This window comes from Bos indicus x Bos taurus, chromosome 20 (assembly GCF_003369695.1).
Source record: "Bos indicus x Bos taurus breed Angus x Brahman F1 hybrid chromosome 20, Bos_hybrid_MaternalHap_v2.0, whole genome shotgun sequence".
Classification (NCBI taxonomy): Eukaryota; Metazoa; Chordata; class Mammalia; order Artiodactyla; family Bovidae; genus Bos; species Bos indicus x Bos taurus.
Genome location: NC_040095.1, coordinates 38,917,849 through 38,984,178, shown reverse-complemented (window position 1 = coordinate 38,984,178; position 66,330 = coordinate 38,917,849). Strand labels below are relative to the sequence as shown.

The following is a 66,330-nucleotide window of genomic DNA, read 5'->3' as shown; positions in this document are numbered from 1 at the left end:
TTCCAATCTACTTCTGAAGAGGAAAATAGAAACATATGTCAAGGGTAAAATATTATTTTTGGTGACTCACAGACATTCAGTTTTGTCTGAGACAGAGCAGAATATTTAAAAATATCCGAGCTCATATTTTACATTGATCTTATTTAAATCCAGTGGTAACTATTATCTTGATTGACGTTAGTTCAGGTGTGGAAGATACATTGCCTGTTGGTTCTGGAAGGAGAGTGTTGGGGAAATCCCATTTTTTTCTCTCCATAATCCATTCAATGATACCAAAGCTTGGGTTCTCCATAAAGTCCATTGAGTTTCCCTGTTTCAAAATAGGAGCAGTATCCTTATCAAAAGCCCAATACTATAGGAAAGTAAGATTGCATCAAAATGAAATGTTCATCAAAATGTTCTGCCTATCTGCAGAACAATAAGCACCATAAGTAAAAAGACAAGCCTCACTCAATCTGGGAGAAAATGTTTATGATACATGTAACTGACAAAAGATTAGTATCCCAAATACATTAAAGACAAAAGAACCTCCTATAAGTCAGTGAGCAGTTAACAGCTATGCATTAATATGAAGTAGTTCTGAAAGTTCAAGATCCCTTTTAACAGTTGAGAAGCTCAAACTGGTTTTTTGTTGGTAGATTATATCTATTGATAGTTACTCTATTAGAAATTAAAATAGAGGAATTTTGAAAGTATTAACTTATTTAAAATAATACATGTTAAATAACACTTATGGAAAGCAACTTTTTCAAAATGAAAGTTTAATGAGAAGAGAGGCATTTGTTTTACATTTCTGAAGATTTCTTTAATGTCTGGCTTAATAGAAAACAGCTGGGTTCTCATTCTGCTTCTGCAGTCAGTCTGTTGCTCTCTGTTTTGGTGAAAGTGTATGAAGAAAATTGAGCCTCCTGTGGATAGGAAATTGGATGAAGAAGGACCTTATGAGCGTCCCTAGATCTCCCAAGGTCCTCAGATCACACTTAGAACTGCTGCATTAGAAAGATGGGTAAAATATATGACCAGAAAAAGCTTGAGTAGTCAAACTGTGAAAAGGGGATCATTATCAATGATAATCAGGGAAATACAACTTAGTCGTTTCAGGTGTTCAGATGGGCAAAAGGCAAAAAAGTCTCACAGGATCCAGTGTTGCCAAGAATGGAGAAATGAGAACAGTCACTTCAAAGTGATGGTGTCTATGACAGTGGAAGATGAACCCCCTGACTTGACAACTCCAGGGTAGTCTCAGAGGCTCACAGTGTCTGCAGAGTTACAGCACGGGGACTGTCACCCAGGACCCACCCCAGAACTGCTGAGTGAGTTTGAGGTTAACAAGACTTCTCGGTTGACTCCTTGCAGCTTGAGAAGCAGCACTCTAAGGAACCCATGTGCAGGTGGACAAGAAGACTTAGTGGCTGGTTACAGCTGAATTGCTTGTGTCTGGGAAAATTTGGAGATGGACCCTACATTTCCATGAACAAGAAAAGAAATCAATTGCATAATGGATAATTAGACGGCAAATGAACAGTTAAAATGAGTGGACTTGATATGTAGCATCAGTGGCTGGCCCTTAAAAAAATATTGAATGAAAACAAGATATCAGAAGGTGATATGTATGCCACTTATATGTAGTTTTTTTAAAGTACTATTGTTATTTATAAGGAGAAAATACAGAACCATCAGTGGAAAACACATCATTCAGAAAAGCAGTTGCCTCGGAAAGGGAGGGAAAGGCTCCCCATCTGAGCCAAGACTTCTTACTAAGATCTGAAGGAAGATGTTAGCACTGATTGAATTCTGAGCAGTGGCAATGAGGATTTATTACTCTAGTACCATGTTTTCATTAAATACTTCAAATATCCAGAGAAATACAAATTAGTGGTCCATTTCTTGTTAACAGAAAATGCACGGAAGGGGAGATGAAGGATTTCAGGTCTACATTTTATTGCTGGCGTATTCCATGGGCTCACTGGCAGAGGCTGTTACTTGTCTTTCTCAATTCCCTCCCTCTTACAATTCTGATTTTTAATTGGGTGCAGGCCACCTAGGATCTAAAGGTTACCTTCCCAGCCTCTCGTGCTGCCAGGTGTCAGTAAGTTCTGGCCAGTGATCTGAGCAACTTTGGGAACATGTCCTCAAAGACTTGGGAGGTCCGTATTCCTTCCTCCACCAGGTTAAATGAACGGGTAATGACGAGCTTCCAGCTTCCCATCTGGGACCATGAGTCCTCACAGAAAAGTGCCGTCCTTGACACTATGAAGAACCCTGTGAGCCCCCAGACTACTTGCCTCTGCGTTCCAGAGAAATAAACTGCTTTGCTGAAGCCTCTGTTTTGCATTTCCTGCCGCAGGTGATTCATGTTCTGATCTTTTTTTTTTTTTTTAATTGACGATAGTTCAATCCTTGGGTCAGGAAGATCCCCTGGAGAAGGGAATGGCTATCCACTCCAGGATTCTTGCCTGGGAGATCCCACGGACAGAGGAGCATGGTGGGCTACAGTCCATGGGGTCGCAAAGAGTCGGACACCTCTGAGTGACTAACAGTTGATTTACAAAGCTGTGTTAATTTCTGCTGTAGAGCAAAGTGATTCAGTTATATATGTATTTTTTCTTTTTTATATTGTTTTCCATTATAGTTTTTCTTAGGATATTGAATATATCAGTTGATTCTATCTTCAGCGTGTGTCCAATCCCCTCCCCGTATGAGAGGCATGGCTTCAGCAGCAGTGAGGATGTGGGCTCTTGGCTCTGAGGGATCTGGGATCGAATTACAGTGGGAGCACTAACTGTCATCTTGGGCAAGGTGTTTAAACTCAAGTCTTTCTTTTTTTTTTTTTTTTTCAATCTGTAATATAGGGTGAAATCAGCCTTTGGCAGATTTGCAAAGGTGAAAACAACTGTGAGCACTGTGCCTGGCACATAGTAGGCATTCAGTAACTATTAGCTTTTACTTTGAGGAATCTCTGCTGCTTTATAAGTTATTGCTTTATTTAACTTCATTTTGGTTTCTGAAATCACCTAATGGAGTGGTAATTTGGGGAGAAATCCATAATTATATTGATCCTATGGTGTATTTGTTTTTCAAGTGCTAGTTTATATATTAGAATTCTTTCTGGCTCAAATAGAACAAAATTTGTACAGGCTAAAGCTAAAAATATGCTATTTCAATGCGGTCGCTTGACACTAATGGAGGTTGTCTTGTCGGTCAGTGATCCTAATGGTATTAGAAGACTCAGTACATTTGTACAGATAATTACTTTTCCATTAAAATAAGTCAGGGCCCCAACATCATTGATGTCCTTCCTTTCAGATACAAATGGCTTCTGAAAATAGAAAAGGTTCAGATTATCCTTTGCAGTATAAATATTTTGAATGTCACTCAGAGAAAGTTTCTAGCAATTTCAAAAATGAAAAGATAGTATTTTCAAGCATTTAGATAAAATGGTATATGCTGCTGCTGCTGCTGCTGCTAAGTCGCTTCAGTTGTGTCCGACTCTGTGCGACCCCATAGACGTCTGGCAGCCCACCAGGCTCCCCCGTCCCTGGGATTCTCCAGGCAAGAGCACTGGAGTGGGTTGCCATTTCCTTTTCCAGTGCATGAAAGTGAAAAGTGAAAGTGAAGTCACTCAGTCGTGTCCGACTCTCAGCGACCCCATGGACTGCAGCCTACCAGGCTCCTCCATCCATGGGATTTTCCAGGCAAGAGTACTGGAGTGGGGTTCCATTGCAATCTATTTCTTCAGGTACTTATTTTCAAATTTAAATAGTAACTCACACTTCTGTGTAGGAGGTAACAGTAGTCTCAGCATATTTCTCACCAGAATTTGCAACAGTTCTATCCAATAGTGGCGTCCATCTCTTATGATGTAGCTCCCTGTTTCTGGGACTGTCCATCAGGGCTCTCTGCCAGAAATGCTATAGAAGGATGCCTGCCCCTGGGTGGGGGAATTCCCTGAGGGACAGCAGGGTCCTGGGCTGGGGTTCCCTGCCTGCAGTTCAGGGGAGCCCCACAGTTTGACAAGGCCTCTGGCAAGTGAGCCACACCACTTGCCACTGGGCATCCTTTTAAAAAGCCAGTACTTCATGCATATATTTTCTCTCCAAACTTGAATCAGGTTTTGAAAGTGTAGGGCCAATGCAGATGGCAGATGACTGCGAGGAGACTGAGGAGAAAACTTATCCAAAGTGGGCAGGCCCATCGACTGGCACACTTTAGCTGAGATACGTGTGTTCCGTGTTCTGGGTCAGCCTGAGAGAAAGCTGTGCGGCTGCAGAGAGAGGTCCTCAGTGCTTTCCACACCCCCGACTGGTGCACGCATGCTCAGTCATGTCTGACTGTGCAACCCCATGGGCTGTAGCCCGCCAGGCTCCTCTGTCCATAGAATTTTCCAGACAAGAATACTGTGGGTTGCCATGCCCTCCTCCAGGGGATCTTCCTGACCCAGGGATCAAACCCATGTCTCTTGTGTCCTGCATTGGCAGGCAGATTCTTTACTACTGAGCCTCTTGGGATACCTTTAAACCAGGTCCTCCCTTGGCTTCCAGCGTTCACTGCCCTCACATGGCTGGAGGTGAGCCCAAGGGGATCCAGTCTCTCCTCCCTCATCCCAGCTGCTCCTTCCTGGGGCCTTCCCAGTCCTGCTGCCCAAGGACCCTACGCATCTCAGGTCCTGGGTAATGGAATCCTTGGAGTAGGCACGTGAGGGAGCCTTTTGAGGTTCCTCAAAACCAAGAGGCAGAGATGGTATTTCTTCCACTTACACAGAAGATCAGTGTGGAGAGACTGTAAGTCTTGAAGTTAGGCTTATATAGGTTTGGACCCTGGCTCCAAATGTATAAGTCTTGTTAACTAGGACATACCCCCACCAAAACTTTGAGCCTGTTTCCTTTAAAGTAAAGTAGAGAGGTTAATAATACTCATTTCATAAGTTAGTGGTTGTGGCTCAGGGTAAAGAGTTTGCCTATAATGCATGAGACCCAGGTTCGATCCCTGGGTTGGGAAGATGCCCTGGAGACAGCATGGCAACCCATTCCAGTATTCTTGTCTGGAGAATTCCATGAACAGAGGAGCCTGGTTGTCTATAGTCTATGGGGTCACAAAGATTCTGGCAGAGAACTCTGTTGGATAGTCCAAGGAACAGGGAGCTCATGTTAAGGCTGTATAATGTCTCCCTCCTTATTTAACTTATATGCAGAGTACATTGTGCGAAATGCCAGGCTGGATGAAGCACAAGCTGAAATTAAGATTGCTGGGAGAAATATCAATAACCTCAGATACACAGATTACACCACCCTAATGGCAGAAAGTGAAGAGGAACTAAAGAGCCTCTTGATGAAAGTGAAAGAGGAGAGTGAAAAAGTTGGCTTAAAACTCAACATTCAGAAAACTAAGATCATGGCATTTGGTCCCATCATTTCATGGGAAATAGATGGGGAAACAATGGAAACAGTGAGAGACTTTATTTTGTTCGGCTCCAAAATCATTGCAGATGGTGACTGCAGCCATGAAATTAAAAAATGCTTGCTCCTTGGAAGAAAAACTATGACAAACTTAGACAGTGTATTAAAAAGCAGAGACAAAGGTCCATATAGTCAAAGCTATGGTTTTTCTAATAGTCATGTATGGATGTGAGAGTTGGACCATAAAGAAGGCTGAGCACCAAAGAATTGGTGCTTTCAAACTGTGATATTAGAGAAGACTCATGAGAGTCCCTTGGGCTACAAGGAGATCAAACCAGTCAATCCTAAAGGAAATCAACCCTGAATATTCATTGGAAGGACTGATGTTGAAACTGAAGCTCCAATACTTTGGCCACCTAATGTGAAGAACTGACTTATTAGAAAAGACTGTGATGCTGGGAAAGATTGAAGGCAACAGAGAGGGGGCAACGGAGGAGGTAACAGAGAAAGATGGTTGGATGGCATTACTGACTCAATGGACATAAGTTTGAGCAAACACCAGGAGATGGTGATGGACAAGGGAGCCTGGTGTGCTGCAGTCCATGGGGTTGCAAAGAGTCACACGTGACTGAGCGACTGAACAACCACACTAGGCCCACCCGGATCATCCAGGATAATTGTCTCAAGACCCTTAACTTAATCACTCTGCAAAGGCCTTTTTGCCTTGTGAGGAAATATTCAGTTTTCAGGGATGAGAATGTAGACGTTTGCTGACTGGAAGTACGTTCTGCTGCTGACCATAGGTTCCTCACTCAAGGGTCATTGCAAGGACTAAGATGTCTGTGCCTGTGGAGCAGGAAGCACTCAGCCTGCTGCACAGCTGTCTGCCAGCGGGTCTTAGGTCTCGAGTAGACCGTGAACTTCCTGAGGACAATGAGGGACTCGTCCTCCTCTGTCCTACACCACACCCAGGATAGTGCTAGAACCGCTGCACAGCATCAGCAAACCTCTCGTTGGATATTTTAAGTCCACAATCCCTGTGTGGCTCTGCGTGCAGCTGGGCCAGTTCCAACAGGCACTGTCCCTCCATGGGGCCAGGTCCCAGCTGTGCTGATGCAACAGTCATCCAATGAGAGTGCCCTACTTTCCATCAAATAGAAGACAGACCCGCATTGGCTCTATACACACGTGGTGAGAAGTTGAACCATCAAACTTCCTGTAAATAAAAACTACGAGCTTTGTGCAAGCCTAGCGTTCTCCGTCGGGCTGTGTCCACATGACCCCTCTAAAGCGAAATCATGCAGCTTTGAGATTACAGAAGCATCCAATTTGGTTTTCTTTTTCAAGGAAATTTGAAATTTACCAGCTTCTTAATATTTTCCTCAGACCCTCGCCTACTTTATAGGAGACAGACTCAGGATCCACGAGAAATGTTTACAGATGGTGGTTTAGTCACTAAGTTGTGTCCAATTCTTGCAACCCCATGGGAGGTAGCCCACCAGACTCCTCTGTCCATGGAATTTCCCAGGCAAGAATACTGGAGTGAGTTGCTATTTCCTTCTCCAGGGATCTTCCTAACCCAGGGATCAAAGCCACATCTCCTACGTTGCAGGCAGTCTCCTGCATTGCAGGCAGATTCACAGATAAATTTTAGAAAAAAAAAAGATAAAAGGTAAATGAGAGATCTATGACTTGTATTAAGCAAAACTAATACAATTATGTAAAGTTTAAAAAAAAATATAACTGGAACAAAATAGAGTGGGAAAACATGACTTAACTATAAGATGTGGAAATGAAGTGGAGGTTGAGTGGACAGTGACATCATGGAGTCTGGGTGAAGAGAAATGTCTGCTGATCTTAGGATGGGTTCATAGCTGGACAGAGACCTGAACGTGAGGGTCTGCTCTGCCCACCCCATGCTCAGTTCCGGGTGCTGCCCCTACAGGAAGGCACCATGGGCAGGACCACTGAGGCTGGCAGTGTCTGGAAGAGTTGAAAAGTTTGGAAGCAGTGATTCGAGACTATATTGGAAATCAATCAAAGGTACTTAGCAATATTTAGCTGGAGAAATGACATCCTGAGGGAGCTAAACTAGGACTCTGTTTGTTCTCCTCATCACACTCATCTGAAACCTCTCCTCCTCTCTGCATTTCCTAATCCTACCCTTCCTGCAAGTCATACTTGAAGCTCAGGCACACCCCTCAGGTTCCTGGGACCTGGGGGAGGAGAGCAAATGGACACCCACACACCATATGTTGAAATGTTTCAGAATTATACCAAGTTAACAAACTATTGAGTTAAATATGCTTTATCATCCTACCTTGGTCCTTATGACTTCAGTTCAGTTCAGTTGCTCAGTTGTGTCTGACTCTTTGTGACCCCATGAATTGCAGCACTCCAGGCCTCCCTATCGATCACCAACCCCCGGAGTTCACCCATACTCACGTCCATTGAGTCAGTGATGCCATCCAGCCATCTCATCCTTTGTCGTCCCCTTCTCCTCCTGCCCCCAATCCCTCCGAGCATCAGAGTCTTTACCAATGAGTCAACTCTTCGCATGAGGTGGCCAAAGTACTGCAGTTTCAGTTTTAGTAACATTCCCTCCAAAGAAATCCCAGGGCTGATCTTCAGAATGGACTGGAAGGGACTCTCAAGAGTCTTCTTTAACACTACTGTTCAAAAGCATCAATTCTTTGGCGCTCAGCTTTCTTCACAGTCCAACTCTCACATCCATACATGACCACTGGAAAAAGCAATACCCAGTTGTGGATGTGACTGGTGATAGAAGCAAGGTCCAATACTGTAAAGAGCAATATTGCATAGGAACCTGGAATGTCAGGTCCATGAATCAAGGCAAATTGGAAGTGGTCAAACAGGAGATGGCAAGAGTGAACGTCGACATTCTAGGAATCAGCGAACTAAAATGGACTGGAATGAGTGAATTTAACTCAGATGACCATTATATCTACTACTGCAGGCAGGAATCCCTTAGAAGAAATGGAGTAGCCATCATGGTCAACAAAAGAGTCCTAAATGCAGTACTTGGATGCAATCTCAAAAATGACAGAATGATCTCTGTTCGTTTCCAAGGCAAACCATTCAATATCACAGTAATCCAAGTCTATGCCCCAACCAGTAACGCTGCAGAAGCTGAAGTTGAACAGTTCTATGAAAACCCACAAGACCTTTTAGAACTAACACCCGAAAAAGATGTCCTTTTCATTATAGGGGACTGGAATGCAAAAGTAGGAGGTCAAGAAACACCTGGAGTAACAGGCAAATTTGGCCTTGGAATATGGAATGAAGCAGGGCAAAGACTAATAAGAGTTTTGCCAAGAAAATGCACTGGTCATAGCAAACACCCTCTTCCAACAACATAAGAGAAGACTCTACACATGGACATCACCAGATGGTCAACACCAAAATCAGATTGATTATATTCTTTGCAGCCAAAGATGGAGAAGCTCTATACAGTCAACAAAAACAAGACCAGGAGCTGACTGTGGCTCAGATCATGAATTCCTTATTGCCAAATTCAAACTTAAATTGAAGAAAGTAGGGAAAATCACTAGACCATTCAGGTATGACCTAAACCAAATCCCTTATGATTATACAGTGGAAGTGAGAAATATATTTAAGGGCCTAGATCTGATAGATAGAGTGCCTGATGAACTATGGACAGAGGTTCGTGACAGGGATCAAGACCATCCCCATGGAAAAGAAATGCAAAAAAGCAAAATGGCTGTCTGAGGAGGCCTTACAAATAGCTGTGAAAAGAAGAGAAGCGAAAAGCAAAGGAGAAAAGGAAAGTTATAAGCATCTGAATTCAGAGTTCCAAAGAACAGCAGGAAGAGATAAGAAAGCCTTCCTCAGCGATCAATGCAAAGAAATAGAGGAAAACAACAGAATGGGAAAGACTAGAGATCTCTTCAAGAAAATCAGAGATACCAAGGGAATATTTCATGCAAAGATGGGCTCGATAAAGGACAGAAATGGTGTGGGCCTAACAGAAGCAGAAGATATTAAGAAGAGATGGCAAGAATACACAGAAGAACTGTACAAAAAAGATCTTCACGACCCAGATAATCACGATGGTGTGATCACTCACCTAGAGCCAGATATCCTGGAATATGAAGTCAAGTGGGCCTTGAAAGCATCACTATGAACAAAGCTAGTGGAGGTGATGGAATTCCAGTTGAGCTATTTCAAATCCTGAAAGATGATGCTGTGAAAGTACTGCACTCAATATGCCAGAAAATTTGGAAAACTCAACAGTGGCCACAGGCTGGAAAGGTCAGTTTTCATTCCAATCCCAAAGAAAGGCAATGCCAAAGAATGCTCTAACTACTGCACAATTGCACTCATCTCACACACTAGTAAAGTAATGCTCAAAATTCTCCAAGCCAGGCTTCAGCAATATGTGAACCGTGAACTTCTAGATGTTCAACCTGGTTTTAGAAAAGACAGAGGAACCAGAGATCAAATTGCCAACATTCACTGGATCATGGAAAAAGCAAGAGAGTTCCAGAAAAACATCTATTTCTGCTTTATTGACTATGCCAAAGCCTTATGACTTATACGGACCCAAAAGTCCAGGTTCAGACTTTGAGTTCTCAGATTCCTTGCCTTTGCTACCAGTATGTGGTGACATGGAAAGACCTGACCTCGGACTTCTTTCCCCACTTTCTTTTCACCCTCAGCTCCATCCTGCTTCACGTGTATCCCTGCAGATATCCCAGCTCTCATGTCCAAGTATCTAGCTCACATAGTCTGCTCTACCAGGAAGACATCCAGCATTTGAGCTTGGAGCCATTTGGGCAGTTGTTCAGTTGATCAGTCATGTCTGATTCTTGTGACCCCATGGAACTCAACGTGCCAGGCTTCCCTGTCCTTCACTATTTCCTCGAGTTGGCTCAAACTCATGTCCATTAGAGCTTCCCTGGCAGCTCAGCTGGTAAAGAATCTGCCTATAATGCAGGAGACCCCAGTTTAATTCCTGGGTCGGGAAGATCCGCTGGAGAAGGGATAGGCTATTCACTCTAGTATTCTGGCCTGGAGAATTCCATGGACTGTATATAGTCCATGGGGTTGCAGAGTCAGACAGGACTGAGCGACTTTCACTTTAATGTCCATTGAGTCAGTGATGACATCCAACCATCTCATCTTCTGTTGCCCCCTTCTCCAGGGACCTTCTGGAATTCTGGGGTCTTGTGGATTCCTTACTCCTGGAGAGTGACCTTGCCAAAGGAAAACCAGATTGGGACCCCTCTAAAACCAGGGGCCCAGAGGAGGAGTGCCTATTACCATTGCTTTCAAGCACTATTATTTAAGTGATTCCTTTTCCATGAAGATTTCCCTCAGTCAAAGCAAGTGTTTCTTCCCCTGACCTCCTCCACCATTTGACACATATTATCTGCCCCCTCAAGAGCAAAACAATGGAACTTGGCTGCGGATGGTGATTGCAGCCATGAAATTAAAAATACGCTTGCTCCTTGGAAGGAAAGTTATGACCAACCTAGACAGCATATTAAAAAGCAGAGACATTACTTTGCCAACAAAGGTTTGTCTAGTCAAGACTATGGTTTTTCCAGTGGTCATGTATGGATGTGAGAGTTGGACTATAAAGAAAGCTGAGCACTGAAGAATTGATGCTTTTGAACTGTGGTGTTGGAGAAGACTCCTGAGAGTCCTATGGACTGCAAGAAGATCCAACCAGTCCATTCTGAAGGAGATCAGCCCTGGGATTTCTTTGGAAGGAATGATGCTAAAGCTGAAACTCCAGTATTTTGGCCACCTCATGCGAAAAGTTGAATCATTGGAAAAGACCCTGATTCTGGGAGGGATTAGGGGCAGAAGGAGAAGGGGACTGCAGAGGATGAGATGGCTGGATGGCAGCACCGACTCAATGGATCTGAGTTTGAGTGAACTCCGGGAGTTGGTGATGGACAGGGAGGCCTGGCGTGCTTCGATTCATGGGGTCGAAAAGATTCGGACATGACTGAGCGACTGAACTGAACTGAACTGAATAACTCACTGTGGACTTCTGGGGCCAGCTCTGAAATCACTCTGCACTGGAGGGCTAGAGGTGAACAGAAACACCTAGTGGAGGCTGCTCTCTGCTTTGACCCTGTGAAGCATTTTCAAATGGAAACTTCAGCTTCTTAGACCCAGTGGCTTATTTTCTTTAAAATTTAATTGACCACAAGTATAATTCTATCAGTATTATCACAGCCATACTTCAGGAGAGAATGTAGTCAGGTCTCCCCCCAAAGTTATCGCCCTTTGCCTACTCTAGGTACCTCATATAAATATTTGTACAGTATTTATTTTGTGACTGACTTGTCAGCATAATGTTTTCAAGGTTCATCCATGTTATAGCATGTATCAGAATTTTTTCCCTTTTCAAAACAGAATATTGTTGCATTGTACCACATGTTGTTCATTCATCCAGTGATAACATCTGAGTTGTTTCCATCTGTTGGCTATGTAAATTATACTGCTATGAACATGGTTGTGCAAATATATGCTAGAAATTCCTGCTTTCAATTCTTTTGGATCTACACCCTGAAGTGGAATTGCTGACTCATGCGGTAATCCTGTTTAACTTTTTGGGGAACTGCTATACGGTTTTCCATAATGGAAAACATTCCCAACAGCAATGCACAAGAGTTCCAATCTTGACATATCCTTGCCAACACTTGTTTTATTCTTTTAAATAATAGCCATCCTAATGGGTATAAGTGGTACCTTACTGTGGTTTTGATTTGTATTTCCATAATGGCTAATGATGTTGAGCGTTTTTTTCATGTGCTTATCAGTCATTTGTATTTCATCTTTGGAGAAATGTCTATTCAAGTCTTTTGTCCATTTTTGAGCTGAATCATTTTGTTGTTGAACTGTAGGTTTTTAAAAAATATATATTCTGGATATTTAGCCTTCATCAGATATAAGATTTTACAAACATATTATCTCATTTTGTGCCTGCCTTTTCACTCTGTTGACGACGCACTTTTTTTTTTGTTTTGACAGTGCACTTTGATGCACAAAAGTTTTGAAGTTTTCTTTTCTTGTCTTATCGAAGAAATCATTGTCATATCTGATGTCATGAAGATTTGTACCTATATTTTCTTCTAAGGGTTTTATAGTTTTATCCCTTAGGTTTGATTAACTTTAACTCATCTTTGGTTAATTTTTGTATGTGTTGCAAGGGAAGGATTCAAATTCATCCCTTTGCCTGTGGATAACAGTCCCCACAACCCCCACCATTTGTTGAAAAGACTATCCTCTTTTCATTGAGTGGTCTTGGCATCCTTGTCAAAAATCAGTTGATCGTATATACAAGGGCTTACTTTTGGCTCTCTGTTCTATTGGTCTCTGCGTCATCTTCATGCTAGTACCATTCTGTTTTGATTACCGTAGCTTTTGTAGTAAGTTTTGAAATCTGGAAATGTTAATTCTCCAACTTTGTTCTTCTTTTTTAAATATATTCCTTTTATTTGTTTAAAATTTTTTTCCTTTCATTTTTTTAAAACTTTATTTTTTATTGGGGGATAGCTGATTAACAATGCTGTGATAGTTTCAGGTGAACAGTGAAGGGACTCAGCCATACATACACACGCATGCATTCTCCCCCAAACTCGCTTGCCATCCAAGCTGCCACATAACATTGAGCAAAGCTATATGTGCTATAGAGTAGGTCCTTGTGGGTTATTCATTTTAAATATAACAGTGTACATGTCCATTCCCAACTCCCTAACTATCCCTTCCTTCCATCCTTCCCCCTGGGAACTATAAGTTCATTCTCTAAGTCTGTGAGTCTCTTTCTGTTTTGCAAGTTCATTTACATCATTTCTTTTTAGATTCCACATATAAGGGATGTCATAAGATATTTCTCCTTCTCTGTCTGACTTACTTCACTCAACACGACAATCTCTAGGTCCATCCATGTTGTACATGGCATTATTTCATTCTTTTTAATGGCTGAGTAATATTCCATTGTATATATGTACCACATCTTCTTTATCCACTCCTCTGTCGTGGACATTTAGATTGCTTCCATGTCTTGGCTACTGTAAACAGTGCTACAGTGAATATTAGGGTGCATGTATCCTTTTGTATCATGTTTTTCTCTGGATTTATGCCAAGAAGTGACATTGCAGTGTCATATGGTAGCTCTATTTTTAGTTTCTTACAAATATATTCTTTTTTAAATTGCATATCTAGATAGCATGCATTTCTGAAAGATATTTTCAAGAGTGGCAAAGTCAGAATCTTTAAAACTCTAATATAGAAATTAAACTATTTCCTTTTTTTAAAAATTTTATTTTATTTTTAAACTTTACATAATTGTATTAGTTTTGCCAAGTATCAAAATGAATCTGCCACAGGTATACATGTGTTCCCCATCCTGAACCCTCCTCCCTCCTCCCTCCCCATACCATCCCTCTGGGTCGTCCCAGTGCACTAGCCCCAAGCATCCAGTATCGTGCATCGAACCTGGACTGGCATCTCGTTTCATACATGATATTTTACATATTTCAATGCCATTCTTTCTTTGCTGTACTAAAAAGGCTGAATGATAATATATCTTGCTTTCTTGTACCAAAACCCACCTCCTCTCCCCACAGTCTCTCTGGAAGAGCTAGAGGAGTAAGGGAGGAGTTGACTCTGGGTTTAAAGATTCTGCTTGAAGACGTAGGAGAAGAAGTGAGCAGGTAGAGGAGAGCAATGCTCCTGAGAAGGCAAGCAATGCTCCTGGGAAGGTCAGCAATGCTCCTGCTAAACAGAGGATGGAGGGTAGGATGTTGCTAAAAAGAAAGAAGCAGGGAGCTTACTGGAGATGGCTCCCAGGGTCTAGTAGTTGACTTCAGGGATGTTACCAAGAATAAAGAGGACCCTCCTGCCCAGGTTGATGAAATTGGCACAGGACCACCAAGAGCATGGGTCAGGCCCCTGTGCCAAGTCCTGGTGCTACATGGTAGTGCTGAATGGAGCTAGCTAGACACCAGCTCCAGCAGAAGAGTGGTTTTTAATGACAGCTCTGCTAGAGTTCACTCACTACACTGACGTTCCCCATCCCCAGTACCATTGCAGGAAGAAAAAAAAATTTTTTTTAATATTTTATTTCTGGCATAATTTTCACTCTCTCCTCCTACCTCCTCGCTTTTAAAAAATTTGCCTCAAGTGGCAATCAACAATGCCTGTAAGTTGGGACTTTTTAGCTGGAGCAGAGAAGGAGTTAGATAACAGAAAGGCCAGCTGCTTAACTCTTCATAAGTGAGGATGAGGTAATCATTTTCAAGCTGGGCAATGAGACAAGGAAGGGAGCAGAGCAATGAGTAGGACAAGAAAGGCCCTAAGTGTGCCAAAGGCCAGCCATGAGACTCCCAGTCACTCATGGCAGCCACGGATAGGCTGATAGAGGAGGCAAGAAAGCTGTGATTAGGGGGAGTGGGGCAGTACAAAAGGATGGCAGGAGGCATGCAAGAATCAGAAGTTTTGTTAAGACTGATTTAGGGGACAGTGATTACTGGTGCCAGGCTCTCATGGCAAGAAGGTAGTGGGCACAATCAATATCTCCTGAGGCCAGGAGAGCATATGTGCTCCAGGGGGAGGAAGAAAACACAATAGATACCTAGCAAACATGTTCAAGGAGCTGCTGACGATGTGAATCTGTAGGCCAGAAGGAGGTTGCCCTGGACATGTGCTTGGGAATCATCAGCATCTAGAAAGTAAAGCCATCATGGATATTGAATGAAATCACACAGATAAAGTATATGGAGAGGGGAAAAAAGAGATCAAGATAAAAGTCCAGCAGGTACACCAGCATTAAAGAGCAAACTGAACGAAAACAAATGCATGAGAATGAAAAGGACTAAAGAGAGAGTGCCTGCATGCCAAGTCATTTCAATCATTTCTGACTCTTCGAAATCTTATGGACTGTAGCCTGCCAGGCTCCTGTCCATGGGATTCTCCAGGCAAGAATACTCGAGTGGGTTGCCATGCCCTCCTCTAGGGGATCTTCCCAACCCAGGGATCGAACCCACATCTCTTATATCTCGTGCATTGGCATCTGAGTTCTTTACAAGTAGTGCCATCTGGGATGCCCAAAGAGATAATAGGAGATTGGAAGGCCGTGGAGCCATTAAAAAAATAGGAGAAGATGCCAATAATCTCAGCTGCCACAGACATTCTAAGTGAGGTGAGGGCTGAATTTGGCAGTTAGAAGGTTATATTAGTCAGGGCTTTTCAGAGAAACAGAATCAATAGAAGTTATATTTATACATATACATACATAGCTATGTATATAATGATATGCATATGTGTATAAAGTGTATAGTGTACATAAAGTGTATAGTGTACATAAAGTGTATAATAATGTACACAGCTATGTAGTTAAAAAGAGATATAGCTATATATCTACATAACCATATGTTATCCAAATTTAGATTTATTATAAGATATTGGCTCATGTGATTATGGAGACTGGGAAGTTCCCTGGTCTATTGTCTGCAGGCTGGTACAGTTTGAAGGCCTGAGAGCCTCAGGGGCTGATGGCATAGATTTCCGTTGGGGTCTGAAGGCCTGAGAACCAGGTGTGCTGAGGACAGAGGAGATGGATGGCCTAGCACAAGTGGTCAGGCAGAGAGGGAAAATCCAATCTTTTCCCACCTTTTTGTTCAAGTCTTCAACACATTGTGTGCTGCCCATCCACCTCGGGCAGGCCATCTGCTTTACTCAACCCAGCAATCCAAATGCCAATCTCTTCCATCACAGACATGTCCAGAAATAACATTTCATGAGTTATCTAGGCACCAAGTGGCCCAGTCAAGTTGCAACATAAAATTCACCATCACAGGGGTTGTAGGTCACTTTTGCAAGAATAGTTTCTCAGAAGCCAGCTTGTAGGGTACTGAGAGAGGAGCAGTGAGGGAGTGATATAGCAGTGCTCAGGATTTTTTCTTAGCAGCTTTTTAGGAAAAAGATCTACATTTGAAAGACTTTTTTTTTTTTTAATGGAGACAGGTATGTTTTTAGGCTGAGAGAAAGAAGAAAAAGAATGTAGAAGTTGAAAATTCAGAAGAGAAAGAACAATTCAAGCTAAGATCCTGAAGAATAGCTGTGTGCTGAGGTGTAGGTTTTATGTAAAATAGCCTGACTGTGAATGTGATGATTGGCTCTGTGAAGGCTGAGGAAGAGGTAGCTGGTGAAAAAGCCTGAGGGCTCCGGGCAGAGAGAGCATGGTGAAGCAGCCCTGGGATTGGGGGCATTTTGGGGGGAAAATAGGCATGCAGAAGTCAGGGAAAGGTTCAGGGCCACCGGGCCTGGACACCAGCCAGAGACAGACTAGTGGGAGGACATTAGACCGTAGGTATTAAGCAGGAGAGTGATGTGATCAGAATTCTTGCTGGGTAATTCCAGTGTTTTTCTGATAAAGGACCATCACTTACTGAGAATGAGAAGGGCAGGGGTGTGAACTAGGGGCCTATAGCAGAGTACAGAGAATTGCAGTCTCCTTGGAAAATGAATGGACTTCCCTGGTGGCTCAGATGGTAAATTGTCTGTCTACAATGCAAGAGACCTGGATTTGATCCCTGGGGAAAATGAATATGAGATGCCCAGGAACCCTCTAGATTCCTCCTGCAGATATTGTGTTCAGTCACTTCAGTCATGTCTGACTGTTTGTGACCCTATGGACTATAGCCCACCAGGCTCCTCTGTCAATGGGATTCTCCAAGTAAGAATACTGGAGTGGGCAGCCAGTTCCTTCTCCAGGGGATATTCCTGATCCAGGGATCAAACATGAGTCTCCAACACTGCAGGCAGATTCTTCACCATCTGAGCCTCCAGGAAAGCCTGTGGATAGTACAGCCTCACAATTCATCCAAGCAAGGCTTCCTTTTCTTTCTAAAGTTACCTCTGGTGCTTTATTACCAAGATCTAAGTGTGTGTGTGTGTGTGTATATATATATATTTTTTTTTTTCTAAATAGAGATTTCTTTATATATTATTTGTTCCTATTCATATATACATTCTAAATATTGTATATTTATCAATATATATAATTTATATTTCTGAATACACACATACAAGCCCCTATCAGATGGCTGAATGTTTATTTCAGATAAGCTAATTGCTGCCTTAAGCTGTTGGTTAAGTGTAGCATCTGTTGATAAATGCACACAGCACTCTCAGCTGTTAGTTTCTGCCTTTCTGTGAGGGGCACTGCGTTAGGCCTGATGTATATGAGGATGGAGAAGACAAGGTCACCAGGAGTTTAGAGTCTGGTTAAGAGGTAAAATGTCTCCACAGGCATTGACATCTTTCTCAGATGGTGAGAGCCAAGTGCAACTAAGCAAGTTCTGTGTCAAAAGGAAAGGGACGCTAAAGAAAGAGTTAATATTCACTGAGCAGCTGCCAGTGTATTTGCTTATTTAAATCCTCCCAAAGGTCCCATGTGCCTATATTATACTATCCTCTTTTTTTGGACCCAAGGAAACTTCAGCTCAGAGAGGTTAATTTGCCCAAGACAAAACACATGGAGAACTTGTGCAGTCTCCCTCCATCACATCATTTTGTCTCATCTAATTAAAAGTTTGTGTTTTCATTGCTTGCTGTCTGCAAGGACCCTCCCTAACCAGTTCTTGATGAAATCACGTTCTTGACATCTCTATGTTCTCCGTCCTGGATTACTAGCACAACGTTGCCAGTTCTGCCAACACTCCTTACATCTGTCACCAGTCAGATCAGGTTGGCCTACCTTTATCTGAACTAAACCCAAAGGGGTGGGCATAACTGAGCCTTTGGTTCTGCGTCTTCACTCTTACTGAGTGACTTAGGTGGCCCTTTCTTTTTGCTGAGATAATTTGTGGTGTTGTGTTCTATGACTGTGCCTGGTTTTAATGGGCAAAGCTGTGCCACATTTACTGTTCGTCCCTTAGTTGGAAATGTGGCTTCAGCTTTAAAGTAACCAGAGCAATGTGCTGCCACAGGGCTTGGAAACTTCAAACCTACTTTCGAAACATGACCATGATGCTCTGGCATGAAGTGGTGATGAAGTGGCCAATGCTGATGATTTAAGTGGGATCTAAAGGTGGAAGAAGAATCAAATCCTCCCAGAGATTACAGACACCTTAGGAGGTTATTTTGAATTACTGGAAAGTTAAAACTACATTGATGTAAAAGATGGAGCATTGAAACACAAAGAAGGGCATAGTTTATTGCTGTATTACTAGTTTATCAGTGTTATTTTACATCTCTTTAAAATTATTATTATTGATGGTATAATCAAAGCTTCATGGTTTTTTTTTTTTAATTACTCCCTCCTGAGGGGATTGTCATTTCAAGGGTTTTAAACAGCTGCCAACATTTTAATATTATATTCTCATCACATGATTAACTGTCAATATGTTCCTTGTGGAGGAAAAAAGTTTACTTCAGCTGAGCATTCATTACCTTCACTTTAGGCAGTTTCAATAAGAAAGGAAATAGAAAAGAGTTGGCAAGCATGTGGATTTCTTGTCTTATGTAAGCTGGCTTACATCCCACCTCCTGTCGGTAGAGCAGAAAATGGAAGGGCAAGAAATGATGGTGCTAAACTCCTACCCATGGCTCCAGATGGAAAGAACTAGGAATCCATCATGTGCATAAACCAGTGAAAGAAATGAAGACTTGCTCTAAGGACACAATGCTTGCCCCTCCTGCTCGGTGCCTCTGATGGCTCACGCATCTTAATCACCAGATGCTCTTCAAGAAAGAGGAGCCGTTTATCCTGACCAAAGCACTTGGATAAATGAGGCATAGGACCAGGCTATGGTTCAGAATTTCATTTCTGCTTTTCCTCTGCAAGGACTCCAAGAGGTGGGAGACTATCAAGGTGTAGTCCTAGATGTACACAAGATCCTGTGGCATCCAGGAAGCCACAAGGAATACGTTCTATGAGTTAAATCCCTCAGGCCCCTTCTTCCAAGACAGGGTGTCCTGCATGGCGGGGATCTTGGCCTAGGCATGAAAAAAATTTTTTTTAATTTGTATTTTGTTTTAAATGTGTTTTTTTTTTCTCTTCATATTTTATTAAATTTCTAAATGGTTGATGTAAACATTATTTTCAATGTTTTCCCCTTTTTCTTTATCTGGAAAGAAAAGAAATATCAGAAATGGGAAGGCTTTGAACACAGAAGGAACACAGAAGGAAATGCTGTCTTTCTTGTGCAGTCTCCCCAATCCCTTAATTTTCACTGACAAAGAAGACCAGAAAAATGTTCCAAGTAGAGTGAACTATAGATGCAAAGAAACAATACGCATGACGTGGGAAGAAAAAAGGGAACTTGAAAACTTAGGGGACAAACTGTGAAAGCTCTTGAATGCCACAATAGTTGGAATTTGGACTTCGTTCCATGGGCAATAGGAGCCCTCAAAGCCTTCATAAGATGAGAGATGCAATCATATTTGTCCTTTAATTAAGTGACTTTGAATCAATGTAGACAATAGGTTGGGAAGGAGTCCAGAATATCAGTTAGGAGGTAGTTGAAACCATTCAGGAGAGAGGATGACAACTCAAATTAAGACAGTTTTGGTATAAATGGGCCATATCGGAAAACTTACATTGAAGGAAGTATTTATGAGAGTTATTATATTGTTACCAAGGAGGATTCTTGGCCTCCTTAATCAATAGAAAGTGATCAGAGGCCAGACAAGAAATTCAGGCAAGTTTTTAATGGGGCCCCTGCTGCAGCAGAGGGGAGTGAGAGAGCAAACAACCCTTGCTAGCTCGCCCCCTGAGGTGAGATTATTCCTTATATGGGATAAGGGTAGTAGTGTGTCTAGGGGTGGCTTAGGTGGTCTGCCCACCCATTAGGTGGTATTGTGTACAAGGAGCATGCACAGTAGACTGCTTTTGCTCCAGGCTCTTCAATAGTGGCAGTTGGGCTTTTTGGTCTTTTTCTATCTTTTGTCCAGAATTTGCCCCAACTGTGTAAGCACGCAGTTATTTTTAGTCCCATATAATTTCTTTGCATTTTGTTGCTCGAGGAAAGGTGTGTCCAGGTGCAAGCATTGCAGCACTGCTGCAAAGGGTCCCCAGGTCACAGCTTGTCTCAGCGTGAAAGGCAAAAAGATAACTTGGATAAAAATGATGCCCTAAATGATGCACCTGAGACAAAAGTTTCATTAATCAAGAAGAAATTCACTGTAGGAGAGAAATTGAGTATGTTTTGTGTTAGAAATGTTGAATTTGAAGTGTCCTGGTGACATCCAAATGAAGGTGTCTAAACAGCTAAAATCTTGGAATTGGGGCTCAGCTGGTAAACAATCTACCTGCAGTGCAGGAGGCACCAGGTGGACCCCTGGGCTGGGGAGATCCTCCGGAGCAGGGAAGGGCTGCCCATTCCAGTATTCTTCCATGGAGAATTCCATGGAGAGAGGACCCGGCAGGCGACAGTCCATGGCTTTCATTTTCACTTTCAAACAGGTTGAGTCTATAGGATGAATATTTGCGAGTCATCAGTGTAGTCAAGTTAGGGGAAATTTCCCAAGTAGATGAGGCTGCTGATAGGGAGACAGTCTAGCAAGGAACAAATGGCCCAGGACAGAACCCTGTAGTGGAGAAGTTGCCAGGGAGACTGAGAAGGTGGCATCTAAGATAGAAGGACCACAACGCAGAATCTAAGGAAATCAGCTCAAGAAGCAGCAGTTGTTTAGAAAGAACATTCAAAGGAAACATTTTGGCCATAAGATTTGGGCCATATGAAAGTCACTAGTGGCCTTTAGAGAAAGCAGCTGCCCAAAAACAAGAGGCCAGAATGAGGTCCTAGTTATTGAGGCATGACAGGAGGCAAGGAAGTACACTGGAGCCAAAAAAAAAAAAAAAACAAAAAAAACTGCTCTTAGGAGATTTTATTGTGAAGGAGAGAAAGGGAATATAGCTTGGAAGTGGAAATTGCTATTTGCTTGGTTCATTAGTTTGCAAGCACTTATATATCTGATAGCTTACTTGATTCCCAGGACAACTTAGAAAGTAGGAAGGGCAAGCACTGATATGCCTGGGAAAAGGAGGTCAAACAGAGGTGAAAAGTCCTTGCCAAGGTCATCTATAGCCAATTCATGGGAGAACTGAGTTTAGAATTCAGGTTATTTGGCCCATAATCCGATCAACTTTCCATTGTGCCCAAACAGAGCATTTCTAAAGTGTTTGCTCTGTTTGGGTACTGGCTATGAGAAGGCATTGAGCTCCTTGTTACAGGGATTTTAATCTTATCTAAAGGAATGTGCGGAGCCACTGGAAAGTTTTGTGCAAGGGAAGCCCATTTTTAAGTCAATGCCCGAGGGAGACAAACCTGGCAGTGAGGTGCAGCATGTCTGGGTGGAACAAACACTTCAGGGGTAGACCACTGGGACAGCGCTTCAAACTGGGACACAGCTCAAAGTAACTGAATGACAGGCTGAGAAAATGACTTCCCATTCAGTTTTATGGATCTTCTGATTGTGTTAAGGAGAGGGTCTCAGCTGGCCAGTATCTTTTATAAAAAATAATTGACAAAACTTATTTATTTTTGGCTGTACTGGATCTTCATCGCTGCACAGGCTCTTCTCCAGTTGCGACAAGCAGGCGCTACTCTCTGGCTGAAGTGCGCGGGCTTCTCATTGTGGTGGCTGCTCTTGTCATGGAGCACAGGCTCTAGGGTGCTTGGGCTTCAGTAGTTGTGGCTCCCAGGCTCCAGAGCACAGGAGGAATAGTTGTGGCACATGGGCTCAGTTGCTCCGCAGCATGTGGGATCTTCAAACAGTGTCTCCAGCATTGGCAGGTGGATTCTTTACCACTCAGCCACCAGGGAAGCCCTATTAAGTCAATTTTAAGACAAGTGGTGCACATGTATGGAAAAGAAGTGCTATGAATGTGCATTCTAATGATGATAAAGTTTGGGAACTTCTTGGAGGCTATTTTAATAGGAATCTACAAAATGAAAGCAGACTCCTAGACATATAGAGAAGAGACTTGTGGTTGCCAAAGGGGAGCCAGGGAGGGAGAGGGATGGACTAGGAGTTTGGGGGTTGGTAGCTGTAAACTATTACATCTAGATTACATTTATAATGGATATTTAGAATGGGTAAACTATTAATTTAGAATGGATAAACAACAATGTCCTATTGTATAGCACAGGAAACTGTCTATATTCAATATCCTGTGATCAACCACATTGGAAATGCATATTAAAAACAGAAAGTATAAAAATATGTGTAGACTGCTATAAGTCTTGTTATAAATAATTTCAGACATAGTATTAAAAAAATAGGAGTAATGAGAATTTAGTCCAAGGTAAGATGATGGCAGCGGAGACAAAGAAGACTCTGATAAACATTTTAAGGGAGTCAAAGGACAGGACAGTTATCTACATGGGGTATTTTCTGCCTCATTTCTCAGGATGCTTATGATTGTAATAAGAGAAAAATTAAGAAGACTTGTGTAGTCTATTGGATTTATTTTCTTGTATAATAAGAAGCCTGAAGGTAAGGTGGCTCCAGGACAGGGTAAGTCAGTGGCCTGTTGACATCACTAAGAGCTCAGCTTCTCTCTATCTTCCAACCTCAGCAAATAAGCTTTGTCCTCAAGACTGCAAAGTGGTTGTTGTGGTTGGAGCCATCCTACCCTGACATGTGATGCTTTGGTGCAAGAAGAAGACATCTCTTCTGAAGATGAAGAGCAGAGGGTGAAGAAACATTTCCCTGAAGGCACCTCCACTGGAAGATTTTCCTGGAGGAATCATATCACATATCAGGTATAAACATTCACCACAGAGGGGAGTCAAGTTACCATAATTAACCCAGATTAATTAGGATTTATTCTCTGAGCTAGGGAGTCAGATCCTTTCCTGAAGGATGGCTTTCTCAAGGTAATAGGGGATAATAGGGACTCTGCTAACAAACATGGCTGGTAAGCAGTCAACCATACAACCAAGACCAGTGGTTTTGGAATTTCTCAGATTAGCTCTTGAACATAAGTGGGGAGTTCTTGAGGCTTGTGGTGTTTTTATTCTTGAAAATTTTATTTAGCTCTTCTCTCCATGTGTTGAATTAAGGCAGAGCGAAACACTTCCACTGCAAAATCAACTTCTGGTTTAGTGATGCACATTGAGGGCGCAATGCGGAAAGTCTGAGGAGACAAAGGAAAAATAGAGGAAAGGGTCACCACAGAATGAACTATGATTTCAGGGAAATGCGCTAGACTGGGAATCCAACATCTTGCTTTCATAACATTCCTTAAATTTCCCTCGAGGGTTGGTCTCCTCCTGACCCAGTGCTGTATCCAGGCCATTCATCCTCTAGTCTCAACAATTCTCTTACCATCTTCTCTGCCTCTTTTCATTTTTGTCATCTGCTGGCCTCCTGGTCCTTGCACCACCTCCACTGAGGTCTTAGGCCTCTATTCACCCTCCAATTCTGCCACTGCTGAGGTTGACTTCTGTGTCCCTGTGTAAAACCCAGCAAACTAGCATCTCCATTTCTTTTTTTTTAATTTTACTTATTTGGCTGTGCTGGGTCTTAGTTGCAGCATGTAGGATCTAGTTCCTTGACCAGGAATTGAACCTGAGCCCCCTGCATTAGAAGCATGGAGTCTTAACCACTGGACCACCAGGGAAGTCCCCTTTTTCAGTTTCTTGATCGCCACATCTTCCAGAAACTTCATCTATGATCCTCCTCCGCATTCCTGCACATCCCAGGCCAGCCCCACAAGCCTCATCTTCACTAGGAATTCTTCAATTTCTGATCCCCACTGCCTCTGCCTTTCTCATGGAAACTTCAGCAGTCTCCTCATGCCTCCATGATCTGTGGATCTGTCACTCCGCCTAGATCTCCGCCTCCCCTTCCGACCCAGCTCGGAGCACAGGGTTGGGGATATGAACCACTCTCTCACCTGCCCCTTTCTGCCCTCCTGCTGCTGTACCCACACAGTGAAGTCCCAGCCCTGGTCAGAGCTAGCACAGAACTGTGCTCCAACAGACAGCTGAGAAGCGGTAAAGAAACTCAAGCTGCTGGTGCACAGACACACCAAGTAAAGCAGAGTCCTGCTTCTGCTGGAGCCCTAAACGTTCAGGTCCTCTGTCATCCCTGGCTCAACTCCTGCACCCCTCACTCTATTTCACAACACTCTTGCCTCATGCTTCTCAGAGGCTGTCAGGCAAGAGCGCTCTGTAAATTTGCTCGCTCCCACGTGCATTCTTATATTCTTGCCTGAAGGTTCAGAGAATGAGCTGTCTCTAGTATTCGACTCCAAATTTTCCACCTGTGCCTTTGGCCCACGAAACGACATTCACCTCCCCTCCAGGAAACGTCTCTGCATTCACTTGCATCTTCACCTCCTCCTCAACTTCCCCTCAGCCTATAAATAAGCACACTTAAAGCTCTTGTAAATCGAATCCAAGCCACACATGCATGCATGCACACCAGGTCTCTTCAGTCATGTCTGGCTCTTTGTGACCCTATGGACTGTAGCCTGCCAGGTTCCCCTATCCATGGGATTCTCCAGGTAAGAGCTGTTGTTGTTGTTCAGTCGCCAAGTTGTGTCCGACTGTTTGCAACCCCATGGACTGCAGCTCGCCAGGCCTCCATGTCCCTTACCATCTCCCAGAGTCTGCCCAAGTTCATGTTCATTGCATCAGTGATGCCGTCCAGCCATCTCATCCTCTGATGCCCTTCTCCTTCCCAACAATAGGGATTTTTCCAATGAGTCATCTGTTCAAATCAGATGACCAAAATACTGGAGCTTCAGCTTCAGCATCAGTCCTTCCAGTGAATATTTAGGGTTGATCTCCCTTAAGAGTGACTAGTTTGATCTCTTTGTTGTCAAGGGACTTTCAGGAGTCTTCTCCAGCACCACAGTTTGAAGGCATCAATTCTTTGGCATTCTGCCTTCTTTATGGTCCAGCTTTCACAACAGTATGTGACCACTGGAAAGACCATAGCCTTGACTATATGGACCTTTGTTGACAGAGTGATGTCTCTCAACACACTAGGGTTTGTCATCACTTTCCTGCCAAGGACCAATCGTCTTCTGATTTCATGGCTGCAGTCACTGTTCTCTGTGATTTTGGAGTCAAAAAAGAGGAAATGTGTCACTACTTCCACCTTTTCCCCTTCTATTTGCCATGCAGTAATGAGGCCAAATGCCACTATCTACGTTTTTAAAAAATATTTAGTCTAAAGCTGGCTCTTTCACGCTCCTCCGTCACCCTCATCAAGATGTTCTTTAGTTCCTCTTTGCTTTCTAACATTAGAGTGGTATTGTCTGCATATCTGAGGTTGTTGATATTTCTCCCACATATTCTGATTTCCAGCTTGTAACTCATCCAGCCCAGCATTTCTCATGGTATACTCAGCGTATAGATGAAATAAACAGGGTGACAGCAGACAGCTGTGTTGTACTCCTTTCTCAATCTTGAAACATGCAGTCATTCCATACAGGATTCTAACTGTTGCTTCTTGACCCGCATACAGGAGATGGGTACATATTCCCATCCTCTAAGAGCTTTCCACAGTTTGTCACAATCCGCACCGTCAAAGGCTTTAGCGTAGTCAATGAAACATAGATATTTTTCTGAAATTCCCTTGCTTTCTCTATAATACAGTGAATGTTGACAATTTGATCTCTAGTTCCTCTTCATTTTCTAAACCCAGCTTGGACATCTGGAAGTTCTTGGTTCACTTAACACTGAACCTTCGCTCTTCCCCAGTAGCATATTGGACAACGTCAGACCTGGGGGACTTATCTTTTGGTGTCACATCTTTGTGGCCTTTTATATAAGTTCATAAGGTCCTCGCAGCAAGTACACTGGGGTGATTTGCCATTCTCTCCTCCAGTGGATCACATTTTGTCAGAACTCTCTGCTACGACCTGTCTGTCTTGAGTGGCCCTGAATGGCGTGCATTGAGTTCACAAGCCCTTTGCCATGACAAGGCAGTGACCCATGAAGGGGCCAGGCAAGAGTACTGGATACAAATAAAAATGTGTTGACCTTCCTGGTCCCTTCTAGCTACCATACAAACATTATCCTTCCTTTTATTATACTTAATAAATAAAAAGTCTGGTTGATGCTATTGGCCATTATCTTTTACTCTGCCTTCCCTCTATTCACATCTCAACCCAGTGCAGTCTGGTTTCTGTCCCACCAGCCTTCTGACTCCACTCTGACTAAAGCTACTAGTCACTTGCTGAGTGCAGAATCCAATGAGCACATCCCAGCCCTTATCCTTTCTGGTCTTCTCGTCTGCATTTAGCATTCCAGTCCCTCCCGCTTCCCGAACCTCTCCACTCTTGCTTCTATGGCCTCCCACTCTCCTCACAGCTCTGCCTGCTGTTGTTGTTTTTACATATTTATTTCTTTGGTTGTGCCAGGTCTTAGTTGTGGCATGTAGTTCCCTGACCAAGGATCGAACGCGGGCCCCCTGCACTGAGAGCGAGGAGTCTTAGCACTGGCCCATCAGGGAGGTCCCTCTCTGCCAGTGTTTTGTCTCCATCTGGGTACCTCTTATTCCACCTGCCCTTTAAATGCTGATATGACCCATGTGTCTCTCCTCACCTCTCTGCATTTCACATCCAGACTCCCTTCCCAGGAGATCTCCTCCACTCCCCACTTCTACGTTGATGACCTCCAAATTGTGATCCTCACCTTATTTTTTTCCTCTGATCTACAGACTTGTCTAAGAAGGAAAGGGAACAAGTCTGAAGCTGCACTTATCCTCACACTCCCTAAAGTAAGTTAGACCCGAGGGAGTCATCCCTGACGCTCCCCTTCCTTCATACCCAAGCCCTGTGCATTTCCCTGCCCGACTGCTCTCTGTTTCTCCTCTATCGCTACTGCTGCTGTTCAAGATCAAACAAAATCATCAGCCTCCACCTGCACTCCCTGTCTCCAGTCACGTCCCCTCAGCTTCGCCTTCCTCAGAGGACAGATTCAGAAATCAGGATGCCTGAGTCTGGATCCTGTATGACTTGGGCACCTTCCTAGCCGTGCGACTTGGGGAACTTACTTAACCTCTCTGTGCCTGCTTTTCTTCATCTGTAAAATAAGGATAATAATGCTTATTTCATAGGTGTGTTGAGAGGATTAAATGAATCAATGTATGCAAAGAGTTTTCGAACAGTGTCTGAAAAGTAGTAAGACTTCTCATCTTTACTACTCACAGCCTCCCATCTCCTGCTCCAGTCCCATGGTATGTGTGTGTTTGTGTGAGTGTGTTTGTGTGTGTAGCTCTTCACACACTGCCATGTTTCTATGTGTGCTTTGAGAGTTTATCACTGTTTAAGGCTCAGCCTAGCCAGAAAAGCTGACCCAGGAGTCCCTTCTCTTTCCTCCTATACTATCCCTTTTTATGGTTATCCGCCAGCTTCCTATATTGTATTATAATTTCCTGTTTATGCCTTTCTCCTCTGCCAACTCCATGGAGGGAAGGATAAATCTTATTTATCATTGTAGCTTTTGTATCCAGCCTACCAGTGGCTCCTTAGCACTTACGTGTGTGCCAGGTAACTAAGGAATAACGAAGCAAGTAAACAATGAATTGTTTCCTATCTTATTTCATAAGTAGCCCATCTTGGGATTTTGAATCATTAATTTTCTCTGATTCATATGGAAAAATATCTAGGACCAGGACTAGACAAAACAGCATTTCCAGTCAAAAGTGCTCCTCTGGTTTTGTTTGCTATGGTTTGGTTTGGGCTGGGAGAGCTTTCAGTCTCTTTGTTTACAAGCTGATGGGAAGCTAAGGAAAAGCTGCAGAAACAAGAGGACCCAGACCTGTTTCCTTAAGTGGAGGGGGTGCGGAGGGTCCAGAGCACAGGTGGCAGATCCAGATCTGAACAGGAGGGATGACTCGTTCTCCCTAACCTTTAGGAGAGGTGGGAAATGGCTCTGACAGAGAAGCGTCTGCAGGGACCTTGCCTAATAGCTTCCATTTTCCCTAAGAAGCATCGGTCAAGAGTGCTTGCTGAAATAGACTGAGGGGCAGAATGGAGCAGAGAGACTAGGAAGGATGACCCATGTTTGAAATGGGAAAGAAAGAGGCCAAAGGCCAAGGACAACTTAGGGGAGGAACAGGCGTGACCCTAAATCTTAAATCTCTGTCCTGGAACACATTCCTGGAGAGGGTCCTGGGATGTGAGAGATGGAGTGGGCAGCTCACTGTACAGCAGTAGCAGCCCCTGCCCACGGCAGGGCCACACCAGGGTCCGGACTGCAGGGTTGTGCTTGGCTTTTCCAGGAGTTTGGGGCAGGGAGAGCTTGGTCTCTGCCTTTCCCAGCCTGAAGGAAAAGGGCCCTGGGAGTGGCTGCTCTTGAGTTCTTCATCAGGGACCCAGCCAGGGTGGTCCCCCGCCTCCTCCACAGGGTCACCTGGGCTGCCAGCACTGTGACATTGCTCCTGGCCACAGCGGCCACTAAAGCTTGGTAGACTGGGATTCACAGGGTTAGAGTCTAGCACTGAGTTCAAAATAACTAGGATTGCTTTTACAGGGGTCAGAACTAATTCATACATGAGACAAGCTATTTATGCATGACTGTTATGACACTGTTATAACCCGTCCTGTAAGTCCTCTGGTTTGTCAGTGCAGTCCGTTTCTGCCACCTTAGACTGTCCCCTGTGTCCATTGCCCGCAGAACAGTGGGAACCAAACCATTTGGCATGGCGCCCTCTAGTGGCCTAAAGGTATAACTGTCCCTTTCTTTTGTAAACATCTGAGGTGTAAAGGCTGGGCTTCCCTGGTGGCTCAGATGGTAAAGAATCTGCCTGCAATGTCGGAGACCTGGGTTCAATCCCTGGCTTGGGAAGATTCCCTGGAGGAGCGCATGGCAATCCACTCCAGAGTTTTTGCCTGGAGAATTCCATGGACAGAGGAGTCTGGTGGTCTACAGTCCATGGGGTCACAAAGAGTCAGACTCGACTGAGTGACTAAACACAGCACCCAGCAATGAGGCCTAGACGAAGTGGAACTGGGTTCTCCTCTCACAGGCGTGAAGGTAAGGGACCAGTGTCGGGACATTAGGAGATGCCTACCTAAACTGATAGGTAAAGACCAGCCTTTTTCTTACCTGAGAGAAAAGGCCGCCTCTGCCAATCAGAAGCCCCATGCATTTGCAGTCGTGGTGGATTTGATTTACTTCTTCACGGGGAAGAGGCTGGCGGCTCTCCTGTAAATACATTAAAAAAATATTCTATGTTTGACATTTGAACAATTAAAGACATTATTTCTAAGAGAAATTAAATCCCACTGCTGGGCATACACACTGAGGAAACCAGAATTGAAAGAGACACATGTACCCCAATGTTCATCGCAGCACTGTTTATAATAGCCAGGACATGGAAGCAACCTAGATGCCCATCAGCAGATGAATGGATAAGAAAGCTGTGGTACATATACACAATGGAGTATTACTTAGCCATTAAAAAGAATACATTTGAATCAGTTCTAATGAAGTGGATGAAACTGGAGCCTATTATACAGAGTGAAGTAAGCCAGAAAGAAAAACACCAATACAGTATACTAACTCATATATATGGAATTTAGAAAGATGGTAACAATAACCCTGTATACGAGACAGCAAAACAGACACTGATGTATAGAACAGTCTTTTGGACTCTGTGGGAGAGGGAGACGGTGGGAAGATTTGGGAGAATGGCATTGTAACATGTATAATATCATATATGAAACGAGTTGCCAGTCCAGGTTCGATGCACGATACTGGATGCTTGGGGATGGTGCACTGGGACGACCCAGAGGGATGGTATGGAGAGGGAAGAGAGTTCAGGATGGGGAACATGTGTATACCTGTGGCGGATTCATGTTGATATATGGCAAAGCCAATACAATATTGTAAAGTTAAAAATAAATAAATGAAAGCAACTGAAGCAATCAATGCTCTACCCTCCCTCTCAATCTCTCTCCCCCTGTAATTGAATAAAGCTGTTAATTTCTGGATAGGATTTATTTTGGGGGGTGGCATTATTAAAAATATCTGTTTTTTTATCCCAATTCATTCCAGATTCCCAAAGACAAGATGAAGTTGAATGCAGATCGCCAGTGAATCTTGGCGCTGCAGGTGGTTACCCCAGGAGGTTGATTCTGTAATAGCCATATTTGCAGCCTGCTTTATTTGTGTGGAAATTGTCCTCAACTCTTCACTTGGTTTTGTCCCTGTAAAAAGTTCATTTCAGAGTCCAGGAAATGGCTCAGAAGTTGCACAAGGGCACAAACAGCCCAAGCTCTCCCTGAGCCACAGCACAGCCAGGGCAGCTACAGTGGGGCCCTATGTCCTCGTCGTCCCTCCTTGTGGAATTTGCACTTTTTCACCCAAGACTTACTACTCCAGGGTCAGGAGAGGTAAGCTCTCTGGAAACCCAGCGGTTGTTTCAGGTCACATGGCATCTGAAGGTGGTGACTACTTGTGGGCCCAGGCTTGCCAGCACCCATCTGATGACATTGGACTGGGGATACCAGTGCTCCCTCTGTAGTCAAGTCTGACCCTGAATCTGCATCATCTGGAAGCCATTTTGAACTACAGGCATTTAGACCTCAGGTCAGGCCTATTGATTACTTGGGGTAGGGCTTTATTTAGTCGTTAAGTCATGTCCCGCTCTTTTGCCACCCCAGGGACAGTAGCCCGCCTGGCCGTCCTGTCCATGAGATTTCCCAGGCAAGAATAATGGAATGGGTGGCCATACCCTTCTCCAGGGGATCTTCCCAACCCAGGGATCAAATCTACACCTCTTAATGTCTTCTGCTCTGGGAGGCGGGTTCTTTACCACTAGCACCTTACCACGATCCCACCTTAACACTATGTGCTGTGTGCTAAGTCGCTCAGTCACGTCCAACTCTTGTGACCCCAGGGACTGTAGCCCACCAGGCTCCTCTGTCCGTGGGGATTCTCCAGGCAAGAATACTGGAGTGGGTTGGTATTTCCTTCTCCAGGGGGTCTTCCTGACTCAGGGATTGAACCCGCACTGGCGGGTGGATTGTTTGCCACTGAGCCACCTGGGAAGCCTGTAGAGCAGGGCTTCGGCATCTGTGTTTGTAAATGCTCTTCAGATGCTGGGCTGTGATCCCTCAGTTGTGAGCGCTGAGCCCTGTCACTGCCACTGGCCTCTCTTCTGTGGCACAGCCCTGAGAGCATCAGCACTGGGTCTGGCTCTCTAGCTTCAAAGGCATGATCCTGGCTCATGGGCCAGCCTCTGCGATCCCTGCGAGGTGGAGGAGGGCTCCCTCCCATGCTCCCAGCTTCATTTTTCTGCTCTGCGCTTTCCATCTGCCTTCCCATAGGCTTGGGTATCCACCCCCTTGCCCCATCCACCCTGAATCCTTTCCTGGTTAGGTGTCAGTGGCTGAGCACAGACTCAGACTGTACCTTCCAGAGAGGTCTATATTCTCAGTCTGTTGTGAAGCTTTAAGACTAGGAAAATATTATTTAAATGTTCAGACAAGAAGAGGACCCATGATGGGATAAAAGACTAGGATCACCTCACTGATCCAAAATGTTGTCCTGCTTGTCCCTGAGGCTCTCATGAGGGAAGACTAAAACACGGCAATATAATTTAGGGCTAAATGGTAAAAGGGCTTCCTGGGTAGCTCAGCTGGTAAAGAATCCACTTGCAATGTGAGAGACCTGGGTTCAATCCCTGGCTTGGGAAGATCCCCTGAGGAGGGTGTGGCAACCCACTCCAGTATTCTTGCCTGGAGAATCCAGAGGAGCCTGGTGGGCTACAGTCCATGGGATCACCAAGAGTCACACACGACTGAGCACCTAAGCACAGAACAGCACAAACTGTAGAAACTAGAAAGAAGTCGAGTATGGTTTAGGGGATGAGAGTTCAGAGGTCAGGAAGGGTTCCTGAGGGGCAGCTGGGTTGCTGGGGTCTGGGTGGCCATCAGGGGCCTGGGGAGGGACTTTAGTCTCACCCTGGTCTGAGCCAGCTCCCTCTCTGCTCCTCTGTCCTTTTTTATCACTCCCTAGCCTCAACTGCCAAGACTAACTGACCATCTTGTAGGCATATGCAGAGAAAAGCATGGTTGAAAAAATCTAATAAGGCAAAGCCACAGGACAGCCTGACCCGGCTCCGTGCTTGAACCTAAGTTCCACCAGCCCCGTAATCAAATAGGCATGTTAGTAGCTAGCCTCTTCTTGACAGTATAATGTAGCTTCCTGTTTATTTTGTTTTTGTTTTTCAACTTGTTTTGAGAGGGTAGGTTTTCATTTAAACAATATAAAAGTATTCACGGTTATTGGGAAAAACTCCTTAAAGCAGTATGGACATGCATTTAGTAAAAATTGGAAGTTTCTCTTCCTAAAATCCTACTCCTAGGGACACTGCCTGTTAGTAATTTGGTGTGAACGAGACAAATTTTTTATGCATACAGATGCATTTAAATGCACATTTTAAAAATAATTCATCCTTTATAATGTTTTGCATTTGTTTTGAACAATTTACAACGTATCCTGAACATCTTTCCATGTCAGTGTATCTGGACCTAGTCTCATTCTATTTTTTTTAAATAATTAATTTATTTTAATTGCAGACAAATTGCTTTACAATATTGTAGTGGTTTTTGCCATACATTGACATGAATCAGCCATGGGTGTACACATGTTCCCCACCCTGAGACCCCTCCCACCTCCCTCCCCATCCCATCCCTCAGGGTCATCCCAGTGCACCAGCCCTGAGCATCCTGTCTCATGCATCGAACCTGGATTGGTGATCTGTTTCACATATGGTAATATACATGTTTCAGTGCTATTCTCTCAAATCATCCCACCCTCATGGACCTAGTCTTTTTAAAGACTGCCTAGTATTTTGTCGCTTGTTGGTAGAGCAATTTGTTTCATCTCCTATTTTTGGACATATATGTGATTTTCTATTTTTGTTTATGATTATAAAAAATATTGCAAACACCCTCACTTATTTATATCTACACACATCTGTGAATATTTCTCTAGGACACATCTCTATAAGTGGAATGGCTAGGTCAAAATGTATACATTTAATCTTACAGACACAGATGAATTTCTGTCCAAAGGGCTGTATCCAGTTCACATCCTTACCAATAGCACATGGGAGTTTTAAATCTGGGTTATATTGTTCAGCATCAATACATCATATACATCAATACAGCATCAAAGCCAAGTTCTGTACTGTTTCAATTACATGAAAGTGGTCTGAAGTGTTGCAGGGGCCTGAAATCAATCAATTAACACTGGTAAAGTGCTCACCATCTGTGTATTTCCTGGCCTCAAAAGCATATAATTTACATAGGAAAAAAAGATGTTGATACTTGAAAATCGAGTCAACAAGTACATGATTTGAAAGATCCTTTCAAAGGAGCTCTTTAGACAGGGAGTAGGAGAGGGATTCTCTGAAGGCTGGAGTCCCTTTAGACAGGAGAAGCAAAGGCAAGCTTAAAGAGGAGGTGTGGGGAAGAGTCAGATCTTGAACAAGGCTAGGATTTTCAAAGCTAGAGACAGAGAAGAGAGTATCATATTCCATGACTGGGGAAAAGTTTGAGCAGTATTTGAATGTACTGTCATTGAGGGGACAATGGATAGAATTAGCGATAGAGAAGTTCCTTCAGACCCCATGCTTAAAACTACTGAAGGGCAGAGAGAAGAGGAAAAAAGCTCATTCTATATATACTATTTTATAGCCTGTCTTATTTTTTCCATAATACAGTCTGCACATCTTCCCATGTCACACATATTTCTGTGCCACATAGGATGGATGTACCATCACTTAGCTTGTTTGGTATCAGTGGCCATTTGGGAGAATTCTGATGTTTTACCAGGACAACCCAAGACCTGATGAGTGTCTCTGTCCACATGTCTTGAAGCACACAGTCATTGGGTTTGGACTAGCGGGGAAGGGAAGAGTGCCTCCTCTCTCATGGGGCTTTCCTCGGGGGATTCTGGGCTTTGAGGAGCCTAGACATCCTTGAGGGAGCTCCTGGGTTGGGAGAGGACTCGTCTGAACTTTAGAACAGCCTTTTTGACAGGGCCCCAAGCTGAAGATGTGGATGTCACAGCTTGTGAGCCAGAGGGCCTGATTTTATATTGCAGTACTCTTCCTGTTGTCTTCCCGTAGCTTTAAAATCTTAATTAAACATTCCAGCCTTGTACTGTCTCTGCTGTGTGGTGTTAAGGGAAAAGTCTTATATCCATGGTCTGGGCTGAATATTGAAAGAATTGAGCATCAGACCTTCTAAATTAGGATGGCATGGTGACAGCAGATAGCAAGACATCTCCCATGGATAAGAATTAGGGGGAAGGCATTGATCTGACTATTCCTTCCCGTGCCAGAATTCTCCTGCTCTCGCTCTCCTCTGAGGATATAGATTTCACTTTTATGGAGGATTGGGATGATTTCCTACTGACATGGACCCTAGGGGCAGCAGGAGGAACTGTGGGAAAGATTTGAAAAACATGGTGAAGAAAGAATCAATAAGACTTCACATTAGAAATAAGGAGAGAGAAGGAGCCACAGATTATTTGGTGGTTTTGAAGCTGGGGAATTGGGAGAAGAATGGAGATACAGAACAGAAACAGTGACCTTGGGAAGAATCACTGGCTTAAGAGAAAATACTAAATTCAGTTGTCATATTGAGTTTGAGGTCACAGTGGGGTATGTCATCAGAAAGTCACATTCCACCTGGTTACCTGAGAGATTAAAGTCCATTCACAAATAAATACAAAACCCTATAAATCTTTAACATCCTCACCCAAACCATCACCACAGCCTTCTCCTGGCCCTTTTCCCTGCTACTAGCTCTCTGGGCTGCCTGTCCCTCCCCAAATAATTCTCCCCTTCTTTGTATTTCCAATGCAAAATATTCAGTCATTGCCGATGCTCTTTGCCTACTCTGGCAAGAATACCATCAGCTCCCTCTTCCACATTCTCCTCCTCACTCCTCTAGCACTCTCCATGTTTATACTCAATGCTCTCTGTCACCATCAGTTGCTTCAGTTGTGTCTGACTCTTTGCAAACCCCATAGGCTGTAGCCAGCCAGGATCCTCTGTTCATGGGATTCTCCAAGCAAGAATACTGGAGCGGGTTGCCATGCTCTCCTCCAGGGGATCTTTCCAACCCAGGGATCAAACCCATGTCTCCTGCATTGGCAGGTGGATTCTTTACCACTGAGCTGCTGGGGAAGCCCCAACTCTCTCTATTCATTTCTAATGAGCTTCACTGAGTCTTGTAGTCCTTGCCGGCTCTATCTCTGAATGAATGAGCTTGTAGCCGAGGCTTCCTGCCTTAACTCTTGCTGCCCCAAGAAGCCACAGAGAGACCAGTAGATCACCACCTACCTTATCCTTCACCATTTCTATTCCTATCATGAGACCTTTGCCTCGGACATCTCCTACAATTTCAAATTCATCCCGCAGCTTAGCCAACTTCAGCAACATATAGGTGCCAACTTCTTGGCTATTTTCTTGTAGATTTTCTTCTTTAATCACCTGTTGAGAAAAAGCCCCAAATGACTTTCTATTTAAACAGTTTCAAAAGGGACTGAGAAATAAATGTATGTGACCTGTTTACAAAACTTGAGACAAATGGAACCCGAGGTCATGTGACCATACCTTGTCTCATAGAAAGATCTGCTGTAGGGAGAAAAAAAGGCTTGGTAGAGGGAACACTTCCCTCATACCTTTCTCATCTTCAGGAGTGGGTAAACATTTAGGGAAAAATAAGAGACTCTGTGTGGGCCCAGAGTCAGGGCACCTGAGATATAAAAGGATTTTCACCTACTTCCGCTCACAGCAGAGATCTGTGATTCTTTTCTTTTTTAAACTTTTTATCTTGTACTAGAGCTGACTAACAATGTTGTAATCATTTCAGGAGAACAGCATAGGGACTCAGACATACATATACATGTATCCATTCTCCCCTAAACTCCCCTCCCATCCAGGCTACCACATAACATTGAGCAGAGTTTCCTGTGCTATATAGTAAGAGACCTGCAATTCTGGACCACATATGAGCAGTACAGTATATTTATAAGCAGCCAATAGTAACTGCATGACTGCAGGCAGAACTTGATGTTTTTAAGACCTCCTTGTTCACCTACATCCTACTTGCCAAATTGTTTGAGGTGACACAGCACTTTTAACACTAGTTCTTTAGAACACTAGTTGGCATTTCTACAGAATGAAATAAATGTCACATCCTACCCACACTTTCTCTTTTTGAGATTTAGTCATATTTGAATATACTTTTTAATTAGAAAGGGCAGCTTTTACTTATTTTTATTGAAAAATACTTAAAATTTTTTTTTTGAATAAGTGAAACATGTGCTTTGTTCAAACACCACAAAGTACAGAATCAAAGAGCAGAATGAGCCTCACTGATCCCTGTCCTCCAGCCACTGTTTCCCTCCCCACAAACAACCACTGTTAATAATTTCTTGTGCAGTCTTTCAGAAACTATGTTACACTTATTTAAAGTGCTATTATGCATGTAATACATGCATGCTAAGCCCCTTCAGTCATGTCCGACTCTTTGTGATGCTATGGACTGCAGCTTGTCAGGCTCCTCTGTCCAAGGCATTTTCCAGGCAAGAGTACTGGAGTGGGTTGCCATGCTTCCTCCAGAGGATCTTCCTGACCCAAGGATTGAACCCACATCTTTTATGTCTCCTGCATTAGCAGGGGAGTTCTTTACCACTAGCACCAAGTGCTATTATTCATAGAATTATGCAAACCTTTTCCAACAGATGAGACCACAGGCAAAACTCAATGGGCTCGTGCTGAACCACAGCTGAATCACCTAGTTGGAATTGCATAGAAGTCATTTGCTCTTTTGTCTTTTCATTTATGACAGTACAACAAATGTAAGGAAGCATATACAAGACAGGACCAAAATTCACCTGACATCAAAAATTGCCATTGGTCACCATAAAACATAAAACATATGCCACCATCCATAAAACACCAATGAAACCACAAAAGAGATTTCAGTGCTACCAGCTAGCTAGGGGAATTCTTATGTTTCTCATATGTGTGAGGTTTATTATATGTTATTTCATATCCAATACTTGAAGCACTGATAGTAGATTTCAAAAAAAGGGAGAGGGAGCAGAATAATACCTGGAAATCTAAACTTAGATTCAGGGACTAGGAATTAACTCTCCACTTTAATTATGTCATGTGGTAGAGTCCTGATAATACGTGTGTAGTTTTGAAGTAGTTGTTTGGTGAGATGAGTGGTGTTGACATAGCTGCTGGAATGTACCTCAAGCACTGCTGAACCAACGGCGCAGGCCATGGGGTTCCCTCCAAAGGTATTGAAGTGAAGCATGCGCTTGGTTAAGGACTTGGCAATATCTAGAGGGAGAGAACAAAAGGTGGATAACGAGTGACACGTCTGTAATTTCTCATCATGCCACTTGGGTTATATTTACTTTCATGTTGTAGAAAGGTGTTTACAATAGATTTCATGGCCTCCAATTCATGATAGTGATGTTATGGATGGAAGTGTCTCCCCCCTCAGGGATCCCCAACTCATATGCTGAAGCCCTAACCCCCAGTGCAACTCCCTAGAGGCAACTAAGGTCATAAGGGTGGAGTCCTAGTCCAATAGGATTGGTGCCCTCATAAGAAGAGGAGACACCAGAGCCCTTTCTCACTGCAGAAAAGGACTCATGAGGACACAGCCAGAGGGTCATCTGCAAGAGAGATCTCACCAGAACTCAACTGGGCTCTTACCCTGACCTTGGACTTTAGCCTCTTGAACGGTGGGAAAATAAATGTCTGTTGTTTAAGCCACCCAGCCTGCAATATTTTGTTATGATAGACCAAGCTGATGAATACAATAGATAGGGAAAAATTGCTTATTTACTCCAGGAGAAGTTTACTAATAAAATCTTCAATGTGTTGTGTGAATTGAAAAGTACTTTAAAACTTGATTTACGGGAACGTACATGAATCCTCATTAGTTAGCCTTTTTTCTGTATTCCACTCTTGGGACTAAGAAGGAAATATTTTTTAAAACTCTCATAGCAAGGATTTCATAACAATCTCCAGATGGTCTGAGGGTGAAAATATATATCCGGTTCATTATAGTTCACCTTCAACACCATCTTTCCTCATTTCATAAAAGCACTGAAATATTACAAGGCACTTAATTATCCTTTGGAGTTTCTCAAGTGTGCTTGCTATTGGTGGGAAAAATAAATGAAATAATCTTAAGATTTTCAATAATAAGTGGTTCGTAAAAGTATTCTCGGTAAAACTTCACTAAAACGGGTAATAAAATTAATTCTAATGTTCATTTTATAGACTGTTCTAGCTAAGTGAGATTGTATTGTATTTAGTTGTTGATGATCAGCAGAGAAAACTATCACTCTGGAGGCTGAGTCTATAGCTCTTTGGGGTGGCAAGACTAAGTTGGAGTGTTCTTCAAGAATATGACTCCTTGGATACTTTAGCTTTAAACTTTATCTGGCTTCAGGTTGGTTAACACGGATCTCTTGTGTTGGCTTTGGTTTTGGTTTTGTTTTTGTTGCCTAGATCTTGTCAATGTAGTAGAACCCTACATCTCAATGTGAGGCTGGGAGAATTGGTCTTCCCTACAGCAAAGAGCAAAAAGGGCTGGTTTTCTTCCATCTTTTCCACAGTCTGGCAGACAGACTGTTTCCCTTTAACATTACTTGGGAAATGCGTGTGTAGTTTCCATGACGGTCCCCAGCCCACACTAGGTACAATACACATGTTTTCTACGACTGGGGATGCAGGGGGCCCAGAAGCAGACACGAACTGCCCGTGGTTCCTACCTGGAGTTGTCACGACTGCTGCCATGGGAAAGCCATTCCCAATCCCTTTAGCCATGGTAACAATATCTGGCAGGACATCGTGTGTTTGGAAGCCCCAGAAGTGAGAGCCCAGCCTTCCAAATCCTGTCTGCACCTGATGGAAACAAATCCGAAATCACCGGGAACTTTCTGAGAAATGCTGATTTTCCTGACTCTCTGGTCTCTTTCCTTCTCTTCTATCTTCTCCTCCTTGACATCATCATCACCACCATCCTTGTACTATGATGGAAAAAGCACCATGCTTGAGCTTTTAGGCACCAAAAGCCATTTGCTAGCGTTGTGTGACTCTAGACATGTTTCTTAACTCCTCTGGACCTATGTTAGCTCTGTTGAGTGGAAACACTTAATAGCAATACATCACAGGGTTGTGGTGAGGGTTATATAAATAATGCATGTGAAAAACTTTGTTGTGATTAGCAATCCTGAATAAGGCCCCTCTGTGGGAAGGCTGCGTCTGCCCCATGCTGGATGAGGCAGTAACTACAGCATGCAGGCTGGCGCTGGGGCGTCTGCCATTCAGCCCAGACAGGCTGATTGGCCTCTTCCCTGTGGTGTCCTTTTCTTCCTGAGAATCAGTCATGAGGAGGACTCAGTGAAGCCGGTTAACTCAGGATGGAACTAAGCTGACCGCAGTTGTTCTGTTCGTGCTGTTTCCTTTTCCCAGAAGATCCTTTCCCTGCTCTGTCTCTCGCTAACGCCTCTTGTTCTTCAAAACATGGTTTCCTCACTATCTGGGCTAGGAAAATTTTCCTACAAGGCACCTAGGCTGCCATCAGAACCTCTCACCTTGGACTGTTATCACCAGAGTACATGTCTAATAGGGTTTCCCAGGTGGCGCTTGTGGTCAAGAACCCGCCTGCCAATGCAGAAGACACAGATGCGGTTTAGATCTCTGGGTCGGGAAGATCCCCTGGAAAAGGAAATGGCAACCCTCTCCAGTATACTTGCCTAGAGAATCCCATGAACAGAGGAGCCTGGCAGGCAGTCCATAGGGTTGCAAAAAGTCAGACATGACTGAAGTGTTTAGCATGCACACACTCACTTGCCTAATAACAGAGACTGTATCTCATTTTTCTCTTTATCCATAATATCTAGCAGAGTGCCTGATAAAAGTAGACACTAAGTGTTTGTAGAATGAATAAAAATGTGGCAGAAGTGCCTAACTAAATAAAGGCGCACAAATATTCCCATGCAAATTTCTGCCAGAGCCTTTTTTGGTGGTGGGTCCTTGATTCCCTTCTGGTTCTGTCTCTTGGACTGTCTCTCTCTCTCTCTCTACACATACTGCTCTTCTAGGATAGAGGTGTAGGCACTTGAAGCTGATTCTGAAATGCTCTTGAAAGAATAAGGGTCCTTCTCAGACTTTTTTTTTTAATTTTTCTGCTCTCTCCAAGGTGCTGTTGCAAAGGCGAATTTGGGGGTTACAATTAGATAAGAGTGAGCAACACAGGAGAAGAGCTTAGGTATGAGAATCAGACAGACCTGGGCTCGAATCCTGAGTCTCCTAGTTTTGAGTCCCTGAACACAAGCTGATGAATTTGCCCAAAAGAGAATGTAAGAAAGCTCATGGCAAATCCATCCAACTTGCCTGTCTATTTTCATTTTTTATTTCATCTAAGTACCATAAATAAATGGTAAAAAAAAAAAATCAGATTGCTTGGACAATACATGAAATTATGTAGGGCCATAAACCATGTGAGTCATCTAGGAGGTGTCAGTTCCATAGAATCTTTCAGTTGAACAGAGATGACTCATTCTAAGGTTCATAAACTCAAATGTCTTAGGAGGTAAGAAGCATATAGCCATGAGAGAAGCAGGCTAGGTCCACCTCTATGAATTGGAATGGGAACTATGTGTGCGAATGCCTTGCCTAAAAGCAGTCAATTTCAAATTTAAATCCAGCTTACGCCAGACCAGGAAAGACTGATGGCCCAATATGGCCCCATGCTAAGGCACTTCAGCTGTGTCTGACTCTTTGCAACCCCATGGCCCCAGGTTCCTCTGTCCATGGAATTCTCCAGGTAAGAATACTGGAGTGGGTTGCCATGCTCTCCTCCAGGGGATCTTCCCAACCCAGGGATTGAACCTGAATCTCTTAATGTCTCCTGCTTTGGCAGGCAGCTTCTTTACCACTAGCAGCACCTTGGGAAACCCTTATTGTAGATTCCAAATTCCTCATTTTATAGAAGGGAAAGCCAAGGTTAGCTGATTAAGAAGGCATGTGAGATCCCTGGGTGCAGCACTGGCTCTGCCCTCAGGAGTTTCTTCTGTTCCCACCTTTCCTGCCACCCTTTGTCTTTCTACACCACAGTTCAATCATTCTTGAAAGGCGGGTTGCCCAGTGGTTAGTGTGGTCTTTGAGTCTGGGTGTGAGTTCTGGCTCTGTCCCTACTAACAGCATGATCTTGACAGGCAAATTAACTATCTTGAACTTCAGTTCACTTTTTTTCCCCCAATTCAATTCAGTTTTTTTTTTGGCTGTATCACACAACACGTGGAATCTTAGTTCCTTGACCAAGGATCAAAGCCACGGCCCCTGTAATGGAGGTGGGATCCCCAACCTCTCGACTGCCAGGGGAGTCCCTGGAACTACTTTCCAAATATCTGTGATTATGGCCCTCTTCTTAGAGGCTGGACTTTTTTTTTCTAAGTGTAATTTCCAAACAGATTTTTTTTATGAATGCTGCTGGACTGTCTAATACTATTTTGGCAAAAGTTAAGATGAAAACTTGGTTGTGAGGTTAAACTAAGTTTAAGCTGAATTCAAATAGGAGTTTTAAAAGTATGTTGAAGAATGGCAACATCCTAGGCCTGTTATCTTATTTGATAGACTTCACTTGGGACGTTGACGTTCTAATCTAGTAACGAACTAGTCAGTCAATGAGAAAAAGATTCATTAACTTATACCCTCATCTTGGAATCTGCAAGTAGATGCTTTCTGCCTGGACTGCAGAGCAGGGTTTAGAGATTTCTCCCTGCGCTTTTCCTGTCCTGGCTCCATCACACCTACTCTGTGGCCACTCACTTCATCTGCAATGCACACGCCTCCCCGCTCGCGCACCAGCTCGAAGGCTTCCTTTAGAAACCCCTTCGGGTACTGAACAACGCCATTCACCCCCTGCAAAAGACCAAACCAAGAAGACCTAGAAAACAGCACAGGGCCTTGAAAGTATTAAAAAAAGAAACAACTGAAGACAGACCATGATCAATATTAGCATTAGTGATACTAGCAATTTTTGAAGCCGTTTCTAGAAATGTTTCAACTGTGAGTGAAAAGAAGAGCCATTCCTCTTAATGCCATGCCTTCTGGGAAATGGTTGCAAATGTGGTCTTTCCTGAGAGCAGAGAAAAACAGATTAAGGGGATTTAGTAAGATTACAGAACGGCTCACCCTGACAGTGTGGGTAATAAGCAACTGAAAACTGCTGGGGTTTTCTATTTTTACAGATTTACAAATTCAGTAGTTTCATCTATCTGTCTGTTCAGTCTGGGAGTACAGCAGATGGACTTTTAAAGGTCAGTTGAAAACCAGGGGCCTTCTTTTTTTCAAGGGGATGAGGAGAATGACATAAAGGGACATAACAGTGATCACTTAAATAATTTGGAAGTCACTAGAATGTATGAGTTAAAATTGATAATTTACAACTGAGTTCAGTTAATGTTTAAGGTTAACACACTTACTTGAATTGGCTCTGCAAAAAATCCAGCAATTGATTTGGCCACAGAAGTGCTCAGAGTATCTTTGAATTGTTCAATATACTGGTCTTTAGCTTGACAGCAGTCTGCAATAAACAAACAAACAAAACAAAACACAGTATTTGACGATGTGAGAAAGGCATCCAGAAGAATGGGGGGAAAACAGAGAAAAAAAGAAACCAGGATAGTAAATTGACTAGAGTCCCTCAAGATACAGCAAAGCAGGATATGGGGATATAGGTTTCTGAAACGGAAAGAGTCAGAACAACTTGTGCTTTGTTCTGAGCAGCAAGACTAGCCTAGCCACAAAGGTGTAAACAAGCCACTTCAGTCATTTCCATCTGTGGAAGAAACACCCCAGAGCGTCACTGAGTCTGGGAGAGATGGCTGTTTCACCTAAGGAAGCCAATTCTATCGACACGATAGATTTAATTCAGATGTAATTGCTATGTGGATTTGATTTATTTGGAAATAACTGTTTACCTTGTATTGCCACTTAATCTGATATACCATTTTAAAGCTACAAAGTATCTCAGTCTTTATGGTTAGTAAGTATGTAAGTAAGTATAAACATACTTACTAACCATATTAGTTAACTAACTAACTCCAATACTTTGGCTGCCTGATGCAAATAGCCAACTCATTGGAAAAGACCCTGATGCTGGGAAAGATTGAAGGCAGGAGGAGAAGGGGATGACGGAGGATGAGATGACTGGATGGCATCACCGACTCGATGGACATGAGTTTGAGTGAACTCTGGGAGATGGTAAAGGACAGGGAAGTCTGGCATGCTGCAGTCCATGGGGTCGTAAAGAGCTGGACACGACTTGGTGACTGAACACCACCACCAACAAATATGTTTATAGAACAATGAGAATTCTAAAGAGGAAAGTACTACAGTCATGTAACTTTCATCCATTGTCTGAGGGGAGCGGAAGCAGTCCCCTCTGGAATAGCAAATGTCCCAGAACTAGTGTGTCCACATATGAGAACCTTCAGAATTTTTATCCACACCTGTAATTTGGTGGGTAGCACCACATAATCTCTGAATCTAAACCCATATCCATGAATAGCAGAAGAAAGGCAGAGGGAGATATGAGTGTGATGGGGGTCTCTGGTGAAAGCCGTCAGGGAGGCAAGACACCATCTACCATCAAGATGCTCACTTAGAGGCATGGATGTGGTCCTGTCTCCTGAAAGCTAGAGATAAGGAATAGAAACCTGCAGTTTTCACCATCAACAGTGAAGCATAAATATAGTTTATAGTTCAGCTCTTAAAAAGTGAGAAAAACATGACCTGGCCCCAAACATACTTTTAGGCTACATACGATGTTTGGAAAAGCTTGCTCGACAGCGTTCACTGATCTTTGGTGAACTGGAATCGAGGGCTCAGGGCTCTTCTTCCCTTTGAAGAAGGGAATCAATGAAAGGTATATCAAAACCAGAAAGTACACTTGTTAGCATCATTTATGTTGTTTGATGGGCAGGATATAGTAGACAAATGAATCTGTGCCCCTGGAGATTGAAATTTTCTATTTTTATTCAGAAAGGAAAAGAAAACAACCAAGGATGACCTTAGAGGATGAATTATACATATGTTCAAAGGATATAATTTGGGAATTTACCAAGACCATTTGTCACTTGAGAAATCCAAGTGTGGAGCAAAATCAACCCTAATGGCTTAAATTTGGACAAAACAAACCATGAAGAAGATTTTGCTTGAACCTGTGCTAGACCTTTTATAAATTTTTCCTCCACTGTGCACAAGTTCAGCAATGTGAGTCATCAGCTGTCACTGGTTTTTTCCTTCATTGGCTCATTGCTGTAAGTCCAGGTCAGGCCACCTCTGGAGAGAGACCTGGGGTAGTGGTGTCATCATGACAACATCAAGCAGGTGGAGAGGGACTGCTCTTCTGGATGTTATCCAGGAAATGGCATAAAGAGGGAAGTGTTTTCATTTTATCTGGTGGAAAGATAGAGTTCGGCTTCCCAGGTGGCACTTGCAGTAAAGAACTCGCCTCCTAGTGCAGGAGACATAAGAGATGTGGGTCCCATTCCTGGGTCAGGAAGATCCCCTGGAGGAGGGCATGGCAACCCACTCCAGTATTCTTGCCTGGAGAATCCCATGGACAGAGGAGCCTGGTGGGCTGCAGACCATGGGGTCGAAAAGAGTTGGACATGACTGAAGTGACTTAGCATGCATGCACACAAAGAGTTAAGCAAGAGTGAGGAGCCAAGAAAGAACAATTTTTAAGGAAAAGGGAGCTTGTGTTGCAAAAGGAGAAAGAGAAATGATGTGATCAGCATGAGGTTAGGAACATTGTGTGGGCAGTGGGTTGAGAGGTGCTTTTCATCCCAAGGTATTCTGACATTCAGGGACTGGAATGAACAGTTGGAAAGAAAACATCCTGAGGAGGGGGTGGAGGAGAAAATGAACTCTACCACACATATATTGGATTCTTGCCCAGGCTGATGAGGGGAGTGGTGACATCCTGCTGAGGTGAAAAAAATGCCCCCTCTCAAACCTGGTACCTTTATGTGTTCAGTGAGTGAACTCTAAGAGGACCTAAGAACTGGAAACTTCTCTATTCCAAGTAATTTATATGTTGGGATGTATTTACAAAGATATATAAATATGCCTTTTTACAGCAAAGACCCAACGCTTCTCAAGCCTAATAGCACTAGAGGAGGCTGATGTCACTTCTTGTATAAAGAGAGGGTATTAGCCTTGCCTCTTGAAGATATGAGTGAAGAGAACAGCTGACTTCAGATGTGCCGAGGACCACAGTTCCGAGAGGCAGAAATGTCTGTCTGTCACTGTTACTTAGCCTCCAGAGACCACTAGAGAGATGACCCTGGGGTCCTCGTATTATCAATACAAGGACCTCTGTCTCCTCCTGACAGAGGAGAAGGCTGAAAAGAGTGAGGAGGCAGAGGATTGAAGAGAGAGGGACACCGAGCCAGGAGGGAAGGGAAGGACCATGTCTCCTGCCTCCAAGGCTCTGCACTGATGTGCTTGAAGTTGAATGGACATCTGTGAGGTTCAGTCAACTGACTTTAGTTTTTGGTGCCACATGGTGGTGAGGTGCAGGCATAGTAGCCCTTGGCATTGCTACAGTCTGCCTGTCTCTACAAAAGCTCTCTTTTGGGGACCTTCTTGGTGTTCCAGTGGTTAAGAGTCCATGCTGCCAATGCAGGGGCTGTGGGTTCGATCCTTGGTCAGGGAACTAAGATTCCACATGTGTGGTACAGACCAAAGATTTTTTAAAAAGACATCCCCATTAAAAAAAAGTTCTAAAAATTCTCTTCCTTGGTCTCAGGAAGGCCTGGAATACGGGGCCACCAGGGCAGATATTCCTGTCTACATTTCAAAGATGAGAAATAGGAGCTTCATCTTTCAGAAGGAGAGTTTGAGTGAAGTTTAAAACTTCCTCACGGTTTTATGTTCTGTGACTATAACATCTTGTTCTAAAGCTCATGCTTTCAGCCTCCCACCTCCACCATTATCCCATCTGAATTTTAAGGTGACTGTGAATTTTCTTACTTTCAAAGCTGATTTTTAAGGCTTCCATTCACCTTCTTCTTCTCAGCCCGGTGACTCACACTGTTTCATTAAAGATCTCTTGGCAGGAGAACTTCGTGCTTTCCTTGGGTGCTATTTGGGGGCAGTCACCCAAAGGGTCCTGCCGTGTGCTGACAAGCATGGGTGGGGCTTGCTGACAAATCAAGAACTCAGGCTGCTTCCAGGCCTCCGCTCCCTCATGTGAGGAAGTGGTAAAGAATGTAAATAACAACGCATTTGATGAATAACAGCTTTCCTGGTGAGAAGGTCTTCACAGTTTTTGAGAAGATGTCAACAGCCTTCAGGAACCACCTTCTGTTTTGACAAATACTCTCTTTGGCTGGTATTCTGAGTCCCTGGGGAACTTCTTGACTGGAGTTTCGAAATTTCTAGAAGTGTTTTTTCCGCTTCCTCCATTGGGAACTGGTGAATAATCCCCCCAACCTTGTTTTCCTATCAAATTGGGAACAGAACCATTGCTAGGAGAGCTGAGAGAGCGCCTCCAATGAAGCACTGGGTGACAGTGTTTCTGGCTTAGGTCTGATAAGGGTGAGATGCTGAGATGTGTTTCCTGACAGGGGATGGATGCTTTGATGGTATTGTGGTCATTGGCTATAAGGAGTGTTGGCTCAATGAGGAGTGACTTCCTAGTTGTATTTGCCATGACTTTTCCCTTCCCACTTTTTCCAATTTGCCTTTCTCCTCATTCCTTCCCCCTCCTGACCTTCCCCCACGTGCCTCCCTCCCCGCTCAGTTGGACCTGGCGCACAGCTGCACTTCCTAATTGTTTGCACTGGAGAATCTCGGCAGTGGCTTCCTCCCCAAGGGCCATGGAAAATGTCTGGGCACATTGTCTGCAAATGACAAAAGAGGGGATTTGGCAAGACATGAACACAAGACAGTCAATTTGGGGCAACATATGGTACCAATCAAGGCAAGAGGGCTTCTTAACTTGATACCAAGATTCCTTCCTTACTCTTCTCCCACTTAGGACAAAAACTTGATATTCAGCTTTGAAGAGAGAATTTTTTTTCTTGGAAATCAGTTATGAGGGCACTCTACAAAGGAAACTGATTTCTGTGTCTGCCTGGAAACAATTGGCTCAAGAGTTTGGTGGGTAATGGCATCTGAAAGAATGAGAATAATTAGGTACCTGATTCTGATGCTGAAAATGTGGGTACAGTGGATGAGAACAGAAGGTGAGTACAAGGATGAGTATACGGAAATTATATGCATTCAAGGCTCTGGGAACTTATTTCAATGCATTTATTTGTAACTGACTCAATTTTACTTAAAAACAAAACAAAATGTAAAAGCATCTCTAATAGTAAGTATTACTCAGACTCTGAAGGTCTTTCTAACAAATGTCTCCTTTAAATGGTCTTTCATTTGATTAAGTCAAATTGAGGCCTTGATTAATCACAGGCTTCATATTAGTTTCTAGTCCTAATGACTGGAAAAATCTGATCAATGATTCCATACACCTAGGAGTCTTTAGAGAAACAAGGCAAAAATCTCAGAACTTACTGGTTGGCAGCCCATCCCATGAGGGAGGTCCATCTTATAGATGCCTACATTTGTCAAGCCAAGTGTGTAAGGACTGCATCCATGGTAGGCTCCTCTGCAGACAGAAAAGAGTGGGAGGACTGGGTTAAGTGTGCTTTCATTTGATCACTGGCCTGTGGAACACTGGGTTGGACAAAAAAGAAAATCCATGAAAGCTATGGAGATGAAAACACTATTGACCTACAACCTCAATGATCTCAAAGAAATCTTCTAAGCCTGTGTCAAATGAATTCACCTATTTATGTTTTCTACTAGCATCACAGATTTGAATCGTGACAGGAATTTTGGAGGCCATCTGGCTGAGAGCTCTGACCTTAGACCTGCCCTACTCTGTTCCTCTAAGCAATGAGACTCATCTTTTAGCATCATGCCAGAAATTATATATTCAACGAGTCTGCAAAGTGATCTCTTTGAGAAGATGAGTATTTGCTCCTGTGACGCGGCTGTCACTTAACATTTTTGGGGACTTTTCTTCAAGTGCCTCATAAGCCATTCTAGTCAGCCTAGAAGAAACTCGGGCTTTATTTCTGGAAACTGAAACAGTCATATTTATTACAAATTATCCTAATCTCTTGGTTTCAAATAAGTTTGGACAACTTCCCAAATCAAAATCACCCTTCAAAAAGGATTTAGGACTATTGAGACTACTCGAAGGAATGGTTATATATCCTGAAAGCGGAAACACAAACTACTATTGAACCCTAGTAGTACCAAGACTGCTCTGAACAGATCATGATTTATCTGGATATACATATTCTAGATGTTCAAGCTGATTTTTAGAAGAGGCAGAGGAACCAGAGATCAAGCTGCCAATATCCGCTGGATCATCGAAAAAGCAAGAGAGTTCCAGAAAAACATCTATTTCTGCTTTATTGACTATAAAGTCAATATTGCTTTGACTGTGTGGATCACAAGAAACTGTGGAAAATTCTGAAAGAGATGGGACAACCAGACCACATGATCTGCCTCTTGAGAAACCTATATGCAGGTCAGGAAGCAACAGTTAGAACTGGACATTGAACAACAGACTGGTTCCAAATAGGAAAAGGAGTACGTCAAGGCTGTATACTGTTACCCTGCTTATTTAACTTCTATGCAGAGTACATCATGAGAAATGCTGGGCTGGAGGAAGCACAAACTGGAATCAAGATTGTCGGGAGAAATATCAATAACCTCAGATATGCAGATGACTCCATCCTTATGGCAGAAAGTGAAGAACAACTAAACAGCCTCTTGATGAAAGTGAAAGAGGAGAGTGAAAAAGTTGGCTTAAAGCTCAACATTCAGAAAACTAAGATCATGGCATCTGGTCCCATCACTTCATGGGAAATGGATGGGGACACAGTGGAAACAGTGTCAGACTTTATTTTTCTGGGCTCCAAAATCACTGCAGATGGTGACTGCAGCCATGAAATTAAAAGACGCTTACTCCTTGGAAGGAAAGTTATGACCAACTTGCTGCTGCTGCTGCTAAGTCGCTTCAGTCGTGTCCGACTGTGCGACCCCATAGACAGCAGCCCACCAGGCTCCCCTGTCCCTGGGATTCTCCAGGCAAGAATACTGGAGTGGGTTGCCATTTCCTTCTCCAGTGCATGAAGGTGAAATTGAAAGTGAAGTTGCTCGGTCCTGTCCGACTCTGAGCAACCCCATGGACTGCAGCCTACTGGGCTCCTCTGTCCATGAGATTTTCCAGGCAAGAGTACTGGAGTGGGGTGCCATCGACTTCTCCGATGACCAACCTAGATAGCATATTAAAAAGCCGAGATATTACTTTGCCAACAAAGGTCCGTCTAGTCAGGGATATGGTTTTTCCAGTAGTCATGTATGTATGTGAGAGTTGGACTATAAAGAAAGCTGAGCACCAAAGAATTGATGCTTTTGAACTGTGGTGCTGGAGAAGACTCTTGAGAGTCCCTTGGACTGCAAGGAGATCCAACCAATCAATCCTAAAGGAAATCAGTCCTGAATATTCATTGGAAGGACTGATACTGAAGCTGAAACTCCAATACTTTGGCCACCTGATGAGAAGAACTGACTCATTGGAAAAGACCGTGATTCTGGGAAAGATTGAAGGCAGGAGGAGAAGGGGACAACAAAGGATGAGATGGTTGGATGGCATCATCAACTCAATGAACATGAGTTTGAGCAAGCTCTAGGAGTTGGTGATAGACAGGGAAGCCTGGCATGCTTCAGTCCATGGGGTTGCAAAGAGTCGGACACGATTGAGCAACTGAACTGAACTGAACTGAACTCTGCATTTAGAGAAAGTGAAAAATGGTACAACTGGCACTGTGAAATAAGTATATGGCTTCTTATCATAAGCAGAGATAAAAGTGAGTTCAGTGTCACATGGCAAAGCTTCTGGGGGTGCAGACCAGTCTTTCACTATCTGGCATAGGGTGCAGTCAATACCATTATATCTTTTTACTTTTAATTTATTCTTTTAAAATTTGTATTTTGTTTTGGAGCATACTGGGTGGTGATAGTAGTAAAGAACACACCTGCCAATGGAAGAGACATAAGAGACGTGGGTCCGATCCCTGGGTCAGGAAGATCCCCCGGAGGAAGGCATGGCAGCCCACTCCAGTATTCTTGCTGGGAAATCCCATGGACAGAGGAGCCTGGTGGGCTACAGTCCATTGGATTGCAAAAAGTCAGACACAACAGAAGTGACTTAGCGCACAGCACATAGTTGATTAACAATGTGTTAGTTTCTTTCTTTCTTTTTATATTCGCAGCATTTATTAAAAAAAACCTTTACTATGGACAACTTAGAAATATACAAAAGAAGAGAGAATATTACAATGACTCCCCCCTAGACAGCCATCATTCAGATTCAATAATGATCAATTTATGACCAGTCTATTTCATCTTTGTTGTTGTCATTGTTGTTTAGTAACTGAGTCGTCTCTGACTCTTTGTGACCCCATGGACTGTAGCTGGTCAGGCTCCTCTGTCCATGGGATTCTACAGGCAAGAATACTGGAGCGGGTTGCCATTTCCTCCTCCAGACAACATGTTAGTTTCTATACCATATCTTTAAAGTTAAAAAGCTGTCTTGTAGCCTTCTTTTTAATTTCATAGAGAATTTATGACATAACTAGGCTTCCAAACTCTTTATTAGTGACCTCAGTCAGGGACCCCTACTTGGATCAGGCCAATTTTTATGGTGCTATCCAGCCATAAAATTCATCTGATGGGTCCTACCCTAAAACCTGAACTTAGAAAAACACCCCTGTGAAAGTCTCTCTCCTGCTCTAGGCTGTATTTTAGAGATTAACATTTAATATTGGGGTGAGTCAGTGTTAAAATGAATATTCCAAGATGTGGTTACCTGAAAGAAATGATGTCTGTGCTGTTTGAGTGTGCTCTGGCCATCAGCATGGCTAGGTCATTGGCTTCTGAACCACTGTTCACCAAGAAAACGACCTGGAGGAAAAAAATACACATGGTCATGAAACACAGATATTATTCAATTCATTTGAAATTTTGAGTGTATCCCAGCCTCTGATTATTAAGAAGAGTTCCCTTCATACCAGTCAGTTCAGTCACTCAGTCGTGTCTGACTCTTTGCGACCCCATGGAGTTTCATCATTTAATTATTGATTATATAGCTCTTCATTGAGCAGCTGCTGAGCATTAGAGATACAACAGTGGCTAAGGGATTGTCCAAATTGTGAAACATTCCAGGCTTCCATTAGAATTACTTGATGTTCTTCGAAGTGCTAAGATGGAGAGGCTTGCTGAGATGTACAGTGGTTAGTGGTCAAGGGAATCTGAGAAGTTGGTCTCTTGGCTCTTGAAAGTGAATCATCCTGCTCGACTCTGAAGGCTTGGCCCAGAGGCCCCCAGAGGATATCCCAGCCTGTCTGTTCAGTGTTTGTGAATGTTAAAAAAAAGTGAGCAAACAAACCAGGATGAAAAGTGCAGCTCATCCTGGTTGAAGGAAAGGGGGCACTCGGGGGCACTCAAGGGCACTGGATCCTTCCTGATTTTAGGTTTTAGAGTAGGATCCATCAAATGAACTTTAAGGCTAGATAGCACCATCTAAGGGGCTTCTCAGGTGATGCAGTTGGTAAAGAATCTGCCTGCCAGCGCAGGAGATGGAGGAGACACAGTTCGATCCCTGGGTCGGGAAGATCCCCTGGAGGAGGAAATGGCAACCCATTCCAATATTCTTGCCTGGAAAATTCCTTGGACATAGGAGCCTGGTGGGCTACAGTCCACGAGGTTGCAAAGAGTCGGACACGACTGAGCATGCACAAGCACTCAACACCATCCAAATTTGCTGGATCCAGTGTTGGGGTTCCTGACTGAGGTAACCAAGAGTTTGGAGTCCTGCCCTAAACTTAGGTTACAGCTATTTCTCTTCATCTCTTTTAGATTGTATAGGAAGTAGGGTACTTAGATAATATGGTAAAATAACAATCATAGCTGACACTAGGTACGGTGCACTGTTTCACATAGATATTAACTCATTGAACCCCGAAATGCAAATTTTGGCCAACATTTTAACTTCTCAATCCAGTTAAAAAAGTCAATCATTTCAGATGCAGAAAAACATCCCATTTAGCAAAAATATCAAACTGCATCTCAGACCAAATGAATTTAACGGTATATTAATTTTCTAAAAAAAAAATGGCTTCACTCTTTGTTAAAGAAGAAATGCCAATGACTTGGCAGAGGCACTGTGGAGCCAAAAGATGAAAACTTCCTGAGTAACACAGAGGAGAGTGTCAGGAAGGCTGGGGCACCCCTTAAGTGATGTCTGCAAAGATATGGTAAGGAGAATGATCAAGGAGAGGCAGCCACTTGGAGCTGATGAAGTGAATGTCAACTGGTTTTAGCAGCAATTCATTGACTTCTCTCTTCTCCTTGAGTGCTTTCAGACATGGCTACTAGTACACTCACTTTAGATGTTCAGTGCACAGACCAGATTCTGCGCCCATATTCTCATTTCCCCGTCTGGCTTCCCTGGGATCAGCAGATCCTGCCCCTTTGAGTTATAAGCATCAGACCTTCAAAGGCTCAGGAAGAAGTGCTGAAAGCTTCTCTGCATATTCGTGGATCAGAGGGTGGAAGAAGACAGAACTTGTATGCCACAGGCGGCCCAGCTGCCTTTGCGCCGCTGCGTTTACTTTTCTGGATAAACAGAAGGGCAGAGTTACCCACACTGCAGCGGGCATGTCCCTCCCCACACAACACTGACCATTGAATTAAACCCTATGGGTATTTATCAAAGACTTTCCAGAGGCAGATTTCATCCAAACACAAGAAAGAGCTTCTCTAGCCACCAGAGGTATCTGGTAATGGAACGTATTGCTTCAAAAGGTAATGAATTCCCGACCAAGAGATGTGTTCAACAGGAGACTAAATGATTGATTGCTGGCGATTTTAAAAGATAAATTCCTAGTGAAGAAGGAATTTTGAAGTTATAATCTCTTCTAACTAGATTTTCTTATTAACTATGCTTTAAAGAGTTTGGAAAATAGAGAAGACTACATGTAAACCTGGGTGTCTTTCCATTTTAGTCTAAAGAATTATAGCTCAATCAAACATATGTTTGTAAGATCAACAACTTTTCCTTTAAAGAAGATTCCAAGATTTGGGTCTTAGTAGTGGTCGGTGTTGATGAACATTCTGCTATCACATTCTGTGAAGGATCCAAAGTCTCACGTTGAGGGAAAGAAGGAACTAAAGGTATATAAATATGTGAGACCTGACTTGGAATGCCTTGAAAAGACAGGCCAAGGTGTTTGAACTTGATCCAAAGAAGAGAAACGGCTGAAGTCTGTTATCAATAATTGATACACCAAAAAAAAAAAAAAAAAAAAAAATCAGTTCAGTGGTTAAACAATTTTGAGGAATACCAGATCAAATTCTTTACTGCAGGACTTATCAGTACCTTTAATAGGCTAATGTGCCCTGTGTCTCCCCAGGAGGGAGAGATGGAGTTTAAAGTGTTTCCCAACCTTATTTTTTAATGGAACCCTTTAACAATGAAACTTTCCTGTGATCAGTGTCCCACAGAACTCACTTCAGAAAATTGTGGATTATTAATAAACTCTTAAGTGGAAAAGACACTTGACAAAAGCATTATTTAGCAAAATAAATCTGAGAGCCACAAGAAGGTAGGAGGGAAGACTGGAATTGGTGAGGCCAGTTACCTGGAAGGCATGGTAGCCTTCCACGTATGGGGGAGCAGAACTAGGACACTGGAACTTCCTGAGAGGGGCTAGTAGGGAAAGGCATTTCAGTGGAGGGAAACTAGATCTTGGTATCAGGTTGGTTATATGGAGTGAAAGGCAGAAAAGGGTCCAAGATGATTTTAGTATTCTTGCCTGTGATATCGGGGGAAACCCCAGGGTTGGTTGAGAAGCACAACGAGTCTTGTTTAACTACCCAGCTCCTAGCAAGGACTTACCCAGAGGAGGTGGCTCGTATGTGCTACTTGAATAAATGAATAGACTAGAAACAGCTTTGTGGGAAGCACAGTGGATTTGGTTTTTGTAATGTCGATTTGCAGCTAATGGTGGAATATCATGGGCAGGGGGTATCCTGGAGGCTGAGGGAGACGTGGGGCATCTTACTGCCCACGTTGGGTGTCTTAGACATGTTATCATAGCTTGGTGAGGAGCCGAGGCTGAACAGCTGGGTGAGGCTGCTGAAATGTAGCAACCAAGTGAGAAGAGGTGGAGAGATGGGGTGAGACCAATTCTATGGGGGAAATAACAAGAGAAGAAGGGAGTATAGACAGAAGAGGGGTGGGCTCAGGAAAGAGCCTGAAACACCCAGAGTTAGGGGGTCAGAGGGACGAGGTGAATGGTCAGTGGGTGGCCAGGAGATGCACCAAGGTCAGGGGAGCCAGTAGGAGGGGTTCATTCACAGACACCATGTTGCATGTAATTGGGAGGATTCAATGTGACTGTTTAAAAATGCTCTCTACTTCATTTTTTCTTTACTTCTTTCATGCATGTTTATCTTATGTTTTAAACTGTATGTGAAATTTATTCTTCACACTCCTCAGAACGTGGTATAGGACTGTGTGTATGTACTGTGTTGCTTCAGTCATGTCTGACTCTTTGTGACTCTATGGACCATAGCCCGCCAGGCTCCTCCATCCATGGGATTCTTCAGGCAAGAATACTTGAGTGGGTTGTCATTTCCTACTTCAGGGGATCTTTCTGACCCAGGGATGGAACCTGCGTCTGTTTCATCTCCTGCATTAGCAGACGAGTTCTTTACCACTAGCGCCACCTGGGAAACCTTCGTTTGGGACTAGTTCCTCCTGAAGATGCAGACAGCTGAGGCAGGAACAGGTGAGGGCTGGACCTGGGAGTATAACTCCCTCCTCATGGCCTTACAGGTGCTCATGGAAAAGACCTTTCACCCTCTCTTGCACAGAAGGGCCCATACCTTATTAAGACTTGGTGCTTTATTTTTGCCCCATGTACTATGAGTTTTATTGGTCAGATTATTAAACGCAAGCCAGAACAGATCTTAAAATGAGATGGCTGCACTCAAACAAAACGGACCACAGAGGGACCTGCCCAGGGTATCCGCATGTGGGCTGATGATCAGAATCACAGAAAATCTCAAAATTAACGCAGTCATTCACTTCTGGTATAAATTTTCAGCTCTGGTTAGTTACATCGTCTTCTTATCTTCCTTTCTCTCCTCCTCCATTGCAGAGTTGATAAAGAAGAGTTGGATTAGAAGTGATTTCTCATTTCTCATTATCTCTTATCCCCCCCACACCTGCCCTGTGTACTCTGAGAATACTGGACTTTCCCTTCTTCTCTGCCCTTTCCTCTTCTGCTCTCCTTCTCTGGGCTTCCCTGGTGGCTCAGTGGTAAAGAATTTGCCTGCAATGCAGGAGACCCAGGTTTGATCCCTCGGTCAGGAAGATCTCCTGGAGAAGGGAATGGCTACCCACTCCAGTATTCTTGCCTGGAGAATTCCATGGACAGAGAAGCCTGGCAGGCTACAGTCCATGCGGTTGTCAGAGTCGGACACAACTGAGTGATTAACACTTTGACTTTCACTGCCCTTTCCTCAGAGCATGCCTTCTCTTTGAAAAGCTATAGCTACTACTGAGGAGAAACACACACACAGCCATACTCTAATCGCATGGTACACATCCCATCACATGTACCATGAGGATGACAAAATCTTGAATTGTTAAGAAAAGGCAAGGCATGGTGCAAAGATTTTTGTTGTTGTTGTTTTCACTGTTACCCAGAAAATAGGAAGGAGCACGTTAGCCACAAACTGCCATGTGCCTAAAGAGAGAGAGTTTTTCATGGAGGTTCTGAGTCACTAATATGATCGTTAGCCTGTTTTCCATATATTCTCTTGGGGTGAAAAATCTAGAAATTTTAAGGATACTCACGGGTGGCAGTGACCAACACTGACAGTGACAATCCCAGAAAAGAAATCCAGGTATCTGTTTCCCTCATGATCAAAGAGCCACTCCACGTGTCCCTGGTGGAGCAACAGGGGCTCCGGGAAATAGGCGGTGTGCACAGGAGAGAGATGTTGCTTATGGATCTCCAGGACTCGGCTATAGGCCAGGGACTGTAATTAGACAAGAGTTAAGTGCTTAGCATCTTCCTTATTCCCACGTTGCTTACAGATCAACAGCAGGTCCACACAGCAGCATCTGGGCTCCCCACGCCCTCGCTCACCAGGGTGGCTCTTTGCCCAGGGACCTCCTTGCAAGATACACCCAGAGCCTTCCTCTCAAGTGGAGGAAATTATTCATGTGGCCCTTTGATCCTTTTCTACATCAAACATGAAGACCCCATGGACTGCAGCCTACCAGGCTTCTCCGTCCATGGGATTTTCCAGGCAAGAGTACTGGAGTGGGTTGCCATTACCGTCTCCAAAACATGAAGAAGGAGGCTGGAATTTTCTACCTCTCCATAGAAAGCCTTGGCTTTGAGTTGATTTTAGCTGTGAAAAAAGAGACTGAAATAAATGTCTGAAGCTGTTTTTTTCCCTCTAATTTTTTTTTTTTTTGAGGATTAAAAAAAACGGAGTGCTTGTAGTGTTCATGACTTTAATTATAAAGCTTCTGTCCTATTGTTCTTGTCTCTGTGGGTCCCTCCTGACTTTATCGATTCTACAGTTTCTACCTTATGAACGTCATGTAGAATGAAGAGGGGGAGGTTGGAGAGAGAAAGAGTGAGAGAGAAAGAGAGGAAAGGAGAGAGAACGAGTCCAATATTTATTGCATGACTGCAAGATGAGAACTCGACACTTTCTGATGGCAGACTCAGGAAGGTCAGATCAGGCACTGACAGATGGGCTGGAACGAAATGTGTGCCATCACACGTGTGGTCTGTGTATTTCTTCCGGTGTGTACATGTATACTTGTATCCCTGTGATACATGTATGGTTGTGGACAGTCTCTTCCTTGTACTCTCTGTCTCCCTCTGCTTTGTCTCCCCATCTCTGCCTCTCGCTCTCTTTCTCTCTCTCTCTCTCACACACACACACTCACTTCATACAATACCACTGAGTGGGGTAAGAGAGTTCGGAGGTTCCCACTGACTTGAAGGCTGTGATATCTGAGATGGCTCAGTGGCAGGCAGGGCGGTCTGTGGGTCTTTCTTGAGGAGCCCTCCTGAGAAGAACCGCCTCACTGGAGTTCTCCTAAAACCTCGACGCTTACCTGGTATCTTTCGGGTGTGAAGTCACATGGCGGCATGCTGGGCTTTGTATGAAGACCGCACCTGGTCACAGATGTCCAGAAAGCACGGGCTGAAAGCGGAGTGGGTTAGTATCCTTAACTAAGCATCACACAGGCCTATTCGTAAAAATGACCTGTCGTCACCCAAATCAAAGTCCTGAGGGCAATTTTATTTCTTAGTTTTGAGAAAATCATTTAAATTTTAGTTTGGATTTAAAACTGAGGTATCTTTTTTTTTTTTTAAACAGCTCAAAAAGAGTTTATTACAAGGCAGCCAGGCAAGGAGAATTGAGGACAAGTCTCAGAAGTGCCTCCCCAAAGGTGAAGGGGTTGGGGTGCTTATGGTGCCAGAGGGGCGGTCTGAGATGTGGGGGAAGGTAACTGGAGGTAGGGAAAGAGGCGAGGTGATGGGTGTCCTGCTTGGGAGCATCTCAGTTACAAACGCCTACATGTAATTGATTTACTTCATTGTCTGGCAGAAACTAATACAACATTGTAAAGCAATTATATCCCAATAAAATAAATAAATAGCAAAACAAAACAAAAACCCAAAGTGGAGGCGCTGAGCATGATCGGAGAATGGAATTTTCTGGCCTCCTATGTCACCAGGTCAGTGTCCAGACACCTGCACAGGCCACGGACTGAGGTACCTTAATAATTAACTTTTTGTTTTTTTGGCCATTCATTGAGGTTTGCAGGATCTTAGTTCCCTGACCAGGAATTGACCCCAGGCCATTAGCAGTGAAAAGTCAGAGTTCTAACCACTGCCTAGCCAGGGAATTCCCAATAATGAATTTTCTTACACAACAAGGTCCTACTGTATAGCACAGGGAACTGTATTTAACATCTTGTGATAAACCACAATGAAAAAGAATATGAAAAAGAATGCATATGTATGTATGTATAGCTGAATCACTTGCTGTATAGCAGAAATGAACACAAGATTGTAAATCAACTATACTTCAATAAAATTAAAAATAAAAAATAATGAATTTTCTGGAGGAAAAAAGAGTTCCTCTCGAATCTGAGGGAAGGCACAGAAGTTACTGGGGAAAGTCATGGTTTCTCCCGCTTTGGTTCCTCACAAACTTGGGAGGCTCCTCCCTCTTTTGCCGAACTGTAAGGACTGCAATTCTCTGTTGAGCTCAAACTTCCCTCAGGGCTGGGGGGTTGCTGGAGTACATCCTTTCTGTTAATGGAGGTGCTTTCTAAGCTTTGGGCTGCCTGGTCCCTGAATCCCAGTGCCAATCCCAGTTTCTGGTACTGGGTTGGCTCTCAATAAACAGGGAATGAATGGCTGTTGACTATTTATTGTTGGGGAGGACGAAAAAGGGGTGCTAGGCCATGGACTGTAATAATATGTACATGCAAGGAGACCTAGAAGACAAAACCTTCTTATAAAACACAACTCAAAGTCCATGAAAACACAAGACCAGAACAAACACAAGATAAACTGGAGCCAGAGGAATCATTAAATATTTGGAGCTAGAAGGAAGCTTAGATTTTTTTTTTTTTTTGCTTTTGGTCAAGATGCTCATTTTATAGATGTAGAAGCCACCCTAAAGTGGTGAATTAATTTAAGAACACCAAGCCAGTTAGCTACAGAAGAAGAACAAAACTTTGAGTTTCTGACTCCAAGCCTGGTACCATTTTGCTCATTCACTGGCCACCTCCACCCTCCTTTTCCATCACAGATTTTGACCCCTCTATATAGCAGGGGATGGAATAATAGAATCAGAGAACACTGGAGCTGAAAGAGATGTCTAGAAACTTTATAAGTACTCTTGGAAAAGAATGCTGCTAATTTTGAGGTTCAAGGTCAGTACAGAGATAATTTTACAGGTGGAGAGAGCTCGGCAAATGATTTCTCTTGTTCAGCATGAAAGTTTGAATCCATGGATGTAATGTTGGAGTTTTGTGTGGCTATGGAGTCACCATCCTGAGAAACACAATGAACAATTGTGTTTTTAAATGAGCTGGAAAGTAATGACTCTGAATATGTTTTATTTCTTTCATGAAAGAGTTCATTCACTTTTCTGCTCTAAAATAGTCACGAATGTCATTAATTTGCTCTTACTTTAAAAGCAAATGGCTTTGGCTACCCATATATAAAAATGACCCCAAAATAAACCTAAGTTTTCTGAGAATTTCCCCTTTTGAAAAGCTTTTCATTGTCTCTCTCTACATTAGTTGCTCTTCTGAGATGGGGAAAAAAATTCTGAGTGTTTCTAAGAATTCAAATTCTCTTCAATCCTGCAGTCTCATTTTCCTATCTGTAAAACTGAAGTTACCCACTGAGGAGACTGAAAGGTCTCTTGACTCCAAAGTTACAGGAAATTATGAAAGTGGTCTGGAGAGGACAATAAGGAGAGTTGGAAAAATTTGATAAAGAAAAACTTGAATTTTAAGTGGTCAAGGTAGGTATATTCAATCATTCATTTGTTTATTCACCAAATTCATGGGAATATGATGGTGAAATGAGGGCTCAAAATGAAATTCATAAAATTCTGCTCTCAGGAAGGAAGAGGGAAGGAAGAAAGATTAGTTATTAAGTAGGAAAAATAATGTCAACAAGTAAAATAAGTCTAGATAACATATGTCGAATCCAAAAAATAAAACAAGTGAATAACCATATTAATAACAAAAAATAAACACCAACTCACAGATATAGAGAACAAACTAGGGGTTACCAGTGGTGAGAAGGATGGGGGGAGGGGCAAGACATGGGTAGGAGATTAAAAGGTATAACTACTATGTATAACTTCCCTGGTGGCTCAGATGGTAAAGCGTCTGCCTATAATGCAGGAGACCCAGGTTTGATCCCTGGGTTGGGAAGATCCCCTGGAGAAGGAAATGGCAACCCACTCCAGTGCTCTTGCCTGGAAAATCCCATGAGTGGAGGAGCTACAGTCCATGGGGTCGCAAAGAGTTGCAAACGACTGAGCGACTTCACTTTCACTATGTATAAAATAAGTAAGGCACAAGAATATATTGTATAGCACAGGGCATATAGCCGATATTTTATAATTATTTAAATAGAATATAGTTTATAAAAATATTGAATCACTATTCGTCTACATGAAACTAATCTGTTTGTACTTTAATGAAAAAGAAAAAAATGTAGATAACATCTTAAAACAGCTGAAAATCTCTCTTGCTAAACAACCCAAACTCAACAAAAATAGAAAATACAATAATCAATGGACAAAAAGAAGCAAAATGCTTCAGTTTTCATTATTTACTAGAAAAAACCTAAATACATGGTTAATTGCCTGCATTCTCTAGTCAAAATAACCTCTGTTTTTTTTCAAAATAACTTTTTTTTTACCTCTGTTTTGAGGATGCCATAGATTTGAAGGTTAATAAAGATTCTCTGAGACTCCTGGAAATTGTGTGTGTGCACATGGGGATTTCCAGGTGAAAATTCTAGGGGAACTTCTCTTTGTAATGATAAAAACTTTTTTAATATTCATAACCAGCTTTCAACACAGAGTGGAAATTTATCAACAGCTTGTGACTCTTTCAAATGAAAAAAAAAAAAGGTTCTATAGCATTTGAAAATATACAATGCTCATACTTGGTAGAACATTAAAGACATTTATTAAAGTGCTAATGACACCTTATTTCTGCATAGCATATTAAGTCACTTTAAAAAAGCTGTCGAGGGGGGAATGGCCTGGGAGATTGGGATTGACATATGTACACTCATGTATAAAATAGATAACTGATGAGAACCTACTGTATAGCGCAGGGAACTCTACTCAGTGCTCTGTGGTGACCTAAATGGGAAAGAAATCCAAAAAAGAGGGGATATATGTACATGTATCATTGATCCACATTGCTGTACAGCAGAAACTAACATGATATTGTAAAGCAAATATATTCCAATTAAAAAAACAAAACCCGAAATAAATATATTTAATTAAAAATTCAAAACCAAACCAAAACAAAACAAACTTGTCACTTTGGGTGTCTCATTTGATACTTGGCATAGCCAATGGGTTTAGAAAGGAAGATATTATCACTCACCTTAGAGCTGAGGACGTGATTAAAAGTGAGGTGTTTGCACTTTTGAGCCACCCCTCACCATCCTGTTGATTCTTACAAACACCTCCCACCTTCCCTCCATATCCTTCCAATAAGTGTTCTTTTGCTTAAAGTGAACCGGGGCCAGTTGACGTTGTTCACTAGCAAGAGCTCTGCCTGATTCTGAGGCTGGTGACTCTTGTCCTTCCTTTTGGCACTTTTGGGGGCAAGCCTAGTCTGAGTCCCTCCTAGCCTTCTGATGGGCTTAGATCAGTCCTCAGATGGCAGAAAGGATGGTCTGGTGGTGTAGGTGGAACACCTACTTTTAGGCTAATTTGAATGTTTTTCTTAGGAAAGACTTTGCAGGAGTTTTGGGAAGTTTCTCAGCTGGAAATGGGTGTTATGTGCAATTAATTCGCTCTCCTATGCACCCCTCCTTGTGGGACAGAAGGCAGATGGTAGCAAAACAGTATGTTTGAGTGTATACCCACCTGCCTGAACATGTTATACATTCAATAATCCTGTGTGTGTGTGTGTGTGTGCGCGCTCAGTTGTGTTGGACTCTTTGAGACCCCATGGATTGTAGTTCACCAGGCTTCTCTGTTAATGGGATTCTCCAGGCAAGAATGTTGGAGTGGCTTGCCATTTCCTCCTCCAGGGGATCTTCCTGACCCAGGGATCGAACCTGAGTCTCTTGTATCTCCTGCACTGGCAGGTGAATTCTTTACCACGAGCTCCAATTTAGCTAATTAGTAAAAAAGGCATGGCTAAGAAGCCTTTGACTGTGTGGATCACAATAAACTGTGGAAAGTTCGGAAAGAGATGGGAATACCAGACCACCTAACCTGCCTCTTGAGAAATTTGTATGCAGGTAAGGAAGCAACAGTTAGAACTGGACATGGAACAACAGACTGGTTCCAAATAGGAAAAGGAGTATGTCAAGGCTGTATATTGTCACCCTGCTTATTTAACTTATATGCAGAGTACATCATGAGAAAGGCTGGGCTGGAAGAAGCACAAGCTGGAATTAAGATTGCTGGGAGAAATATCAATAACCTCAGATATGCAGATGACACCATCCTGATGGCAGAAAGTGAAAAGGAACTAAAGAGCCTCTTGATGAAAGTGAAAGTGGAGAGTGAAAAAGTTGGCTTAAAGCTCAACATTCGGAAAACAAAGATCATGGCATCTGGTCCCATCACTTCATGGGAAATAGATGGGGAAACAGTGGAAACAGTGTCAGACTATTTTTTGGGCTCCAAAATCACTGCAGATGGTGACTGCAGCCATGAAATTAAAAGATGCTTACTCCTTGGAAGGAAAGTTATGACCAACCTACATAGCATATTGAAAAGCAGAGACATTACTTTGCCAACAAAGGTCCGTCTAGTCAAGGCTATGGTTTTTCCTGTGGTCATGTATGGATGTGAGAGTTGGACTGTGAAGAAGGCTGAGTGCTGAAGAATTGATGCTTTTGAACTGTGGTGTTGGAGAAGACTCTTGAGAGTCCCTTGGACTGCAAGGAGATCCAACCAGTCCATTCTGAAGGAGATCAGCCCTGGGATTTCTTTGGAAGGAATGATGCTAAAGCTGAAACTCCAGTACTTTGGCCACCTCATGTGAAGAGTTGACTCACTGGAAAAGACTCTGATGCTGGGGGCAGGAGGAGAAGGGGACGACAGAGGATGAGATGGCTGGATGGCATCACTGACTCGATGGACGTGAGTCTGAGTGAACTCCGGGAGTTGGTGATGGACAGGGAGGCCTGGCGTGCTGCGATTCAGGGGTCGCAAAGAGTCGGACACAACTGAGCGACTGAACTGAACTGAAGATATTTTCTATACTCTTTCATCCAAAAAACAAATTGCTTCTGTAACTTTATGGATATAGTTAGCCTAACGTGATTGTGCCTGTCAAACAGAGGCAAGGCTAAATATTCCGTGCACACATATATCACACAATATATGTGTAGGTGTTACATAAGGATTGTGACACTTTTTTTTTTTTTTTGCATATCTGGCAATACTTACACCAGGTGATCTTCCTATCTAACATGGACCCTGTCTCCCCCTCCCCTCATTTTATTTTTCTATCCCCTCACCATAATTTATAGCCCATATCTCTACTGGATATTTTAAAAATATATTTATGCAATTTTCTGTTTATCCTCAGTCTCCCCCATTGAGACACATAAGGGCCAAGGTTTTGTTTTGCTCACTGTGGCTTAGTTTAAGCACAGGGGTAAGTGCTCAATTACTTATTGACTAAATGTTTATTTGTAGAATCCAGCAGGTCCATAAGAAGTGTGTGTTCAATGAGTGTGTGCTTGGATGAACAAACAAGCAGGTAGGTATTTAAGACTAGTAGGTAAGAAAGTGGAAGTCAAGCACCAAAGTTTTTGAAAAGCTAGGTAGAGTAGGACATCCATGTCTATGTGTTGTGGGTTTTTGCAAGATGACTTCTCCCCCGCAGTGCCCTTGGTGGAAGAGTCCCTGCTGAGTTGATCAAGATTTGTAGGCACCGAGCCTCACCTGGTCCCACCCCCAGCCCAGCTCCACAACCCTCAGGGCTGGGGTAGGAAAGGGGAAGGGCCAACAGAGACAGTATTTTCTCTTGCCTTGTCAACAACCGGTACTTTTAGGATAGCGTCCTCTTTACCGAGCATGAGACTCTGGGTATAATTCTAGCTCCTTCTCCTTCTACAGAAAATGTTGGAGTTAAATAATGTTCTGGCAAAGGACCCATGACTGGGGGAAAAGAGAAATCCAAACCAGACTGGAAGAAGAGTGGTTTAGAAAAGGCCTGGTGGAATCACTCTGACTTTGGAGTCAGACAGACCTGGCTTTGAATCTCAAGTTGTCATGTCTACATTGCTGCCTTTGATCAAATTTTTAAATGATCCTTTATCCTTCTGTCTCATCTGTGAAATGGGATAATAGTATTCCCTAAGAAGTTTGTTTGAAGATGAGAGCACCAGATACATATTAAGTTTCAAAGAATCACAGCTGTTAAGGGGGAAGAAAGCAAATGGAAGAGGAAGGCAGGAGAGAGGAAAAGGAAAGATGTGGAGAAAATGAAGATACAATTGATCATCAAAGGGCAATGGAAAAGGGTCCCCTTTGTTCAGGGCCTGTGGGGCATGGGGTCTTGCTATGTCTCATCAATGAGATGATGATGATTGCTTATGCTCACATTTCATCAGAGAGATTAGTGAGGAGGTGGTGGGCTCCTAGTGAAACAAGATATGTGTGAAAATCAGGAATACATGAAGCTACCACCAGACCTGGCCACCCCAGGTCTGTTCCTGCTGGAGAAAAAGGAGAGTCTGTGTGGAAGAAGAGGTTCACAGTCTAGTCCTGGCTCAGGTGGCTTTGGGTAAATGACTTCTCTGAGGCTCAGTTTCCTTGTTAGTAATTGGGGGGGGGGTACCACATTTTAGGGGCATGGCAGAAATTTGTGAGGATGCTTTATGTCTTTTAAAGTAGTTCAAGCATCTGTATACTACAGTTAATACTTCATGATTTGAATTGCTTTCTTTTATTTCCTCTTTGCTGCTGCTGCTGCTGCTAAGTCGCTTCAGTCGTGTCCGACTCTGTGCGACCCCATAGATGGCAGCCCACCAGGCTCCCCTGTCCCTGGGATTCTCCAGGCAAGAACACTGGAGTGGGTTGCCATTTCCTTCTCCAATTCCTCTTTATGTTTCTGCAAATATTTTTAGTTTAAAATTGTGTCTAGTCTGATTTTATTACCCATGAATTTCGTTTCGGGATGAAAGGATGCATTACAAAATATTGGACATGAAAAGGGGGCACTGGGTTTGACAAGGTGGGGTCTAGCCCACAGGTCTTAGATGATCTGTCTGGAATTCGAGAATTCCAGGCAACAAGCTCCAGAACTCAGCCCTTCCACTCTCACTGACCCTTCCACTGACCCACATCCCCCTGGTTTCCACTCACCCTTAAGGGAAAAGCACGTCTTGGGGATCCAGAGAGATAAGGTTTTCAGGTGCAAAGATCTCAGCAAATGTCCCCAGGCTCCTGTCATTTCTCCCAGTCAGGAAGCAAGTCCCCACAGAAGCAGGAGCAATTAAACCTGTGCTTCCCACGGAGCAAGGACTCAACTGCTCACTGACCAGCTGGACTTTGAGATTAGGGAGGAAGGGGAGGAGCTCCAGAGGGGAGTCGTGGAGGGATTACTACCTTCACTTCCGGCGGGCCGCAGAGCTTCCGTGGTTGGCAACAGTGCCTTAAGGGGAGAGAAAGGGCAAAGGAAAGAGGGAGAGGGAAGGAGAGAGGGAGGAGGAGAGAAAAGAGAAGGCAGGTAGGCAAAGCAAAAGTCTTCTGGACTTTCTTTAATTGAAGGATAATCGCTTTACACTATTGTGTTGGTTTCTGCCATACATCAACATGAATCAGCATAGGTATACATTATGTTCTCTCCGTCTGGAACCTCCCCGCCCCCCGCCCCCCACAGCGTCCTACCCTCTGGTTCTCCTGGACTATTTTGTTAGTTTTGTGTCCCATGAAGGTCTCATTGGATGAACGTCTCGGA

At 43.3% G+C, this 66,330-nt stretch overlaps 1 protein-coding gene across 1 annotated transcript; it reads right to left on the bottom strand.

The window, feature by feature from the left end:
• Positions 1 to 21,844: 21,844 nt before the first annotated feature.
• AGXT2 (alanine--glyoxylate aminotransferase 2) lies at positions 21,845 to 65,918 on the bottom strand. Its single transcript, XM_027520244.1, has 14 exons — positions 65,736 to 65,918; positions 57,736 to 57,824; positions 56,452 to 56,636; positions 53,078 to 53,201; positions 51,394 to 51,488; positions 48,021 to 48,114; positions 47,254 to 47,347; positions 42,917 to 43,017; positions 42,261 to 42,353; positions 39,197 to 39,329; positions 37,657 to 37,748; positions 35,733 to 35,882; positions 29,477 to 29,575; positions 21,845 to 23,544 (listed from the first exon to the last, which is right to left on the bottom strand). Exons 1-14 carry the CDS (start codon positions 65,821 to 65,823, stop codon positions 23,437 to 23,439), a joined length of 1,545 nt encoding a protein of 514 aa, XP_027376045.1. The 5' UTR covers positions 65,824 to 65,918; the 3' UTR covers positions 21,845 to 23,436.
• Between the last annotated feature and the right edge of the window lie 412 nt (positions 65,919 to 66,330).

Coding starts and splice junctions, on each gene's coding strand:
- AGXT2 (XM_027520244.1), bottom strand. CDS start 65,823: ATGACAGGAGCCTGGGGACATTTGCTGAGATCTTTGCACCTGAAAACC. Junction 47,348..48,020: donor ATGGGATGGGCTGCCAACCA/GTAAGTTCTGAG, acceptor TGTCATTTGCAG/ACAATGTGCCCAGACATTTT. Junction 42,354..42,916: donor TTTTTGCAGAGCCAATTCAA/GTAAGTGTGTTA, acceptor GGTCTTTTGCAG/GGGGTGAATGGCGTTGTTCA.